General features: G+C 43.5%; 1 protein-coding gene and 1 long non-coding RNA gene across 2 annotated transcripts; one reads left to right on the top strand and one right to left on the bottom strand.

Annotated features, from left to right (window-relative positions):
* The first annotated feature begins 12,705 nt into the window (after nt 1-12,705).
* tob1b (transducer of ERBB2, 1b) lies at nt 12,706-15,996 on the top strand. Its single transcript, XM_062414066.1, has 2 exons — nt 12,706-12,932; nt 13,864-15,996. The coding sequence occupies exon 2, from the start codon at nt 14,019-14,021 to the stop codon at nt 15,033-15,035; it is 1,017 nt and encodes a 338-aa protein (XP_062270050.1). The 5' UTR covers nt 12,706-12,932; nt 13,864-14,018; the 3' UTR covers nt 15,036-15,996.
* Nucleotides 15,997-41,741: 25,745 nt separating this feature from the next.
* On the bottom strand, nt 41,742-71,843 carry LOC133931925 (uncharacterized). Its single transcript, XR_009911931.1, has 3 exons — nt 71,728-71,843; nt 65,860-65,962; nt 41,742-42,303 (listed from the first exon to the last, which is right to left on the bottom strand). It is a non-coding gene; the product is annotated as an uncharacterized LOC133931925 (long non-coding RNA).
* Between the last annotated feature and the right edge of the window lie 246 nt (nt 71,844-72,089).

Below are 72,089 nucleotides of genomic sequence, written 5' to 3'. Positions count from 1 at the left end.
ACTACACATTGTTATTGAAGCACACTGAAGCCTTTAGCGGTGATGATATCATCGGATCATTTGACCAAACTCACTGAAAAAACAAAGATATCACCGGTGCACTTCGGGAACACACAGTGGACATGATGCAAGAAGGGAAAACAGCAGAACCCATATTGTGTGGAATATGCATGTCCTGTCTGCCATCCAAGAGGGGAGTGATGTGTGTGGTGTCCTGCTAATCACTGGGCAGATGGCTCCTCAGCGTCACTTCAGTTAAATTCAGATTTTCGGCCTCATGTCCGATTGGTATTCAAAATGTTGTCTGATTGCAAAGTGGGCTGCTGCACCTCACTGCCGCTCAGTTCATGTGTTATTTCTCAGAAAAGCAGCCTGCAGACGAGAGTCCCTTTGCTTCTGATTAAACCCTTGAAGCAAGGTCTTCATCCTGGCAAGAACCCATGTGTATGCGTGTGTGTGTATTTGTTTGAGAGTGTGTGTGTTTGTGTGTGTGTGTATGTTTGTGTGTGTAGGCGTGTGTCTGTATGCAGAGAGAAAGAGAGAGAGAGACAGAGAGTCAGAGAGAGAGAAAGAGAGGGAGAGAGAGAGAGCGAGAGAGAGAGAAAGAGCATGTCTGCGTGGACGGGAGCCAGAGGTGTAGCTCTGTCTGCACGTGTGCACCAGTCCACGTTATCTACAAGTGAACACTGGTGGGTGTGGGTGAAGGTGAACGGGACATTGGCAGTCGGTCAGTCTGTCCTGGTGTCAGCACTGTAGAGAGAGAACGAGAGCGATGACGGAGGCGTATGAAAGGGAAAGTGCAGGTGACGTGCGGCGCTGCAAGGCTGCTCGTCCCAGGGAGCGAAGTGGTTAAATGTGGCCACGTCCCAATGGAAGACAGTGAAGAGGGACAAACACAGACACACCACACATACACACACACACACACACACACAGAGGGAGAGAGAGTCATTAAGACCTGCTTCTTTATTGTGCTAAGACTGCAGTGAAGGCTATTACACTCCGGTCCCGTCTCTCAATAATGCATGATTAATTAGTCAAGTCTGAAATAGAGTGAAACTGAGCACAGGGTGCTCAGTCCAACCCCCCCCCCCCCCCACACACACACACACACAATGTGCTATCTATGCTTTGATATGTCTTAATTTGATGGATCCTTGAGTTTTTAATATTTGCTTTCAGTGAAACTCTTGAGGTCCACACCCGGGCCAAATTAAAGCAATGCTTTGTCTACACTAATGCAGATATCGTGCAAAACAAACTTGTTTGTTGTGTAAGCAGCATGTAGCAGCAACAACAACAACAATGGCGGCTATATTCCGGTTTCTCTGCTTTTGGTCAGCACTGCTAGGTCTCATTACAAGTAAGCAGCTAAATTTAGCATCACAGCACCACATTACCATCATAGTCTACCTCACACAATATTATTTTGGGCCACAGCGTTCTTCTCTCGTAGAGACGGACTGTTCATGTACGTTTTACCGCAACCTCTAGGCAGACATGCTTGTTTGAGCATTTGTAGTGTTTTTTTTGTTCTTGTCTGGATGGAGTTATTTTATTTGGCTTGGACAGAGATTTCTTTTTTAAAAGAAAATATCTGTTTGAAATTTTTTAGACTAGACAATAGATTGCTTTATAAAAGTTGTTTTAATAAACATTTTCGTATTGTCAATTGTCAACAGCTAGATCACCGGTCACCTATTCTTTTCAGGCTCTCTTTGCCCAATCATATATAAAAGTTCTCAGTCTTCACTTTTAAGTAAGACGTTTCACAATTATCCAAGTTTGGGCAACAAATCTGATTGATTTCTGCACTCTGAAGTTTTGTTCCAAATAGTTTTCAGATCCGCCCAAGGCCACAGACAGTCAATGTGTTCCAGGCAAAAGACTCAGAGAAAGAAAGACAAAGAGAGGGCATCTTCCATGAATAAGAGTATTCAGACTCGTGCCCACAGAGACTAAGCCTGGGCTGGAGTTTCATCCCGGTCTGGCCTTGGTGAAATCCAAACCTCTCTCATCACAGACTCTGAGTCCCACTAGAAACACATTATTGATTCCTCTCTGCGACCCTTCCATATTTGATTATTTCTTAGGTGAAAACGGATAACAGGAAAGCTCATATCAGCAACTGAACAATGCTGCATTGTGGCCACTCAGCTCCACTCGACTGACAAGGACAACTCCCTGCTGAAATCATGCACAGCACCAGTCGCTACACAGGGTTATGATCCCGTGCTCCGTTTGCGCTCTGCTCCAATAATGAATACATGGATACACAAACACAAGAATGGATTGTGAATGAGCATTTGATAACAGCTGCTGTTGAAAGTGGAGCTCTGCTTGCATAAGCTGCCCACTGTCCCGATGAGAAGTGTTCTGCGGCAGTTGTTGTGTTCGCCAGGTCGGTTTTCAGCTGTTTTTGTCAGCCATAAACTCTGGAGCATGACACCAGGATTGGGTCTGGACTTTCTCCAGAGTTTGCCTTACACGCATGCACAAATCAGTTAGGAGGTTCCCCTTTGAGACATGTTCACCATAACACAGACATTCGGAGCATTCAGGTGGGGGTGGTTCAAGCACGCAGGAAGCAGAAGGTAACACATAAATTATGCTGTGGAGATTTTGTTTTAAAAAAAAATTGTACATCAACACCAGCATCTGCCCTTGTGTATCTTCTACATGTTCTACGTGTGTCTTTTTTATTTTTCGCATCTGTCACAGTTTAAAACATCATCAAAACGTCCAATTGCTGTTAATCCTCCATGGGGATCTCCTGCTGTGTTCTCACATCGGCTCATTTGGAGATTCTCAGGAGTTTTTACTGGGGAGCTGGTTGGAGAAACTCAGGAGATAGTCCGGAGTTTACTGCATGTCTGAAATCGGTTTTTGAATTTTTAAAATATGATGAATTTCGAGTGGAGCTGCATGAAGCAAGATGAGACATCACTATTGTTTTGGTGTCTCTGAGACAAAAGCTTCTTCTCTTGTGGGTTGTTTTGCCTCTGGGCCTGCATGTCCGGAAAACCTCAGAGGATGAAGAGAAAAAAGCTGTAAGTATATTATTACTAGTAATAATGGAAATGTGTGTTGTCGAGGGTGTGGGTGATGACGTGACGCTCCGTCTCGCTTCCTCTTTTCCCTCTCCCTTCCTCTCTCACGCTCTTCCTCCGGAGTCAGAGAGTTTGATGAGATGACTCACTGTTGGTGGAGGTGTTTTTCTTGCAGTTTGAGTGACATCCCAGCATCATTTTCTTTTGCATTAACAGCAGCAATCTGTCTTTCTCAGGAGCACAGAAGCAGGCTTGGATTCGGAGGCGAGCTGCAGATTGCACTGCATGATTAGTACTCTCTGGAGTCACATTCATGTATTTCTGCCATTATTTCTGCAACAGAGGGAACGGTTTGATTTAGGCAGAATTATGGGCAGACAGAGACGAGCATGACAAACATTTGAGCTTTGTAACTGCACGGCAAAAATCCCCTTTTGAGACAATTCAAAAATGTAGAAGTTAATTTATACTGGTATTAACCAAAAATTGGGAAGTGAGATGTGTATATATCAGAAATGAAACAACAAAAATCCAGCTTAAAGTTGTTAGAAATTTGATTGTCTTTTAAGTCAGTACTGTAGTAAAAGCTCATCATCTAGACACGTGCATACAGCAGCCCAATGAAATAGAATGTTTGTTTCAGTATTTGTTTGGTCATTTGAAGCTTCTCTTTTCAAATAAAATAGATCTATACCTTGTTTTCATAGACTAATGGCAGTCCTGGACTTTGTCATTTGACTGCATTGCAAAAACACACCCACCCACCCACCCACACAAACACACACACCCACACGTGAGCCAGCAGGGGTGACATGCCGTTATGGACATTGCACTGAGAGCCGGTTTGCCCAAGCTGTTTGTACTGGCGTCGCTCCAGACGACGGCCACTTACGCTGTGAGTGCACAGAGGAGAAAAAATATAGAACATTTTACCGAACAGATAAGAAGAGCAAACTGTCATGGGGGAAAAGGGCAAATATTACAGAGCTAAATGTAAAGAAGAGAGAGATTACACAACCGGGTGAAGAAATAGGAAAAAGTGGAGGAAGGAAAGTTCGGAGGTGGGGGGAGGAACCATAGAGAGGCACGTTGGGGTTCTTTCTCTGACCTCTCATTTCGATCAGGGCAAATTTGTGATTAATGGATTCTCACACAGACATGGAATCACTCAACACTTCCCTGTGACATTCCTCCCAATAGGTTGGCTCTTTCCAGGCCTGATCTCAATGCAGGGCTGTGGGAGTCTCTGCGCTCACACAGCGGGTCATGGCAGACAGTAAACACTGCGCTAAGTAAATACCACCCAGCTCAGAGGGAGGTTAGTTGCACTGGGCTGTACATAGAAGAAATGTGTTTCTTTACTGTAAGCTGAAGTACACACTAAACACTTCAATATGCCAACACTTGTCTTGCTGTGTTTACTGTTGTCAAACCTCTTTGATATAGACATCTTATAATATGTAGTTTTACAACTGAAATGAATAGCTTCCTTTCTGACTGTTAGAATATTTTAATCTGTATTTATATTTGGCTAAACAGGTTTTGTTGTGAATATACTCCGAAAAACAACACTTAGCTCCTCAGGTGACTTCACAAGGAATGAAAGGACCATGTGTGTATGTTTAGCTATAAACACGCTGTGAGAACCAACCATGAATGAACTCCATGGTTGTATGTATTCCAAATCGTATTACATCAATGACCAGGATATAGGCCTTTCCATGCCTCTCAGTTGAAGCTAAGCTGTGAAGACTGAGTCCCTGTGTCCCGCCAGGCAGTGGATATTTCCCAACACCGGCAGCTTTGTGGGACTGACACAGCTCAGCTGCATTGTTGTGATCACTGAAGTGGCCTTGTATGGCCTTTTCTATTGTACGCAGAAGAGGTGGCGTAACAAAGGAACAAATGACGCTGGTTTTGGGTTGTGAGAGATAGGAGGCAGGGGAACGGGACCACTAAGGTCAAACTTCAGGCTAAGTAGAAGCTTGTCATTCTCACAAGCTGTAGATAACGTAGTCAACAAGCACCTGACCCACAATCCTTAACACTACAGAGGAGAGGGGGGAAATGAATAATGGAGAAAATGTACGATATTATATAATAACATAATAAAAATAGTTAGCACAGTCTGGTATCAGGTTGATGATTAGAATAAAAGCGCATTTTTTTCGCTAAGTGGCTCACTGTAAGCAGGTAGTGATTTCAAGCTAACCACATTATCTTTACAGGGGAGATAATCTAAGACATATTATTATAGCACTGGGGTGGTGGGAGCATATTAGCATTGGAAGTCTGGAGATAAGCAAGGTAGCACGTAGCTTGTGTCTAAAACCATAAACTCATCTTACTTTTTGCCATCAGAATAAAGAAACAAGATAAATGTGTCAATTTTTGTGTTCTGAGGTTTTGGAATTTATCTAACTAAGCTAGGCTAATAACCTCCCTGCTCAAGCACCATTCACCCTGCACATAGAGGAAAGTTGTGAAGTTCTTATCTAATGTTTTTATCAGAAATATTTGAAAGCAAGTGAGTATATATTCCAAGCGTTGAGCTCTTCCCTCAACCTGTAGTGGTGTCGAGTTTAAATTTAATGCATCCACTCCTTGAGAGATCCATCTCTGACAGTTCTGCCACTTTAGAGCAGTTGAGGTGAAAGTCATTTATCGATGCTGGGAGCACTGACAAATGACAGAACAAACTTTCCAGAGAGTCCAGAAACTATTTTCTATTTTGGTAGAAAAGTGTCCCAAATAACTCTAATAACTAAAAATCCAGTGCCAGTCAGTCACCAGATCACCAGATAACAATGATGTTGGTTTTGGTGGAGTTATGCACTGAAATAATTGTCCTGCGCTCAGGCAACATAAATGTCACCACACGTGCCGAGTTAACATTACACCGGTTATGCCAACGTTTAGGCAACGGCAGCGTTACAAAAATAATAAAATGGGGACACGTTTGTGAAAAATTATGCCCAACCCTTATTACATCAATAATGTGCACTGTTGTGACCCGATCTCCATGCTGTACCACATGATTCCTCTAAATGCTTTTCATAGGCTTAAGTTAAGGGACTCTTTGGAGTGCAGATCCAGTGTGAGGGGGGAGCCTGTGAGGAACTCCTCTCCTTTATCATTCAGGTGTTTTGCAGTTAGTTGTTGCCGTTTCCATTTCTCATCTGAACCGACTGAATTGACTGAAATTGACCGCGGTGACTATTCACCCCAGCGCTTTCTGATTGCTGGGCTGAATTGCACTGAGTAGCAATTCCCAGCCAAAGAGCAATGTCACAATTACTCTCCCTCTGCCCTCCCCGGAGATTACAGCATTGAGCTGCTGATGCAGTTGCCTACAGTACAGCGGCCCCACTGAAACACTGTTTTTTTTCTGCACCGCGGCTCTTTTTTGTGTTCTCACGCTCTTTTTTGCTCGGCCTATCACCTTTCTCCGATTCTATCAAAGGACATCCATCAGCGAAATATGGTTCCACCTTCTCTTGTTACCCCAACGGCACTGTGTCAGCTCTCGGAAGCGCAGAGCACTGACGGCTGCTGCCGGTGGAGGCGAGGTTAAAGACAACACACTCCGACACTGCACTCATTTATCTCCATCGGAATGATATGTCACTGCTCCCGAGTGAACATAAAGCCTCATGCCTCGTGAGTTCCCATTAGGATGTTTCTAAACACATGTACAGCGTGAATTAGCAGGCAGCACTCATCATTACTCTCTCCACACATGAATGATCCTGACTTCTGGCTCATTATTCCTCCTCATCCTGTTTCCCCATCCCGGTCAGCTGTTTATGATCGAGGCGAGGGATTAACCTCTTTTTCCTCTCCATCACATTTATCTGTGTGGACCATACCCCCCCCCCCTCCCCCTTTCTGTATTTTCAGCTAGCAAGTACCCAAAAGGCCTCCTTCCTATTTAAGAGAGCAGATCTGACATTTGTCTGAAAAATAGCACTTGATTGCTACTCTAACTGTTTTAGAGCATGGCGATATGTGTTCGAATAGTTGCCATGACTACATTGACATCATTTCTGGCAAACAGAAGGCTTCTTAATAGAGGCAAATTCGGCCCGCGCACAGAGCCTTGATCTGAGAGCCTCTCTTTGCGTGAATGTGCTAATGTTTCTGTTAATGTGATGACGATGATAAAGCATGTTGTTTGCATGACTTGACATCATCGGATGCAGCGCCTGCTGCCCGGTGACAAATCTCACCCACACAGACGGGGGGGGCGGGCAGAAATCTGTTTTGAGGAAAGTGCAGCAGGTGTGTGCGTGTGTGGAGGGGGCGGGGGGTTATAGCCCAAATCAAAAAGCAGTGGTGGCAGTGGTGGTGGTTGGGGGGGGGGGATACAAATCACAATGACAGGGACAGACTGCCTTCTGTAGCACACTCCATTCAGTATTCATGGAAATGTGACACATTCCTTTTTTTGCAATGGATGGCTCTCACTCTCAATACCATTCTATCCACAAGCACTGGCTGTTAGTTTGGGAGCATAATTGAAATTCTCAGAAAAAGGGTCGATCTCACTGCACGGGCACAGCTTTGCCATGCAGTGCGCCATCGAAGGCAAGACACGCAGCTGCAATACACAGAGTTATCTTGTCTGTGTGCCGTGCCTGTTATTAAGCTTAATTCGACCGTGTTCTACTCTGTTGGCTGATTCATGACACAGCACCCGGCATGCTGAACATAATCCCTCCAACATGAATCCAAACAGTTGAGCAGAATGGTATTTAAATAGGAGCACAGCTTATCCCCTATTGTGTAACCTTCTTTCTCCACCAGATGGCTTGATATGAATCTTTCCAGAGGTCAAAACAACGTAACCCGGCTCGAATATGAAAGCGCAGGGTGCCACATGCCATGAATACGCCCAGCACTTCATCCCCTCTATGGACGTATGCCGAGTAAGCTCAAGCTCACGACTTGAAGAAAAATGCCTGTGTTTGTCCATGCATGCAGGCATGAGAGGGGGGTCTGTGGTGGCAAATATTACCTCTGCTCATTTTAATGACATTCCTGGCTCTGGTGTGAAAATAAGGAGCCCTCTGGCTTCCCTCTGCCTGCCACAGCATTTGTAAACAACCGAAGAGGAAGCAGCACGTGATACCCCATCCCCACTCAAAGCAGACCGGAGAAGAGCGCCATTTGCCAGAGTAAAGGCTCATTTTTCTAAACTTTTATTGTTCTCATGAAAAATTGTTCACATGTGCTGCGGATGAATCACTTCCTGCTGCTTTTCGTCACCACAGTCGAATGTTTAAAGACCAATCCTTCCTATGAATTTGAAGGAAGAGCAAAGCAGGTGCTTGTGCATGTGTGCATGAAGCTATAAATTCCAGCGAGCAGCGTAATCCTAGATTGCTATCGCTCCAGAGCCGCTATGAATACTAATTGAGCGCCTCCTCCTCCTCTTCCACGGCTAAGACTCTATTTCAATAACAGAGCAGTAAAACTTCTGTTCCACGCTGGATCACATTAAGTCAGCTGGTTAATGATATATACAGAGAAGTAGCAGTAGATATCTGTGCTGAGGAGAACTGGGTGTGTTGTGCTGTAATGCAACATAAAACAAACAGAATCTTGTTTAAAAAGCTGATTGGACGGATGAACTTGTACACAATTCTGAAAAACTGCAGTCATGTGGAATAGACATGTAATAGTGTTCACATTGTCTTACTGTGAATTCACCTGCTCCTCAGAAGGTCCCATTTCACAATTATAAAGTCGTTGTTCTTGGACTTTGGTGTATTTATGTGCTTTGAAGTCGGAATGTGGAAAAAACATGGACGCCGGAAACAAAATGTCTTGTCTCTATAAGAGAGAGTTTAAACAATACCTCAACACCAGTTTCAAGAATTATCATAATAACGAAGAGCAAAGAAAAAGGATCCGGTGCGACAGACATTAAAGCGCAGGAACAGTGACATCCTTTATATCACTTCTCAAAACGGATGTAATTAGGAAAGCTTTTAAATAATTCCAGTTCACCATCGTGCAGTGCAGCATTTTTGGTTATTACCTCCAAATTTATAGGAGCCTCCGTTTTCTCAGAGCTTTTTGGGAAATAACTGAGATAGGAACCCAACCTGTCACACATTCAGACATGTCGTCCATTGTTTTATAGTCTATGGTTTGTCGTTGCAAGTGACTTCTTTGACATACACACATATGTGATCTACTGTTAATATGAAGACAATGATAGCAGCTTTGAAATGGACCTAAATACTTTGGTTGTTGTTACTGTGCATAAAGATACACTGCTGCACTTGGTTAGAGGTCATAGAATCCAGATTAAAAGAAATAGAGAAAGTAAATCTGTCTTCAAAGGGGCACAAGGTTTGAAGTACTGAAGGAAAGAGCCTGTAGTTGGTTACAGCTGCACTTTCATTTTGCCTTGCATTTTGAAATATACTCGCCCATCTTCTAAGAGAAGAAACGGTTCTGCTAAGAAAGAGCAATATATGAGTGACCATGAACCTGAAATTGAAAAGGCTAATAATAAAAAAAAGTATCTGCTTTATCCTTCAGGTGAATGTTTTGAGCTCAAGCTACCAAGAAAGGCCACGTGGTGAGACATGAATGGCTGAAGTTTCCAAACACTGTTGGGCTTTGAAGTCCGCTGGAAAGAACAGGATCTAATAAATCTATCCGAGCTCGCTCAGCGTAAGCCAAATAACCAAAAAGAAATGAATGCAGTCTGTGAAAGATTTTAATATAAAGCAGGTTCACATGAGCAAGGCTTTTGTGCCGGTTCTATTAAATCAGTGTCCGAAAACCCGGTTTCCACATAAAATGTTTTTTTCACCTCTTTTTCACTCATCTGCTGGCAAACACAGAGCGCCACACATTCTTCTAATGAACTCTCCTTATTTCATTTCTCCCCCAGTATTGAGCATGTGATGCTCCAAATTTTTGATTAAAATCCACTGACCGCGTTCGGGAATTGAACAGCGACTGTGTCCGGCTACAAAAAAAAGAAAAGCGACAAAGAGGAGAGGAAAGGATTTCACAGCTTTGTGAAGAGAGGGGAGGAAAAATGTCTATGTGGACCGACTTCACTGAAAAATTTGCATGAGTCATGCTAAAACATTTCACTTCATTAGCTGTGTTTACCTCCAGGTCCCATGCAGACAGACTCAAAACAACAAGAGGAAACTTTGGCCACACACCACGTCCATACTCTGGTGGACAATAACAAATAGGTCATTGTTGAGTAGGACGATTGTTCCACCTATCCGTGGCCAAAACTAATTCTCGCTCACCAAGTATACACAATGGGAGAATGAGCAGAAAGAATCCGGACCTGGCCGTGGTATTTCTTACAGTGCTGCAGTCTGGTGCAAAGTGAAACATGTCTGAACATTTGGTCATAGTCGCACATTTCCTTTCGCCGTGAGAGGGGGAAGTAGAGCTCTGCTCTGGTGGCCTTGGTATGTCTCCAAGGCCCCCACGGTGTGTTTAGTTTGTACTCGGGTCATCCATCACACCAGCTTCTCGGCAGCGGGAGGGGACTCATCTCTCATGCCTGCTGAGACTCAATCTGGACGTTGGAAGGACTCTCCATTGTGCCTGCAGCCTCCTGCAGCCCTGCAGCTATGATCTGACTGCATTTGACGGCTCTTTGTTTATGGCGGTGGGATGTGGCTCTTGGCTAAACATCATTGTGATAAACAAATGTGCACATGTGGGGGTTAAATGTAAGCATCAGCTCTTGTTCTCAGACATCGGCAGAAAGGGATGAATACAGACACAGACTGAGAGAGACAAGAAAGACTGATGAAACCCTCCCTCCCGCTGTGCTCCTCTTTGTAGTCAATACATCCTGTTCAAGCAATGGTTCTCATGAAGGATATAAAAGATTCTCCAATGTCACTCTGACGTTTGTCTTAATGAAAAATGTAATATGAGGCGGTGCTCGTTTTTAGCAGAGGAAAGAAAGAGGAATGTGTCCTTTTTTTCATTTCTGCCATCACAAGGACCATGATTTGGACAACAGAGTGTCTGAATGAATTACTATTGATCCACACCAATCATATATGCCTCTGGAATTATATTAACTCCCTCTGTTGCTCCAGCTACAATTCCTGCAAGAAGCTGGAAGCGCTCTTGTATTTCAGCCCTCGAATTTCACATTCACAGACATGACAGACAGCGTTTGAGCAGGTTTTTGTATCAGGAAGTACTTTAGGCTTCATCCACATTACTATGTTTTAATTTGAAAATGCATCCACTCTGCTGGGGGTATGCATGTCGTACACACTACTCCGGAGTTGTAGAGATGCAAGTACTCAGAGGTTTGGTAACACTACTGGCCCTGTTTTAATTTGAAACAATGATGTTGACACTGAGGTACATGACCTGGAGGATCTACCAGAAGAAAAAACAACCGGCACTACCCTCAGCTACCTTTTCAGAGGGCTGACCCTGTTTTCTTTGCTAACAGCTGTTGTAGCAGCAGTCAATATCTGCATTTGACACTAATACTATTGGCGATTCCCGTGTCCAGTGTGGGGGGGGGGGGGGGGGGGGATTGGTGCACGCCTTCCTGTTTAAACAGACACTGTTATAGTTTGAAAACGCTGGAGTTGTGTGGCCTATTTATGGCTAGTTATGTAGCCTTAATGTCTCAGCTCGTCCAATGAACCTGGCTTTGTATTTATTGTGCAAACACGCAATACAGGCAGCCCACATTAGGTAAGAACAGTCTGTGGATGTCAAACACCTTTAGGCCCGACAGGGAACAGCTGAAGCCCTACAGCTGCTGCAAACAAGTAGCACTGCACATAGGCACGAAAACAGGGATCGTCTTATACAAATTCACTTCTACAGAACTTACATTGAGAATAATAATACACGGTGAGAGAAGCATGTCAACTTCCACACGTGTGGGAATTAGGAGATTCAAGCCGTACTGATACAAATAATGGGAGATTGTGCTGTATCATCAACAGCCCTGTCAGTGAGCGAAGGCTGGCAGACACACCGCTGCAGCTGGCTCAGGGAACATCAACATGTCATTGGTGAGGAGCAGAGGACCTCAACCAGTGACAGGTGTGTCCCTCCGCCACAGTTACTATCCAGCTCAGGTTAACCCTGTAGGACGAAGAGCGGATCTAAATGTGGCTCCTTTCCTGAGGTGACAACAATATTTACACAAACACACACACACTCATGAGCAATATGATCGCAGTACACTCCTTGTGTAGTCATGGGTGTGAGGCAGGATCTAGCACAACCTCTAAGCACAGAGACGCTTTCAGAGGGATTAGCTTCATGTACATGTGCAGACATGTTTTACTTCTCCACTGCATCGGTGTAAGACCTGGTGTTTGTCATCGCAGGATTCACGTTTTGCCCGAAAACAATGATTCCAGGCGACATTTTTCGCTAAAAGCTGCTCGAGTAAAATAGTCCACAGCACATGAAAGGCGAACCACTACCGTAAATAGAAGCCCCGCGGCTGATGGAGCGCGAAGTCGGCCAATCACAGCGGCCGCTGGGGGAGCTGCCGATGACGAGGCCGTCTCTCAGCCAATGGGAACACACTATTGGGTGTTGACCTCTGCGAGCCGCATCACCACCTCCTCCGTGTCCGTGGCGGAGGAAGCACTATAAATGCAAAGCCAGCTCGGGCTTTAAAGGGCAGAGTTGTAAAAACTCCCAGGCTGTGGGGAGTCAGCTGTTCAACCCAGAGTCGGAACCAAACCCCACAGAAGCTACACCGCCTGGAGCCGAGCAGACTTTCCCCCCCCTTTTTTTGTATCTCCTGTAGAAAGTGGCAGCAGCGGCTGAGAGTGTAAACGTTCCCCGGGGCGGACTGTGGACTGAGTGCGAGAAGGAGCGGCAGTGCATTTCCATGTAAGTTAATACTAACGTCTCCACAACGCTGTTTTTCACTGACTGAAATAACCCGAGCGTCCAGGGTCTTCGCGGATCTCGAGCTGTGAACTGTGTTGTGTTCCCCCCAGTGTTGCCACCCAGCTCATTAGAATTCTACGTAGCCTGCTGTGCATCAACACCAACTGTCAAAGCCACTTTTCCATCTCTGGGGCCGGTGTCGTCGTCGTGTGTGTGTGTGTGTCGCTGTGAGCTGATAAGCAGCTGCTCGGGCTGAACATTAACAGTATGTGGCAGCTAGATAGCTAAAATGCTACTATCACACCCTTCTTTAACCCGACGAGATAATAACACTCGCTCGCTTGTGTGTGTCTCCCTCACGCGCAGAGGAAACGGAGTCGTTGGGATTCATCGTCGCAAAAAAAAAAAATCCACTTGTGTGTGTTGTAGAAACGGGTCCGTGGCCGTGGTCAGACTTTGAATGGTGATTATGTAACAGCAGCTCTCGTCGCAGGCTCGTACGTGCCCCTCTGCCCAACTGTAGCTCGGGAATCGACTCGATACGTATTTTTCTCGCAGAGCCCTTCTCTCCCCTCCTGAGGGGTTCGATGCCTCAACATGTCCGCGGACCGGCGAGCCGATCTGAAATCCTTGTGACTATTGACACCTGCTATCGGATCCGACGCCCTCCGCAGAGGTCAACCGCGGTTGCGTTTATCTGTCACACTAGACCGCTGGGGAGCACACACTGCTGACACCGTCTGTGAGTCAGTGGCCTGTGTTTATTTATAGTTGTTGATAATGTAGTACCGCTGGGATGCAGCACTTCTGTGTGAAGGGGGGGGGGGGGGGGGGGGGAGTGGATCGTGTAAACGCTGGGCTGAGATGATGCAGATCCATTTGAGTTGCACATATATATATTTTTAATGTGGTTTTCCTTCTGTGTTTACAGGATCCTGAATCTAACCCTGTTGCAGCAAGGATATCCGCTTTGGCAGCACGTTTTTTCATCACACCCACCATCGCCACCTTGGAGGCTCTCGACGCGCTCCGAAGAAGCAACTCTGTAACGAAAAAAGAATCATCGCCCTCGCCACTGAAGCAGCTATGCAGCTTGAAATTCAAGTAGCACTCAACTTTATTATTTCCTATTTATACAACAAACTCCCTCGACGACGCGTGAATATCTTCGGCGAGGAGCTTGAGAGGCAGCTGAAGAAGAAATATGAAGGCCACTGGTATCCGGATAAGCCATTCAAAGGTTCAGGGTTCAGGTGCATCCATGTAGGGGAGAAGGTGGACCCCGTGGTGGAGCAGGCAGCCAAAGAGAGCGGCCTGGACATCGAAGACGTCCGGAATAATCTCCCTCAGGATCTTAGCGTGTGGATCGACCCATTTGAAGTCTCCTACCAGATTGGAGAGAAGGGACCGGTCAAGGTGCTATATGTGGATGATAACAATGAGAATGGGTCTGAGCTGGACAAGGAGATTAAGAACAGCTTTAATCCTGAGGCCCAGGTCTTCATGCCAATCAGCGACCCCGTGGGGGTTTCCTCAGAATCCAGCTCTCCCTCCCCTCCCTTTGGGCAGTCTGCTGCCGTGAGCCCCTCCTTCATGCCACGCTCTGCCCAACCCTTAACCTTCACCACTGCCACCTTCGCCGCCACCAAATTCGGCTCCACTAAAATGAAGAGTAGCGGCCGTGGTAATAACGGCAACAACAACAACAGCAGCAGCGGTAGCAGCAAGGTGGCCCGCACCTCCCCTATCAATAATCTGGGCCTGAATGTCAACACCCTGCTGAAGCAGAAAGCCATCTCCACCTCCATGCACTCACTGTACGGGCTTGGCCTGGGTCCGCAGCAGCAGCAACAGAAGGCTTCTGCTCTTTCTCCTAACGCAAAGGAGTTTGTGTTCCCCAGCCTCCAGGGCCAGGCCAGCCCTGGAGCCGTGTTCCCCGGGGAGGGCTCCCTGGGACTCGGCACCCTGCAGTACAACAATGCCTTTGACATGTTCGCAGCCTACGGAAGCCTCAACGACAAGTCCCTTATGGATGGCCTCAACTTCAGTCTGAGCAACATGCAGTATTCTAACCAGCAATTCCAGCCAGTCATGGCTAACTAAACTCATCATCAAGATGTTATTTATGAATGATGGTGGCTCAAAGAAAAGGAAAAACAAAGTGCACACTCAGAAACTGGACTTTCCAGGATAGTGTCTATTCAGTCAAGCGCATGTGCCCAAGGGTGTTTTTACTGTGCACCCTTGAGTTTGTTTCTACTGAAAGCTTGTTGTACAAACACATCCAAGCTTGGTTACTTCAATTCAACATGCATCATTGTTTTTCTTTTTCCTTTTTGTCAACCAAGCACAAATTTTTTTACTATGTTGAGAAAAAATACTTCTAAAAAGTAAAAAAAATAAGAAAACACAAGCTTCAAGTTTTGGCCTCTTACAGTATTTTAAAGGTGGTAAGACAAGGCAGATTTTTATGGATTGGCACTACTAAGTGGGGTTACTTGGTCTTTTTCTAATTGTATAATTTAATTTAGTACAGAGTTTGTAAGATATCAGAGTATATATTGTTTCTATGACATGGTGTTGCATTTATATCTTTTTACTACTCCAGTGATCTGTGATGGCTGCAGCAGCTTTTCCTTATTTTTTTTCTCTTTTTTTAAAGATAATTGTTAAAGAAATCCATCTTTAAAAAAAAAAATACATAAAATATTCTAAAGATTGTGTACAGAGTATTCCTTAGTGGTGGAAAGTGTAGGAATATTTGCTTTTTCTGAAAGATGAATTGTATTTTCTGTTTAAGAGGTTAAAAGATTTTTGCTATACTATGGACAAAAATGTAATCGTATGAATATTAATTTTGTACCTACATTGTGCAATACTTGATAAAAAAATACGGTATAACAAAGTATTTTGAGTCAGTGTCTTACATGTCAAGAGGGACTGAAATAGTTTATATTGTTAAGTTTGTATTAAATGCTTAAAAATGATATGCTTGTCTTTATTTTTTTTAATTTCATATTTGCACCCTGGTCTTTTTAATAAAATAAACTACAGTTGAACATGATCTGTGGACAGCACACTTTATTTATTGCTTGTTTAAACTCTATACTGACTTGTTTTTAATATTTAACCAGTAGCAGACTTTGCCACCGGGGAGTCCTCAACCTGAGCAGATAATAGTGACAGTCACATGCTGGGAGTTGCCACTCTGTCATGAGGGCACGATAGGTATTAAAAGAATGGAGAGGTGACTGTGCTAACTGTGAGGTAACATGAGGCCTGGAGCTCATGTGCTGTACACTTTCAGGTTTTCTTTTTTTAAGGCGGCGGTTAATGTCTAAGTAATCCGGGGGTGTAGCCTTGTGCCATCACAGCTGTGAGGAATGGTGGAGAGCTATTAATGATCTGTCCAGCTCATTGTACCAGAGCGAGCAGTCTCATTTTGTTATAAAGCCTCGTCCAGTCAGTCTTTGTTTATTCTAAGGTGGACCTGCTGGGGTTCACAGTGAATGTTTACAGGCTGCAGGGCATCAGTTACAGTAAAAGTGTGTGTAGTAATCGCTGAGGTGGGCTGTATCATGGGCTTTCCTGTCACGTGAAGGAAGGAGTTGAGTAAAGAACAAGCCAAACATTCACCCAGGTTTAGAGCTCCAGCCGCTTAACTCACAGAAGACATAATCACATTTGCAACTCTGTATGACTCAACGGTCCGAGGAGACAATAGCTCGTGTTTTTACTCTTAAAACATTTCCTCCTCCCCTCCTTTTGTCAGAGACTTGTTGTACACAGAGGTGTTAAGGCCGAGCAAACGTATCCTGAACGCACACAGCCTGTTTAAGTTGCTCATTACTGACTGGATTGTGTTTATTTACCAAAGTATCTAACCCAGCTCACATGTGGCAACTACCAGGATTCTGTATGTTCTGTAATGCTGTGAAAACACTGCATACATAGTAGTGTTGGTGGAAAGTGACCAAGTATATTTACTCTACTACTGTACAATTCTGAGGTACTTAGAATACTTAATGTGTTTTTTAGCCTGAAATAAGTCAGGGTCTATTGATTTACACTGTAGCTTCAGTTCTGGAACATAATTTATTGACCTGAGTACTTCTTCCTCCATAGCTTTGAAGTAAAGAGTGCGTCAGTATCTCAGAATTTTGTTTATGGCAATGAAATCCAAACCTAAGTTAAGCTTGGTGTGGCAAATAAATTCCTCCGCCGCTCGGAGGTGTATCCCATGGAGGATTAGGGTTCAGAGAGATTTTTGAGCCGGCTGCTATTCCACCCTTGTAAGCCGCAGAGGCATAAAACATTCCTGGTAGATGCTGTGTCAGTATTCAAAGAGATACCGGTCTTTGCTTCCATAACTGGTTTCTAGTCAGATAACGCACCTCTTTTTGGCTTATTGTGAACATCCAAGACTGTGCAGTGTTCATTTGGACTTGTAAAAGTGAGTGTAATGTCCGTATATTATGGTGGCCATTATATTCTAATACTGTCCACTCAGTCTCTATTTTTGGAACGGTTAACTCTGCACAGCAAAGCCCATTTTGCATTGTGTGCGGTGCTATAATTAATTGGGTTGGCCTGTACCAGCTCAAATTGTTGCTTTTCAATAGGTATTGTAGTTGTTATAGCCTTCAAACAAACCACACACACACACACACACACACACACACACACACACACACACACACACACACACACACACACACACACACACACACATACACACGCACACACACACAGTTCCACATGACCACCTCAGCTTGCTGGGATAAACAGGCCCACAGATGGTCTGGTGTCACACCAGCTGGGAGACTCCCAGGGTACGGGTGTTGCCTTGCTGTGACTCCATCTTGTCTGTTCCAGAGTGTGCTCTCCCCCTGCATCACACAGCTATTTTCCTGACACGAGCTTCACATATTACACACTGGTCCTTATCGTTCTCTATCTATCTATCTCTCACACAAACACACCCAGCAGGACATTCAAAATGTAGGACTGGTGTTTGCACCTGAGGGTGTTTCTCAGCTGACAGGAATTTTCTGTTTGAATGTTACGTGACTTCCATGCAAAGTGGAATATATAACAATGCAAAGAATAACCATAATAAACAGAATTTTTACTTGTTCAGTGACAGTTGAAGTTTAAGTAGTTTTCTTTTAATTTGGGCTAATAGGCCACTGTCATGTTCACTAAATATAAAAAACTACAGGTAGCGGCTGGTTTGCTTAGCATAGCATAAAGACCGGGAACAGAGGGGACAAGCTAGCCTAGCGCTGTCTGAAGACAGAAGCAAACCCACCTATCTACAACTACAGCTCATTCATTATCATGTTATGTGTTAATGTGTTAACATCCTCTAACCTTGTTTTTACTTTGAACATGTGTTGTTTTTATCAAGATTTTTGTACAAATTAAAATATTGAATGAATAAATAACTCAAATTTAAAGAAAGTTGGTGGTTGGTAATACAGAGTAGGGCAGTGTCACCAGTTGTACGATAATAATCGTATTTGTATGATCATTTTGACCTCTGTACGATGTTTGATCAATAATGCACGATGTACGATAATTTGATCATTTAGTAACACTTTTGTGTTTATGCATCTCTTCTAACGTGACGTCTTCCCCAGCTATGAAGGCATACACAACCAAGAGGGATATCAACTTCCGGCAAATATGAGTGTTATTTTAAATTGCATTGAGGTAATGTGGTATTCAACTGTTTCTCAGATTAAAATCTTCCCGTCCTTCCTCTGTTTTTTTCTTTTAAAGCTGAACACTAAGGAACAAATAACCACAAATGCTGATGAGATGAGATAAAGTCATGCTTTCACTTCTAAACAATTACTGAAGCAAGAACAAGTGTAATGGAAGGAATTCAACTGAATTACATGCCACACAGGCAGGCTCCTTTCACTTGTTCAAACAAACACATGTTTTAAGCCTCAATTTGAGGAGCCAAATGGCTGATGTGCTGTAAACACATAGTTAGCAAGGCAAAGAGCGAGCCAGAATTAGTCATGCTAAAGTGCAGATGGTGCATTTCTACTGTGTTTCAACACAGCAGTGTGTATCACAAGGTTTCAAACAAAGACAGATGGGTCAAAGTATTTCAGAACAATACCAGGGAGGAGGGAGATGAGCTGGGAGGGAAGTGCAGCATGTTTTGAATCGTAGTTGGTACCAGATGAGGATTTTAGATCAATGGGACAGAGGTGATTCATAGAGAATTTTTTACATTTTTCCATCCTGACTCAGGTTGTCTATAGGTGCCGGTACGTTTTGACCTTGATCAGAACTCAGGCTTCTATGTTAAGCCCGTGATCAGGGCTGTTGCCTTCATGGACGATAGGCAGTGGTGATAACACCTGTTCCTGGTTATTGAGTATGGCATGTACAGCGTGGCGATGACATTTTCGAGGCTCGTGGGCCGGGAGATACCGGCACACTGGCAGGAGGCACATCTGCAATTCACTTGTTTGAAATAGGTTAATAAAAAAGAAAAACCAAAGGGATAAAGAAGATAAATAGGATATAAGGAATCTCCATCCAGTCTGTGTTATTCACTGATAAAGCCCGAGCCGAGGCTTTAATGAACACAGGCTGTGCTGTGTTTAGCCAGGACAGAACCTCAGTCATTCGCCGCTTTCAAGTGCTGCCAAGTCATTTTAGAGGGGATCATCCATTCGACCCTATTCTTATTCCAAGCCAGACAATCATTCAACCTAAAGGCACCACATCTCAGCACTGTGGAGTCATAATCCATATTTCACTGTGGCTCTGTGAGCCTGAGAGGAATGCAAAGGGTTGAATGCATTGTTGCAGTTGCACTCTGTCTCTGTTTGTTTTGGTTCGAAGGCGCAGTTGAAGGTTACAGTATCGAAAGGGTGGTGCACACTTCAATAGGTTTAAAAATAGACCTTTCAGGGTTTCTGCGTCATCACAGGAGAATCCTCTCCTCTCATACTACCCCTCCTCCCTCCCTCCCTCCCACTCCAGCCAGCCAACCATGGCTGGCTTCACAGCAGGGGCGACCTGTATGCTAATAGAGCATGGAGCAATTCTTTCCTCTCGCACCTACATCACAACCGGGGGTGACGTCACGCCTGAAGAGGAATTAATTCCCTTTTAAAGGAACCCGGGTGGATCCTGCTCTAGAGTTATGTAATGAAAACTGGCCTCTCAAGTCAGAGGTATGACAAGAAGCTGGAAAAGCGAGCATGTCTGGTGGAGAAAAAGAGTGTGAAGACGAGACAGAGACAAAGGAGGGAGATTCAGAGATGTTTTGTCTACATCAATAGCAAACCATGTAGCCATGACAACACATTTCCTTCACCTCTTCATGCTGATAAGTGCTTACTGGGGCGGAAAGGAGTGCACCCGCTGTTGAATGAGGTAATTCAGCGAAGGAAATAAATGCTCTGGAAATGTCTTGCCTTCACAGGTGTTACTCTGTTTATTAGGATGTGGGAGGCTGAGAAAACACTTCAGCGTCCTACAGGTATTTTCTCCTTTACAGAAAATCAGTGGGAGAATGGCAGGAGTTTCCACAGTGTTATATACTGGAGATAATGGGGGGCAAGATCAACTTGATTTAAGTCCAGTGTTTCCAGTAATCTGAAAAAAGGTAGGTTATTGCGCCAGGAAACGACAAGACGTCCTGATGTTTGAGTATCAGGCTTCAACCCAACCGGACAATTGTACACGTTTAAAAAACAAGGATTAAACAAATGTTCATCTCCAAATGCAGCTCTGTTGCTAGGTGACAGCAATAAGTGTGGGACAAGCTGGAGACAATCACCAAGGTCCTCTATAGACCAGACCGTTATATTCAGATTCAGCCGTCACGGTCTACATGGCCCTTTAAGAAGCCTCTTTGCGGGCTGCGTAGACTGCTTTCTCTGAAGGAGGCGGCCACTGAATTGGGACACAGCTAATGTTTTCTTTAAAAAGTATTTAAGCAGCTACGCGTTTGGTGTTGTTTGTGGAAGGAATGTTAATGATGATTTTCCATAATAATATGACTCTCCAATGCTGTAAGTACCAGAAGCAAGGCCGAATTTTTTGGGATCTTTTATGTATTCAGTAATTTGAGTAAACCAAGCCTTTAATCATTTTAGAGTCAACCTCTGTGATATTCTGGATGGTTTCTTTTCCTCACAGAGTCCTACTTGTGATGAGGCACATTGGTGAGATTACTGTGGCCACGCCTCTCATGAGGCCTTTCATGGTGGTGTGTTTAAGGACAACCGAGCATGATGGAGATGGGTTTGTTGTAATACATCTTTCTCTCACCCTGCACCGGTATCTCTCCATTTCCAACTCATCCAAACCTCATCATTCTCTCCAGGGCCTGGGAAGTTTCCTGTGTATTTGATGTGCCCCGTCTGTGTAATTTAATCTCAGTGATTCCCTGCAGCTCTCTCCGACCATAAACCTCTGCTCTAATAATAGGAAGCCCAGGCACAGTCTCCTCTCTAATCTCTGTGTGTGGGTGTTTGTGTGTAACTGCTCTTGCCTCTGCACCATAGAGATAAGGTTGCATTTGTTTTGGCCACTCCGACACCAGGCTAACTTTCTCTCACAAATTGCGATAGTGATACAGAACCAGGGACAAGGGGGAGAGGGAGGCTGGGGGGGATTGATTTGAGAAAGATCAGACCCTTGCAATTTTGCTGTGCTGCTATGCAGACCTCCTTATTGTGCATCCTATCAGGTCACTGATAAGGCACAAATACATGGTATCAGTGCAGCATTAAGAGACAAGACAGGAATTTCACAGAGTTAAAAAGTGGCTCTGTTGGCTTTTAAGCTCTGTCATACCTGTCTGCAGCAGTCTACTTCTTACCTCCAAATGAGATTTCCTCCCGCTCTCGAACTAAAGTTGTGACAGCGGGTTTTTGCGCTGTTACCACCGCAGTTAGCATGGTGGCTAGCAGGCTAGTGCCGTTATGACAGGGCGTTATAACCTTATGTGACCGTACACACATGCCGTGAGTGCTCTAAACAGCCACTGTCAGCCGGACAACTACGCTGGCTTAACACACTTGTCACATTAATCGTAGAATCGTAGTTTAGGTAATGTGATATAGGGAATGAAAAAGGAAGTTTGAGGTCCGGAATTGTGAGATTCCGGAAAATGACGGTGGCGGAATTTATATAGTTAGCGGACCATCACAGCCAAGGGCTATCCCTAGACTAGCAGACATGCCAACGGAAGTGCAAGAAGAGCTCTCCATGAGGTGCTCGGAGAGGGGGTTCCACGGCGGCAAAGTCGTTCCCATGTGTCCGTGTCCGTCAAAACGGAGTAGCATATATCGGCCTTTAGGGTCTATCGCGCTGCCAAGTATTTCCTCTTCGCTACTTCCCAACACTGAATGTCACACAGTTCAGTGAAACAGTTTTTCTTCAGATCCATGTTTCAACAACGTTTCTTTATCACAATCTAAAGTCCACAGGTGTAAACCTGTGACCCCGCCCCCTGTACTCACCTGTCCGGTAGTAACTGGTTAATTACAGACAATGATGTTGTTCACAAACAGATGAGTTTGAATCCAACTTTATTGATTCTGATTTATTTTCACACTTACATTCATTCACAACATCTGTAGTATATCAGAAAATATATCAATCAATAATAAAATCAATAAAGAAATAAACAGCATAATCAGATTGAAAATGATAGAATCAATGAATGAGGTGAGAATACAACTGTTTGCTGTCCTGGCTCCTGAACGGTGGAACAAGCTCGACATGGACATCATCTCTTCTGACTTTACCTTGAAAAAAAGTTTAAACTAACAACTTAGTAGCACTTAAATGTCACTTACCTTTTTCACTTTGTAGTTTTTAGTTTTTTTAAAGAAATAGTTATTTCTTGATTCTTGTTGTTCTGGGTTTGTTCCTCATGGTAAAACGATATTGATGACATATTTGATATTATATAAATTATCAAATATGCTGCCCATACATTACAGCAGGGGTGTCAAACATACGGCCCGCCAGGGGGTCCAGCTTGGCCCGCCGGATGCAAGGCATGCTCTAAATCAGGGGTGTCTAAGTCATTTTAGTTACGGGGCCGCATACTGCCCACTTTGATCTCAAGTGGGCCAGGCCACGCCCCTCCGCCCTGGACGACGTCGCGTCGCTCCGGGTGGGGCGGCGTGGCGGCGGCGGATACCAGCATGAAACCAACATAACAGGGATCCAACCCGTCTTGGAACACAGACCTAGGAGTCTGAATCAAGCATTGAAAGCGAAAGGGTTAGGGCCCGTGTCCGCCGGCTGAGGTGGGATATAAGCCCCCCCGGGCTTCGTGCACACCACTGCGTACCCCTGAACCACTTCGCGTACCCCGTACCCCAGTTTGGGAAACGAAGTTTCTCTGGCAGGGGTCACCAACCTTTTGGAAACTGAGAGCTACTTCAAAGATACTGAGTAGTACGAAGGGCTACTTGTTTGATACAAACTTCCTGAATAACAAAGTTGCAAAGATCACCTTTTAATAATAATAATAATATATGTGAAGAGATCACGTTAATGTTAATTATTACTCACAATAATTATTAACAATGATTTCCACAATAATGATGGTAGGAAACAGATATATTAAAACATGCAACATTTATTTCTGTTAATCTTTTGCAAATTTGCTTGAATTCAACTTAATTGAAGTACTTTTGGTGACACACTCACACACTGTTTCCGTTCCTAGTTTTTCATGCTGGTCTGAAAAAATGTAAGACCAGCATGAAGTTTGTTAAAAACTTAAGTAGTTTTGAACAAACTTCCTGAACAACTTTGTTATTCAGGAAGTTTGTATCAAACAAGTAGCCCTTCGTACTACTCAGTATCTTTGAAGTAGCTCTCAGTTTCCAAAAGGTTGGTGACCCCTGCCATAGAACATTGTTTCCCAAACTGGGGTACGGGGTACCGCGAAGTGGTTCAGGGGGTACGCAGTGGTGTGCACGAAGGCCACGGGCCCTCACCTTTCACTTTCAATGCTTGCGTCAGACTCCTAGGTCTGTGTTCCAAGACGGGGTTGGACCCCCGTTATGTTGGTTTCATGCTGGCATCCGCCGCCACCACGCCCCCCCCCCCCACCCCCCACCCTGAGCGATGCGACGTCGTCCAGGGCGCAGGGGCGCGGCCTGGCCCACTTGAGATCAAAGTGGGCAGCATGCGGCCCCGTAACTAAAATGAGTTTGACACCCCTGCACTACAGCCACACAAGCAGTAATGAAGATAAAAAGAGAGGGGGGGGGGGGGGGGGGGGACGACTACGTATTCTCCACATAGGCTTGAGTGGAGAATACGTAATTTACCATTGACACCCGACATTAACAGAGCAAACAGCGGAGAAGTTCTTCAACATGGATGACATTAAATTAATATGGGTGATATTATTTGCGTTGCGCGGCGCCTCAGCTCAGTTTGTGTGAAAAGGGACAGAGACGAGCACACAAAAGATTTATTTATTTACCTTGAGATCCGAGGCTGATCCATGAAACCACGAGCAGTCCGACACAAAAGATCAGAAGAAGAAAAAGAACATCTGTGAGACAAAACTCCAGAAACAGCATCCTGTCGACTTCAGGGAACGCACACGATCAGTAAATCAGCAGCTTGTTGAAAGTGTTCCCCTCCTGAAGACCTCAGTTTCCTGTATGATTTATAATCTGAGGTCCAAGGATTTGATCTGACCTGTGAACAGTGGTATTGAGCTGAACCGTAGAGATAAGGCTGCATTTGTTTTAGCCACGACACCAGGCTAACTTTTTCAAAAAAATTGCAAAAGTGAAAAAAACAGGGACTGGGGGAGAGTTCGGTGGCCCTGAGAGCTCAATGAAAAGCAACTTAAGAAAACACTTGCAAGTTTTTTTTGTTTTTTTAAAACATATATTTATTGGTTTTATCCATTTTCATCAATATATTATTCAAGAACCTTCCCCAACCTGAATATATGGCAGTATAAGATGACCTTAAGTAATACAAAGTGGGCAGGGTCGGAGCCCGGGGCAGTGCGCTCGCTACACACACACTCGCCCGCTCCTGGTATTTCATGATGGCCTGATACGATGATGATGATGATGATTACGTGAACGTAACGAGTTCATCGTTACGTTCACGTTACTAATAAGAAAACTGATTCGTTAAGTTCAGCGTTTGCGAAACAAATGTACAACACTGTACTGTACAGCTAATGGAGAGGGGCTGAGGGCCGCATTCGGCTCCAGAGCCGCGGGTGGCCAACCCCTATGTGGAACCGAATTTGTATGATGTAATGGACGTTTTTGTGTCTCTTGTGGCAACAGGGAAATTGATGAAAAAGTCATCTTACTTTGCTTGCGTTTTGTCAACTTGCATGTGTTTTCTTAAGTTGCTGTTCGTTGAGCTCTCAGAGCCACCATAGTGAGAGGGAGGCTGGGGGTGATTGATATGAGAAAGACCAGACCCTTGCAATTTTGCTGTGTTGCTATGCAGACCCTTCTATTGTGCATCCTATCAGGTGACTGATAAGGCACAAATACATGGTATCAGTGCAGCATTAAGACACAAGACAGGAATTTCACAGAGTTAAGAAGGGGCTCTGTTGGCTTTCAAAGCTCTGTCATATCTGTCTGCAGCAGTCTACCCCTTACATCAGCTGAAGCCTATTTAGGAAAATTCAAACATCTTCCAAATGAGATTTCCTCCTGCTCTAGATTTAGTTATTTCATGGAATAGGGAGAATCGTATGTAGAAAAACACATGATCTAGAATTCCGAGTCTTTGTTGTTGTGTCTGTCCCATCTTATTTCTTCTTTTATATCACTGCTGATAAATAAACATAATTCATTATGAGCTTCAAGCCAGAAATCATCCTCAGCACTAAACCCTGAACAGAGATTGTCTGTCTGTCAAGCTTTGGATTCAACCACAGGCTTGTATTGGCCTGTAAGCGATATTATCACAAGGGCATGGGAAGGGTCACATTGCCTTTTCCAAAATGAATAACACTGCATTTGTCTGCTGTAATATAAACTGAAAAGGGTCACATCCAAGACCTTAACAGTATCTCATTAACAATTTGTTTTTGTGGAGTTACATGTTACATTATTGATACTGTGAGATTGACAGCCAATGGGTTCAGGTCGCAGGTGTAGATGGCCATACCGTGCTCTTGAGCTCTCAGTCAGACCCACCCTACGCTTCTCCAAATTTGATTACCTCTGTTTTCAATAAACCAAGATGGCTCTAGAAAAAAATGCCAAACTCAAGGCTTCAAATTAGCAGTTCACAAACTAAGAGGTGAAGTCATAGTGGGTTCCACCTATGGATCATTAAGTGGTGACAATGGCTCACTCTCAGAATTATTTACTGTAAATAGCCATCAGTCTGACTCTATTGAAAGGTTTGCGAGGATATAGATTCACTAGCCAGCTACAGCTGAAACAATCTGCTTTCTGGCTCTTGTCATTTCAGAAGAAAAGAGTATTTGTATTGTGAACAATGTATGTGCTTTACAGCTTAAAAACAGCAACTGATTTACAAGTCCTAGGCTTTCAGAACACCTCCTGTATTTCTCAGGGTGAGTTGCATTAATGCATGACAGTGGGTGTGTTCGACACCTGGTGTTGGTGCAAATTGTCATAACAACAACAATCACAATTTCATGCTCGGGACACACAACAAAACTAAAGCTTACTAAACATGACACAGCTATCAATGCCATGTGAAAGAGAAGTACATGGGAAACTTAATCTGGGAACCAGATAAACACACACAATGGGGTATATAGCCAGCACCTCTCCCTCTACTTTCACATTAACATTAGGACATTTGAACATGATTTGACTGGTGTTTTCATTGCAGCATGAAAAGTTGACCTCTTTTCAACATGATGCAAAGGAACCACAATGCAGTTTGGCAACACATTACGTCACCCCCATTCCAGGTGAATCAGCATACAGCGTTTCGGTCGATGGGTCCATCGCATATGTGTGAGTCCAGTGTTAGAAAAAATCCAGTACTATTCCTCTGCCTTTGATTACTCACTCACTCACTCACTCATCGTCATCCGCTTATCCGGGGTCGGGTCGCGGGGGGAGCAGCTCAAGGAGGGGGCCCTAGACTTCCCTTTCCTGGGCCACATTGACCAGCTCTGACGGGGGGATCCCGAGGCGTTCCCAGGCCAGTGTTGAGATATAATCTCTCCACCTAGTCCTGGGTCTTCCCCGAGGTCTCCTCCCCACTGGACGTGCCTGAAAAACCTCCCAAGGGAGGCGCCCAGTGGGCATCCTTACCAGATGCCCGAACCACCTCAGCTGACTCCTTTCTAAGTAAAGGAGCAGCGGCTCTAATCCGAGTTCCTCACGGATGACTGAGCTTCTCACCCTATCCCTAAGGGAGACGCCAGCCACCCTTCTGAGAAAACTCATCTCGGCCACTTGTACCCGCGATCTCGTCCTTTCGGTCATCACCCAGCCCTCATGACCATAGGTGAGGATAGGAACGAAGATCGACCGGTAGATCGAGAGCTTTGCCTTGCGGCTCAGCTCTCTTTTCGTTACAACGGTGGTGTAAAGCGAACGCAATACCGCCCCCGCTGCTCCGATTCTCCGGCCAATCTCACGCTCCATAGTACCGTCACTCGCGAACAAGACCCCGAGGTACTTGAACTCCTTCACTTGGGCTAAGGACTCATTTCCTACCCGGAGTAAGCAATCCATTGGTTTCCTGCTAAGAGTCATGGCCTCAGATTTAGCGGTGCTGATCCTCATCCCAGCCGCTTCACACTCGGCCGCCAGCCGATCCAGTGAGTGCTGAAGGTCACAAGCCGATGATCCAATGAGGACCACATCATCCGCAAAAAGCAGTGACGAGATCCTCAGACCACCGAACTGCAACCCCTCCCCACCACGACTACGCCTCGATATCCTGTCCATGTATATCACAAACAGGATTGGTGACAAGGCGCAGCCCTGGCGGAGACCAGCACCCACTGAGAGCGAAACTGACTGGCTGCCGAGGACCCGAACACAGCTCTCGCTTTGGGAGTACAGAGATTGGATGGCCCTGAGGAGAGACCCCCTTACCCCATACTCCCGCAGCACCTCCCACAGTTTCTCCCGGGGGACCCGGTCATACGCCTTCTCCAGATCCACAAAACACAAGTGGACCGGATGGGCATACTCCCAGGCCCCCTCCAGGATCCTTGCGAGAGTGAAGAGCTGGTCCGTAGTTCCACGTCCGGGGCGAAAACCGCATTGTTCCTCTTCAATCTGAGGTTCGACGATCGGCCGAACCCTCCTTTCCAGCACCTTGGAGTAGACTTTACCAGGGAGGCTGAGAAGTGTGATACCCCGGTAATTGGTACACACTCTCTGGTCCCCCTTTTTGAACAGGGGAACCACCACCCCAGTTTGCCACTCCTTTGGCACTGTACCCGACTCCCACGCGATGTTGAATAGGCGTGTCAACCATGACAGCCCCTCAACACCCAGAGCCTTTAGCATTTCTGGCTGGATCTCATCAATCCCTTGGGCTTTGCCACTGCGGAGATGTTTGACTACCTCAGTGACCTCCACCAGGGAAATTGACGACGAAACACCATCAACCTCGAGCTCTGCCTCCAACATAGAGGGCGTGTTATTCGGATTCAGGAGTTCCTCAAAGTGCTCCTTCCAACGTCCGACGACCTCCTCAGTTGAGGTCAACAGAGTCCCATCCTTACTGTACACAGCTTGGATGGTTCCCCGTTTCCCCCTCCTGAGGTGCCGGATAGTCTTCCAGAAACACTTTGGTGCCGACCGAAAGTCCTTCTCCATGGCCTCTCCGGACTTCTCCCACACCCGCTGCTTAGCCTCCGACACGGCAGCAGCTGCAGCCCTTCGGGCCTGTCGGTACCCTGCAACGAGTCCGGAGTCCTCCAGGATATCATATCCCGGAAGGCCTCCTTGTTCAATCGGACGGCTTCCCTGACCACCGGTGTCCACCACGGTGTCCGAGGGTTACCGCCCCTTGAGGAGCCTAAGACCCTGAGGCCACAGCTAGCCACCGCAGCTTCAGCAATGGAGGCTTTGAACACCGCCCACTCTGGCTCAATGCCCCCAACCTCCACAGGAATGCCAGAAAAACTCCGCCGGAGGTGTGAGTTGAAGATACCTAGGACGGGAGCCTCCTCCAGACGTTCCCAGTTCACCCGCACTACTCGTTTGGGCTTACCAGGTCTATCCGGAAATTTCCCCCATTCCCTGATCCAACTCACAACCAGATGGTGGTCGGTTGACAGTTCCGCCCCTCTCTTTACCCGAGTGTCCAAAACATGCGGCCTCAGATCAGATGACACAATCACAAAATCGATCATTGATCTTCGGCCTAGGGTACTCTGGTACCAGGTACACTTATGAGCACCCTTATGTTCGAACATGGTGTTTGTTATGGATAGTCCATGACTAGCACAGAAGTCCAATAACAAACGACCGCTCGGGTTTAGATCAGGGAGGCCGTTCCTCCCCACCACGCCTCTCCAGGTGTCTCCATCGTTGCCCACGTGGGCGTTAAAGTCACCCAGCAGAACTACGGAGTCCCCTACTGGAGCCCCATACAGGACTCCATTCAGGGTCTCCAAGAAGGCCGAGTACTCTGAGCTGCTGTTTGGTGCATACACACAAACAACAGTCAGAGTTTTCCCCCCTACAACCCTTAGGTGCAGGGAGGCGACCCTCTCGTCTACCGGGGTAAACTCCAACACCGGGGCGCTCAGCCGGGGATATATGAGTATCCCCACACCCGCCCGGCGCCTCACGCCCTCGGCAACTCCGGAGAAGAATAGAGTCCAACCCTTATCCAGGAGTAAGGTACCAGAGCTGAGACTGTGCGTGGAGGTAAGCCCCACCAGATCTAACTGATAGCGCTCCACCTCCCTCACAAGCTCTGGTTCCTTTCCCCACAGCGAGGTGACGTTCCACGTCCCCAGAGCCAGCTTCTGCCGCCCGGGTCTGGTCCGTCGAGACCCCTGACCTTCGCTGCCACCCATGTGGCTGCGCACCCGACCCCAACGGGTCTTCCCACAGGTGGTGGGCCCATGGGATGAAGAGAGGGGGATGCCACGTAGTTTGTTCGGGCTATGCCCGACCGGGCTCCGTGGCAAACCCGGCCACCAGGCGCTCGCCATCGAGCCCTCCGTCTGGGCCTAGCTCCAGACGGGGGCCCCGGGCTTCCTCCGGGCCGGGTCACATCTCCTCTTTTTCCGTTATTCATTGAGGTTTTTTGAACCATTCTTAGTCCGGCCCCTCACCTGAGACCACTCTGCCATGAGAGACCCTACCAGGAGCACAAGGCTCCAGACAACACAGCCCTCAGGTTCATAGGGACACGCAAACCTCTCCACCACGATAAGGTGACGGTTCCAGGATAGGATTATCCTGCCCCTCTTAATTATTTAAAAGGATGATTGACTGAGGAGTGATTAGATCGACAAAAATATGTAAAAGCAACTCGCTTCTGAACACCATCCATGTTTGTTCTCAGAAAAGAGCGGGAGAGGTTGTTTGTATTCTGATTGCAGAGGCAGTAAATGATAAATGTGAAAATGCTCTTTGTTTGTCTATGTTTTGGCCTCATCACGTCATCGCCATGTTTCATTTATGGTCCACATCAGAAAAGAAGTCTGCTCCTGATGTCGTATTTCTCTCAGAAAAAGAAATGGAGTCGAGGAGTCAGCGCTGCACTTTCACCAGCCTCCTCCCACCGTTTAAATATTTCACTAGCTTCGAGAGTAAATGGCATTCTGATGCCCTACACGATATTCAGCAAAAGGTCAAGGTGGATTGCAAAGACTCACATCTGTGCTGTTTTTAGGGCACCTCAAGAGCATGTGCTGCTGGGAAATCTGTCGGCTGGAGTAACATCAGCCTCAGATCGTTGCTCTGTAGGTCGATACCGCTCTCAATCCACTACTCCAACTCCAAGCCGTTCAGCAATATTGACCCATTTGATATCTACTTTGACTGTTGGCCCTGAGAATGAAGAAAAAATCATGCAATTTAGCTTTGAAACTTGTCATATGATTTCACATATTTAACATTGTTGTCACATTCAATACATCATCATATAATTTGTGGTTGATGCTGAGAGTTGACTGTGCATGAGCTTCAAAAGTCCTGAAAATGTGTTCCAGTGTAACATTAGTATCTCAGGAGCACAGTCCTATAGAAATTGAGATTCAAAGAATGTACCCTCCACCTTATCCTTTGTTGGTTCCACAATATCCTGAATTCCTTGTCTCTATAACTGCATGGCTTACAATTACTGATTCGCTACATTTTGTGCTCCTGCATTCTTCTGATACCTGAAAGGAGATAGTTTGACACACTCAAAGGAGGATGACACACATCCAGGGCCGACTCTCCTCCTCCCACATGGTTTGGATTAGAACCTTTCAGCATCAACACAATCCCTGACTGCTGCTGGCAACCATAAGGGACGTTATTATGCCTGAGTAAGATAGGACAGCAAAAATGCCACTCGATGGGAAAACCTCTGTGCAGTGTAATTATATGATAATTGAATTCAATCTAATTCAAAATAACACAAAATGACATTGCCTCAGGTGCAATCATAAAAACTCAAACAGTCATTACATTATCAGCTGTCAGTCAATACTACCATCATGGAAAACCTACCACCAACAAAGTTAACACATCTCAGCATTATATATTTAGTAAACAGGGTTAAAAAACAGTGCTTATGTGAGTGGTTAGTAAAGAACAAAAAATCAATGTTGTGGTTGAGGAAACCAAAACAATGAGCTTAAAGGCATAAAGACACTATAAAGCTCTGTGGAGCCGAGGGGAGTCATATGCCAAATCTCTGTGGTTTGTCACTACAAGAACCCAGACAAGTAGTCATGTGGTCTGATATCGGTCATAGCAGCATTAAGGTGAAACAAGTCACAATAATGTCCACCACCTTTACAAAAAAAACATTTGATCCAAACACAATTTCATTCAGTCCTAATTTCCTCCGCCAAGGAGATTAGGCATATTTAGTGACTCATATCTATTTGATGTGGCTTAATTGAATTTGAGTGATAATCTAGTTTGACAAAATACTATTCGTCCATCATGTTTACGTCACAATATAATTTAACCCAGTTTGCCCAACCTCCCAAGCACCCATGGACATTTTAGTCATATCATCTTTGTTGTACTTTGACTAAATTCCTCATTGGTTTCTTCTATAGATATGGTCGAATTTGTTTCATTCCTGGATTTGAAGCGCTTGTGTGCTACACTGTGATCCTTTACAGGAGGTTCAAAGTGGCTGTCTGTCCATGTCTGTCCCACTGTGTTAGATTTGATCATATTGATATGGAAAGATTACCATATATGACTTGGTAGGTATACAAATATAATTACCAGCAGAAATTTGGCCAAACCTATGAAAATAAGACTATCTGCCTTGCATGTACAGATGAGCTTGAGGCCAAATGAATAGAGGCTGGGGATACAACTGTTTTGCTGATGGGTTTCATCACAGTGAGTGTGTCGTAACTATTAACTAGAAGAAACAAGCCTGCTTATACCCATGCCAGTTGTTTACTTCTGTAAAAAGGCCAGTTCTGTGCTCTGAGCATATGCATGCGATCCATCTTTAACAAGCGTAAGTGATACTTTGAAATTGCATAACCTCTTTAACTCAACTTTCACGCAGCAACAGAATTTCAAAAATAGCTCGCATTAGACATGCAGCCGAGCTGTGAGCAGAGTAGCGCTGTAAAATTCACTTTATTCTGTGTGAAAGTGTGTGTGTGTGTGTGTGTGTGTGTGTGTGTGTATGTTTGAGCCAAACAGTTTCTCGGCATTAGGATTCTCATTACAGGATCAGCTCTTTCATCCTTGGGTTCAAAGCGTTGCCCTAGCCGGCGGCAGTGGGCGAATACATATATGCTACCATCTGATGGAGGGAGAGGATGTGGAGGAGATCAGAGGAGAACAGAGGGACAAGGCAGAGTGGAAGGAGAGATGAGGGACGAATGAGAGGTGAGGAGCAGGTGGGAAAGCCTGTGGAGGATGGTGAGAGAGGAAGTAGAACTGGGAGAAAAGGTAGAACATTGGGTGAGGGCTAGGTTTTACATGCTGCATTATGCCTACGCTCCCTCGCAAAATTCTAAATCGTCAGCCGGTCAAGAACCAGACACCAACGGAGAGGCATTTGAAAAATAACACAGCATGACTCTAATTCACTTGTTGGTGTAACAGTGTTTGCTCCGTGCTCTCAGGCAGCTGTGCCTCTCCCTCACCAGTGGGCTTTTCATCAGCAGCTCGGTGCGATCATGTTGCATATCAAGTGTTTTTGTCAAATTTTTGTTATTTCCTCTCGTCCTCCCATGTGCCGGACCTTTCAGTGATGATTTCTCTTATAGCCTAATCACCTCCTGCTATAGCCAATCAATAGAGTTATTTTCTGCTGGCCTGGCTATCAGCGGGGGAAATGAGCAGCTACGCGCACGGCTGTTGACACCTGGCCGTCTGTGTCGATGGGATCTGAGCTCTCAACCTGAGACATGAGAGCAGGTCAGATGAGACGTGGCTACGCGCTCTGGCCGGGCTGTGTATGTGTGCCGTTGCGTGTGTACTGCACCCTCATCATCCTCCTCATTGTCCGGCTCCGTGGAGCATAGGAGATACAGAGCGGTGACTGGAGGGTGGGGTCTGTGTCAGGAGGTGTCACCTTCCATCTTTCCATACCCTGACCTTCTGAAGCGTCTCGCTCCACTTGGCTTAGACCTGCATTTGTGTGTGTGTGCGTTTGTGTATTGTTCTCACTTGGTGAGCCAATGAATCATTTGGTGATGGCTGTTAAGATGCCTTTGAGGTTCCAAGAGCAGCAGGAGAGGAGAAGGTCAATTCTCTCATGAGTCTGTCAGCTGTAGGTTTTCAATCAAGACCCAAGGCCCACATATTACTGCTTCAGTACAATTACAAACCAAAGGTGTGGAGGACAACATTTCCTTACCACAAATTCAAATTATTTTTTGTTTATTGGCAGAGTTCATTGGCAGATTTCATTTTGTATTATTTTAGTAGGTTTCCATACTCAACAGTGTTTTTTTTTTTTTTTCAATATTCAAACATTTTTGAGAGTGCGAATAGAATATTGATTTCAATTTCATATCTGTGTGAGAGGAAGTTCACACTGCAATATTTGCGGCCTGATTTTCCTGTTGCAGACAACTTAAGGAAGTGTCCAAAAAAAGTCTGCGCTTAAGATAAATATCTAGATGTTTGGTGACAAATATATCCAATCAGAGTGCAGGACTGTGTGAAGGTGCATGTAGTCGTGAGGTGCCCACAGATTTTTTTTTACACCGTTCATGTCTGTAGGAAATCAAACAATAACCATACGTGCCAGGGACAGAGTAACACAAACTCAGTGGAGCTTAAATGAACTGCACTGGCAGTCCAAGCTGCTCTCTATGCGCTACACAACTGTGGTTACTCACTGGAGCATTTCCACTCTCCTCCAGATTTAAGGTGATATGATCATTCCGAATCTTTGTGTGTTTGTGTGATTAAAATAACATACTAATCAAGGGGTCTATTCCGGTGATTGTGTTGCGTGCGACCCCTCTCCCCCCTGTTGAATTTGTGACTGTGAATCTCCCGATCACAAGACAGCAGTTTGACTTTGAAAGCTGTGTGGTCTAAATTTGACTTAAAATGCTGTAGCTCAAATGCATTTTATCAAGAGATAGCTAAAACCACAAATTGCTTTACATTTAGTCTTTGCTTTCAAAGCAAGAGATGACAACATTGATATCAAGCTTTTGTCCGTGCCATTAATACCAATTAGTCAATCAAATTGTATTCATGTAGTCCCTATTCACAAATCACAGTCTGTCTCATAGTGCTTAACAAGATGTGACATCCTCTGTCTTTAGCCCTCAGCTAAAAAAAGGAAAATGAGAGAGTTACAACTGCAGATCCATCTCCCCTGACAGGGTACCTCAACAAAATGACAATTAGACAGTGTCTAACATAAATGGAGAGGTGTGTCAATGTTTAAAGAATTAAAACAGAAGAAAATGTCTGAGAGCGATGAGCAGCAATAACAATCTCATGATTGCAGTATTGTGCGTAATGGTGGTATAGAGTGAGCATATGGTAATCCAGTTGCAATCATAATGTACGATCAGCTGCCGTCTCAATCCACGGTCTGCAAACAATTAAGCACAAGGATTCTGGGGAAGATGTCAAGTCAGTAACATCTATAAATAAGACATTAATGTGAGGAAGAGGAATAGGAATAGGAGGAAAGGGAAGCTCCATGTGTTAGTATTTAAATATGGAGTGATAAACACAGTATAGATCAGCATGACTGGAGGCGATGGGAAACAGCTATCCTATCTGACCACAGTAAAACTACTTGTGACTACTGGTTATAGCTCATGTGTATTTTGTCAGCTAGCTGTTAGCCTAACATACTATTCCTTTCGAAATCCCAATACACTTCTGTCAACGAGAAAGATTATAATGAACGGTTTCATGGGTAGAAAATGTATATGCTATGGCCTTTTCTAGCCCCTCGATCTTTAATGTTGCTATTTCATTTTAAATCACCAAAAAGTGATTGGATATTAAGTCCGCTTTCAATAGCAGGATGTGGATGAAGCGCTTCTTTCATGTGTCAGAAATGGAAAATTGGAAAATTCCAGCAGTTACTCTGGAGAAGGGTATCAGAAAGGAAGCATCTCCACCACAGCGACATACAATTAGATTGTTTTGCACAACTGTCTTTACTCACAGCAGAGGCATTCCTGTATCATTAACATTATCCTCATTATCGTTTTTAGGACTGTTTGTCCCTTTCAGGACCTGATCAACCTGCTGTGTTTCTGAGCAGGAAGTGATCGATAATGATTCTATGTTGTAGCCGGTTACTCTCAGAGAGGGTTTGAGAAAGTTCCTTAGATTTAAGCCTGTCCAGGCTGCAGGCGCACATACTGCACATACTTAGAAACGTGAGGATTTACAGCGCCCAGCACACACCATTTATGATGATTAACTATTGTATTTACTTCTGTGTGTGTGCGTGTGTTTTATCTGCTGGTCTCAGCAAAGTGATTGTGTTAGATATTGATGCAATGCTCTTCACGCCTTTATGGAGTGTAAAATTAACGAGCTGCTATGCGGATGAGATTAAATGTTACGTGTGTGTGTGTGTTTGTGTGTGTGTGTGTGTTTGTGTGCATGGGGGTGTATGTGTGTGTGTGTGTATGTGTACATGATTCATAGGTGGTGGGCGTTTGGAGAGCTGCTCCTCTGCATGCTAAACTGACGCCACAGGCTATGAGGGTCAGCGTGCACCACGCTCAGGAAAAGGACACCCCAGTCGGGGAGGGGAGGCTGGATAACTGTCCCTCCGGCTGACAGCAACACACCGAGCCAGGCACTTATATCCAAATCAGTAACACTTTACTTTAGCACCCCAGAACCACCCCTAGCATTTATAAGCACTATATAAGCAGTAGGTCAATGGCTAAATTAACAGAATTCAGTCGTCACGTTTAATGACATTTTCAGTCTTTAGCAATGTTTTTTCTCCACTGTGTAACTTCATTCTGCATTCATAACTGGTGTATTATTTTGTAGGCTATAATTTTTTTTATGACAACAAATGAAGAGGAATCAGTCAGCCTATGTAAAGTTGGACAGCAGGGGTCTCTCAATCAAAACAATTACAAAAGATGTAGTTTGATGCCATTATAAAGTATAATGGCAGGTGCGAATCCTGTTCATGGATAAGGTCATGTATAAAAGTTGTATTCAGACTATGCAGCAAATGGCAAGGAAAAACTGTGATCCATTACCAGTGACCAATACTTATAGTGGAAGCTAAAAACAACAGATTGGCTAACAGTGTGTTTTCCCCCGGAGGTTATAGCAGAGATGTATTAATGTCATATGACGCAAGTAAAAAACCAAAACAAAATGTCTATCCGGGATTTCTCTGGGTTTAACATTGCCAGATACATTGTGGATAATGTCATTGCACAAGTCAGGAAAATAAAATACTACTCTTGAAATATGCATATTACAACATCTAAAAAGTAAATAAATGAATACACAATATTAATACAGTATTAATTTACTGTACATGATCCTATGTGATAATGTCAATCATTAATTATCTGTTTAAATACACAGTTCAGTTACGGTTGTGTGATGGGTCAACCCTGTCTAATAAATATAATATAAATATATTCTGAACAACTAAACTGCAAAAGCAAATACATTGTCTAAGAAACATTATTGGAACCAGATAATGTTTTCTATACGATATGAGGATATGTTATAAAAGAAAAGCCTACATATATATTGTGAGGTCGCAAATCTGTTGATACGGAGGCATATAGTCCTTCTACTTGTTAGTGGTGTTATACCATTGATGATACTGTGTACCTCCCAATTACTACATTAGAAGCTTTAAACTGGTGAAACCCAGGGTGGCATTTCTTTGTGAAGCACTCCCTAAAAAATAAGCTTATATGTCAGAGTATAATAATCCCCTCTACTCAAAGCAGACACGGATTTATTAGTCTAGGGTAACCTTTCTAAAGAGCATGCTCACTAATTGGAAGTCCCTGTGTAGCTTTATTAGCTGCTTGCACTAAAGCACGTCAAATCTCACCAATCTTGGCAAATATGAAAACCGTGAACGTGAATAACAGCAGTGGAGAAAAAAACGGCTCCAGACTCTAAAGCTCTAAAGCTGGCTGCTGCTGCTGCTGCTGCTTAATGCAGGAGGTATTTTGGGGTGTGTGATGAATAAATAAAAGCACCTTGTTTATTTCCATCCCTCAACCGTTACTCGTTCTTTACATAATTGAATTCTAGTCTTTTCGAGGCAGTGCATTTAATTGGACCTCCACCGTTAGCCAGGGGGTGATTTGTTCCCAAACTCCGATCCTGCGCGGGATGCTGCTGCTCTGCATCACATAAAGAGGTGGGGGTCAGAAGAGAGTGGACTGTTTGCCTCACCTTCCCTTCGTGCCTAAGGATTTCTAGCTCCTCTAGTTTTGTCTCTCTCTGTCCTCACAGGATTTCAGGGCGTGAGAGCAGCCTTTCAACCTGGATGATTTACGCACCAAACTGCGTCAACCCCCAATTTCCATCTCCAGGTCAAAGTGCCCTCCACCCCACCCCTTCCCCTCCTTCCACTTCCACACAATGTTATTTGTTGGTGTGTGATTTGTCGCTTAATCCGTCATGTTGCACATTACAGTAAAGAACCCCCCCCCCCCTTCTCTCAAACAGGCTTTGATTGTGAGAGATGTTGGGCCCATTGTGCACCGGGGTTCTTTATGCACGGCCATGCCCTCTCCATACGAACGCCATTGTGGCTCGCAATTAATGATCACATTCAACCCCCCCGACTTCCGCTTTCTCACACTGAACAGCGACGCATTAGCATTCTACGCCGACATGGTCGAAAGCAGGAGTAGGGGGGAGAAAGGGAGTAAAGCTGAATACAGGAGATGTAGTGGAGGTATGTGTGGTTATTGAAGTTTTATAGAGCGACTAAACAAGGTCTTCGAAGGTCCTGTTAGGTCAGTAAGACCGCCCGACCTTGGATGGATGTCTGACTCACTTAATGGACAAAACGCACCGTGCAATAACACAGAGTAGCAAGCTGTGCTCCATAATTGCCTGCAGCCAAAAAGCATTTTGCACGTCGATCAATAGCCTTCTGCTTTTTTATTTCATCTCAGTGCCGTGCTGGTGTTCCTTCACACTAGACATATGGATTCTTGTTTTCATATTAAGCAAAATTGGTCGTGGAAAGCTATATGAACTACAGACAAATCAATTGTGTCTTTCTAATTGGTTAATTATGGGGAAGCTCTGGGAGAAGAAGAGAGAGAGAGATTTTTTCAGATTTGACCCAAAGGGCAGGGAAGATTAAAATAGTCAGAGGGCATGCATTCAAAGATGCAATACCAGTAGAAGATAAATAATTAAAAGTGACTGAAACATTATTTAAAGTGGACTTTAGTGAGAAGAGAAAAGTCTGCTGATAGTGGATCATGATTACTATTCCCTTCATCTCTGTCAGACCTTTTCTTCTAACACATTTCTACACCTCTCCATTTAATGCTAGACTCTGTCTTTTCTCATCCATGCTCTGAATATTATTGTGTTAATGTGCTCTGTAACATATCTATTGCACCTCGGTTCGTCCTGGATGAGGGATGCTCACTTGTGAACTCTGAGGTTTCTGGTGGTTTTTCCTCACCTTTATCAAGATGTGTGATATGTGAGAACAGAGGATTTCGCAGAAGCTGGAAACCTTAGAGGACAATTACATAAAAACTACATACACTTTGAGAAAAAGCAGGAATATTGTGATTAAGTATGTGAAAGTTGAATTGATATTGAAAAGGCTAAAGATGGTTGGAACATTAATCATTACATTATATCTACTAATTTAAATTAAAAAAGAATGCAAAAACTGAATATTCTTTTTAAATAGGTAGGAATTAGAATGTCGATCAGTAGCCCCTGACGAGGCCCAACAGTTAAGTCCAATCCAGCTGCATCAAATTGCAAACACTCATAGATATAAATTATTTATTCCCAGGGAGTTAAAGAAAGAAAAAAAACCTTCTGCTGCCTGATCCAGATCCACACTAAAGTTGAATGGGTTCTTCCTTGACCCTACCCCATCCTTATAGTTTTTTGCATTACCTTGCTTACAACCCATCAACAAAATGGACGGGGTAAAAACATGACCTCCTTGGCGGAGGAAACAAAAACACAAACCTTAATGGATGCACAGAAATCCTGAGCAGGACACTTTAGAGTTAGGGAGTATGGGTATGTGAAAGTGTGCATAAGTAGTTGAAGGACCATAAAGCTAAAACATCAGTAACCCCTGCTGCTGTGTAATGCGTCTGTGAGCGGAGTGAGCTGCACAGACATTGGTCTCTAAGACACTGACCATGTCCTGTCTCTCCCAATTACCCCCCCCCCACCCCCCTGAACTACTTACTGCTACCACACTGTTAGGAGGAGTATATACACTCTGCAAACATTCCAGAGTCGCCTATATACACTAAAGTTGTCACACACAATAGATTTGTATGTGCGTGGTAAGTATGTGTGACAAAGTTGTGAAATTGGATTAAGTATCAGCATCATGTAGACCTTCATTTACAACCATGTTTGTGTTTGAGTTCTTTACTATTTTCTTGGATGATAAGTCATGGAAATTCATGAAAATAATCAGGCATGTTTAGGAGACTGATATTTATGAGTGTGTGAAGTTTGGTGCAGCTTGATTAGATTCAAGGCGACCGTGGAGCCAGGGTGGAGGTATTTGCTCTACTGAGTGCCATAGTTGTATGTGGAGTCATTATGGTCCACATTCCAGTCTTTTTCGTATCTTATGTTATGTAGAAACCAATGTTGTGCTGTAAACCAATCTCTTTTGTTGGGAATCCAGCAGATTTCCACCTTATGATGACACATAACAAAACTCAGGCTCTATGGTGGAATGCGGCACCAAGTCCTCTGCTAGTTTCAGACTGACAAAGTTCAGATTTTCTAGTTTTGTTTGGTTGTGCCCATCTGAGCATTCAATGGTCACACAATGGGTGTGATCTTGTGCACTGTTGTTGCATCCTTATCTTATTGACCAATTAAAACCTAGTTTCGCTAAGTCTTCCCTCAAAACCCTGCCCTCCTTGTCAAACAGCCCCTGCTCATGTGATAATTTCTTTGTCTGCACTCAGAGATACTGTTGCTTTGAATACACATAGGTAAGAAACTCACTCATTTTACCTATTAGATATTAAAACAGACCTGTCATCAACAGATCAGACACAGATCGAGTGTTCACAGAACTCTTAGTTTTTTCTTGATTTGGTAAAACTGTTCTCACAGATGGCTTCACGCCAACCATGCGCCTGGTGGTGCCATCTTTTTTTAAGGCAATGCACTTAGATTGTTAAAAAAGAGCCATTAGAGAGTACAGTCAGGCTAGTAACTCTGTGAGGTTCTGTATATTTCATGAGTACCTATCTAAACACTGAACACCAAAGATTTCCTCATGGCAAACCTAAGTTATCATAGGGATTCATCCACTGGGCAAACATTGAGCAGATGTGTAGATTTTTGTCTAGCTGCATGGGCTTGATGAGCAGTGATCGCATATAAAACTTATAATTATGATGATCTCTAAAGAGTAACCTTACACCAGATCATATGCAGTAGTTGACTGCCCACACTGGTTGAAGTTTTCAAGCTAGTTTCACCTCCTGTCAAACTGACAGACGTGGTTGGGTTTGATCAGAAGTGCGCTGTGTTGTACCTGTGACCACATCCAAAAGTGATGTCATACTGTCCAGGATTGATGTCACAGTGTCCTGGAATGATGTCACAGTGTCAGGGAGTGATGTCACACTGTCCAGGATTGATGCCACAGTGTCCTGAAGTGATATCACACTGTCCGGGAGTGATGCCACACTGTCCGGGAGTGATGTCACAGAGTCCTGGAGTGATGTCACACTGTCCGGGAGTGATGCCACACTGTCCGGGCGTGATGTCACAGTGTCCTGGAATGATGTCACAGTGTCAGGGAGTGATGTCACACTGTCCGGGATTGATGCCACAGTGTCCTGGAGTGATGTCACAGTGTCCCAAACCACAGAAGATCTGGAAAAACAACTCATTTCGTAGTTTCCCCATTTTATTTCTATTTCAGTAGCGTTGAGGTTGGATCTTATTCTAAATTAAATTAAATACTATATCAATCAATCAATCAAATTTTATTTGTATAGCCCATATTCACAAATTACAATTCATCTCATAGGGCTTTAACAGGGTGTGACATCCTCTGTCCTTAACCCTCAGCAAGAGTAAGGAAAAACTACAAAAAACCCTTTTAACAGGGTAAAAATATGTAGAAACCTCAGAGAGAGCCACATGTGAGGGATCCCTCTCCCAGGACGGACAGAAGTGCAATAGATGCCACGTGCAGGAGAACATCAGCAATAATCAAAGTCTCTAGCAGCATTGATGAAGCACAGTCCATGCTCAGCAACCATCTAGACCACGATCCACCATCCAGACCAGACGCCACTTCAGTCCTCAGTCACCGTCCACCGCCGCCCACCAGGAGGACCCATCACAAGCCACCACTGCGGTCCTGGTCCACCGCCCGTGCCCAATGCCAACGCGACACAGGGTCCGCCACCAGCACCACGATCAGCCCACATGACTCAGAATCCGCCACACTGGATCCAACACCGCGACCCCCGGTGCGCGATCCACAAACCGTAATCCATGGTGCGGCCACAGAGGCCCTGGATCTGCGGGTGATAAGGCAAAGGGATTCCGGGGAAGGGGGATAGGGATGGAGAAGAGGAAGGAGAAGCTGGAAAGAGAAGCTCCGTGTGTCATGTGTCATAAAATAGAACAAGTAACGTTCTGGCGCACTAATTAGCTCTAACTATAAGCTTTATCAAAAAGAAAGGTTTTGAGCCTACTTTTAAACGAACAGATGGTGACTGCCTCCCGAACTGAAAGTGGTAGATTATTCCACAGCCGAGGGGCTTGATGGCTAAAAGCTCTGGCTCCTACTCTACTTTTAGAGAATTTAGGGACGACAAGTAGGCTTGAATTCTGGGAGCGGAGTGCTCTAGTGGGTTTATAAGGTATTAACAGCTCTTTAAGGTATAAAGGCGCTATATTATTAAGGGCCTTGAAGGTGAGGAGGAGAATTTTAAATTCTATTCTAGATTTAACTGGAAGCCAGTGTAGTGATGCTAATATTGGAGAAATGTGCTCTCTTCTCTTTGTTCTCGTCAGGACACGTGCTGCAGCATTTTGGACAAGCTGTAGAGTCTTTAACGACTTCCTGCTGGAGCCTGATAATAATGAATTACAATAGTCCAGTCTCGATGTAACAAAGGCGTGGACTAGTTTTTCTGCATCTTTTTGTGAAAGGACATGTCTAATTTTTGAAATATTACGCAAGTGGAAAAAAGCGGTCCTAGAAATTTGTTTTAAGTGACTATTAAAGGATAAATCAGGATCGAAGATCACTCCCAAGTTCCTGACTGTTTCATTGGAAGCAAGGGCAATGTCGTCTAGCGCAGCTATATCATTAGATAATGCATCTCTAAGGTGTTTGGGGCCAAGTATTATAACCTCTGTTTTGTCTGAGTTTAATAAGAGAAAATTGCGGGTCATCCAGGTTTTTATGTCCTTGAGACATGTTCGAAGTTTAGTTAATTGATTACTTTGTTCAGGTTTTATTGACAAATATAACTGGGTGTCATCCGCATAGCAGTGGAAATTTACCGAGTGTGTCCTGATAATGTTTCCTAGTGGAAGCATATATAATGAGAATAAAATTGGGCCGAGCACAGAGCCCTGTGGAACACCATGATTAACTTTGGTGCGCACAGATGACTCATCATTAATTTGCACAAATTGGGAGCGATCAGAAAAATACGATTTAAACCAGTTAAGGGCGGTTCCATTAATGTTAATTAACTGTTTTAGTCTTTGTAATAAAATTTGATGGTCAATTGTGTCGAATGCTGCACTGAGATCTAACAGAACGAGGACAGACACAAGTCCCTGATCTGAGGCTATTAAAAGGTCATTAGTGACTTTTGCCAAGGCTGTCTCTGTACTGTGATTGGCTCTAAACCCCGATTGAAAGTCTTCATATATATTATTTTCCTGGAGAAACTCACACAGCTGATTGGCTACCACTTTTTCTAAGATTTTAGAAATGAAGGAGAGGTTAGATATTGGTCTGTAATTGGCTAAAACCTCTGGGTCTAGGGTGGGTTTTTTGAGTAGGGGTTTGATGACAGCTATTTTAAAAGACTGTGGTACATAACCTGATGATAATGACAGATTGATAATGTTAAGTAACGAACTATCAATTAGGGGCAGAATGTCTTTAAGTAAGTTGGTAGGAATGGGATCTAAGATACAGGTTGTTGGTTTAGAACCTGAGATTAATTTGGTAAACTGATCACGGGTGATCAGAGAGAAGCTGTCTAAGTAATGGGTAGGATTCTCAGCCGTTTCTGAGATCTCTGTTGTTGGGAGGGTATTAGTGCCAATTGAGGGCAGGAGATGGTTGATTTTATTTCTAATAGTTTGAATTTTATCATTAAAAAAGGTCATAAAGATATTGCTATTTAGGGATGGAGGAATACTTGGTTCGGTGGAGGTGTGACTCTCTGTCAGCCTGGCTACAGTGCAGAAGAGAAACCTGGGGTTATTTTTATTCTCTTCTATTAGTTTTGAATAGTAGGCGGCTCTTACTTTGTGGAGAGCCTTTTTATATTCTTTAACACTATTCTTCCAGTCTATGAGGTTTTCAACATTGTTGCTGGAGCGCCACTTCCTTTCTAGTTTTCTTGATAATTGTTTTAACTCATTTGTCTGGGAATTATACCACGGAGCTAATTTACTATGTTTGACATTTTTCTTTTTTAGAGGCGCTATTGAGTCTAATGTTAATCGTAATGAGTCTGCAGAGCTATCGACGAGGTGGTCGATCTCAATGGAGCTCAGGGTTTTAAAGAATTTGTTGTTTATATCTACTGCTAATACGGGTTTAAATGTAATTGGGATTATTTCCTTAAATTTAGCTAAAGCACTATCAGGTAGACATCTAGAAAATGAATTTTTTATTAGTGGCATATATTCAGTTATTGAAAAATCAAAGGTTATTAAATTATGGTCTGATAGAACTGGATTGCGCGGAAGTACTGTTAAATTTTCAATTGCGACACCGTACGATAATACAAGGTCAAGTGTGTGGTTACCACAATGAGTAGGTTTGTGCACACACTGACTGAAACCAATAGAGTCTAGTATTGAAATAAATGCTACGCTAAGGCAATCTTTATTATTATCAACATGAATATTAAAGTCACCAACAATAATAATTTTATCGGTCTTTAGGACTAAGTTTGATAAAAACTCAGGGAATTCCTTTAAAAATTCAGTATAAGCCCTGGGGGCACGGTAAACTACGGCAAATATGATTGGCTGTTGGTGGCTATATGTTCCCTTAAGTAAAAAAAATCTGGTAAGTTTTCAAAATATTGGTTAATTAGCCGTCCATATTTTTTACAGCCACACAATAGACTGTAAAAACTCCCCAAACTTCATATCTATAAATAGAGCAAAGATATCCGGGATACAAACATTGCCAATTTGCATATTTAGAGCCAGAGTGTGCGCAATAGCCAACTACGCGCACTTGACCAATTGTGAGTCGGTTTCATCTGTCAATCATTACGTCTCAGCCCGTTTTATGAAATGATAGAAACTTTAAGCCAACCACCACAGGTGGTGATCGTAACACGTTGGCTTCACTTCTTGGAAGCTAGTATGTTCTCCCTCTCTATATACAGGCTACGAGCTTCACCAAACCCTGACATAGAAATATTATTAACGTGCATCACTTCAGAACATTTCCCCCAAATTCAGCCAAATGTATTTGGTAGCGTTTTTAAAGTGACATTAAACGATTTGAACAACATTTAGCTGTACAGGGTGAGTTTATAATGTTAATCATCTCAGATACAGGGTTCATCTCCAGGGAGCTCCCACCTGGCTTCACTCTAATACATCTGTTAGAAGTCGTGGGATGTTGTCAAAGTGTCAACAAACCCTTTGGTCTGCCTGCTCACTGTGTGTCGTTCTACGTCTAAGGTGAATTAAATATATCACATGCTGAGCTGGTTGTCAGGGCGACAAGTCTGCAGTGAAAGGTCGAATGTACTCGCAGTAATAACCAGTTTGTCAGAGGGACCTTGAAAAAAAGCACATGTCCACTAGCTGCTCACAGCTCTGAGAAAAACTGCCAGCTGAACAACAGAGATGTAAATATATCGTACTGTTTATTTGCTTTCACCTTTTCCATGAGCTCATATGACGGTTTGTCTCCCCACTCGTCCAGCCTGCGGTGGCGGAGTGACGCTGAGATGAAGGAAAACACGGGGCCAGAAAAACAAAAAGAAAGCTGATCTCTTGTAGGAAGGAGGATGTGATGGAGATAGAGGTTACAGACCGGCTGGGATGAATGAGAGCAGCCTACTCACCAGCGGGACATCCAGGGATCATGCATGTGTGTGTGTGTGTGTGTGTGTGTGTGTGTGTGTGTGTGTGTGTGTGTTCTTGCTGTGCGCTGGTGACTGACAGCAGGTTTCATGTGAACAGGAGGGGAAACCAGAGACGAGCAGGTCAACAGACACGGGGCTCACCGGCTCAGGTTGATTGGGTCAGTGTTTCCATTCACACCTCAGCAAAGCAAACAACACAAACTTCTTCCTCTGCATTTGAGCTTCTCTTCCACATGCCAACATTGTTTTGAGTCACTCAAATTTTTACACAACCCTCCAAAGTTCAGATTTTCAAAAACTTTGGTTTCTGTGTATCCTTGTGTAAAATGTAAAATGATGATGCCATAGTTTACTGCACAATCAAACTGTTGTTTTTTGTACGTAGCCAGACGTGTCTTAGATAAGGTGACAGACTTCAAATAACTAAAAGATAAGAGTAAAATAACTGTTAAATTACATCTGAGGATATTAAGCTCAAAGAGAAGGCTCACAATATTCTTCTCTGGTATTTGACAGATTGGTGACCGTATCGCCACGTACTGTCCTTCTGTTTTACATTTGTTGTCATTATGGTATTCTCGTCTGGACAGAGACATTCTGCTAAATGAAGATTGGTTGGACAGAGCTTTTGGAAAAGTGGAACATATTTATTAAAATATATTTGCGAAGTGTGTATAAGGAGGAAATGTGCCGCTAAATTACACATTAGAGACATTTTGTTCCTCGCACAGTGATGGTCAGCCTCACTGACAGTTTGTGTACCGCTTTGTACTGTTATCCGTTGATATCTGCCCTATTAAATGAATTCATATGGAAAAAGATCCTACATGGCCGCTATATGATTATGAGGGATCTTTACAGGGAGGCTTTCACAAGGATTATGCAAATGTATTCTCGCTCGGCAGCCGAGGACGAAGATACATGATCCTTAAGAGGAAGTTACTCCAGCTGGGACAAAAAGCCCAGGGGCAGCAGCGGTAAACACACTGGACGTGACAGTTAGACACAACGAGACTTCTCTTCTCTTCTCTTCTCTTCTCTTCTCTTCTCTTCTCTTCTCTTCTCTTCTCTTCTCTTCTCTTCTCTTCTCTTCTCTTCTCTTCTCCACTCTTCGCTTCTCACCTTTTGACCTAAATGTCTGGGCCCTTGCTGGCGAAATTAAGTACTAAAACAAACATACAAGACAAATTGTACGAGAATAATTTATAATCCTAAAATGTTAATGTTTTTATAATTTGTTTCTGAAAAGGACGCATATGTTTTGTTGTTCTCTAGGATGGATTTTGGTGTCACTGTCTCGAGAAAACTGCATATTTGCAAATTCAATGTGTTGAGAAAGGTCTCCTTTCTTCTTACATCTATTATCTATACATTCTTTGGGGGTCATCAGAGCTGGAGCCTATCCCAGGTGACAACGAGCGAGAGGCTGGGTCTACCCTGGACAGGTTAGAAGTTTATTTATATTTATCATTCACAATTGTGGAAATACCTGAAACACTAAAAAGGATCAGTCAGTTGTGTGGAGAAAAAAAGCATTTCAGTGACAACCTCTGAATGTACATTACAGACAGGGGTCACGCAACATCACTTTCATTGACTGAAATGAAAATAGGTCATGAAAGGAGCCACGGATAGGGAGAAATAGATGTGCTCTAATCTAAAATCTATCGTTGGATATGCTTTTTGGATTTTTATCAGCTGATGTCAAATTTGCAGGCCCTCCAGATGAAGATGTAAGCTACACTCTGTTCCAGCACAGGCAACCCGAGGGCACGTTTAGAAAATATGCACCCGCGAACATGGCCTAATGTCAGGAATGCCACAAGATTAGTCTACATACTGTGATGATGACATTGATTTGTTGGTGAGATCATTTCAAGACCTGAACTAGAATGTCACTCAGCAGAGAGCACACCTCCTCCAGGAGTCAACAGTCCTCCATGAAACCACATTCATATTCACAAGAGTCTTTTTTATCTACATCAAATTGCAGTCACTCGTAAATATCAGTCTCCTAAACATGTTTAAAAGATCCATCTGCAATGATAATGTTGAGTCGTGACCCCCCCTCCCCCCCACAAGCAAACAGCAAAGGCAGATTAAATCATGATACAGTAGCTCACTCATTGTGAAAGGTCAGAGTTCTCAGAAAAACAGGTGGAGTATAAACAAGAACATACGCAAATACATGCATGCATTTATGTGACCATGTTTTAAGGTACACACACACACACACAGAGCAGCAAACAGTATCTCATTATTTCTCACTTGTGCCCTGCGGCGGGGTGCGTGTTTAGACAGTTGTGCTGAGGAGTTGCAGGGAGTTACTGCGTTAGATTTTGAGCAAATTAGTTTGGGAGGGGGAGGACATCACACATGTCCCTGTGTGCCTCTGCCAGGATCCCAAAATAAACGGGCACTTGTGTTGACCCCATGCTGATGAATACATGTTAGGGTGAAGGTCTCCAATGTGTCAGCAGTCGGTATCTCGTTTGTCTGCTTGTGTTGCTCCGCCTGTTTTTCCTCCTCGGTCTTATATTAACTTCGATACCCTCTTCACATTTCCTCTCTGGTTTTCCGCATCTCCCTCTCGTTCTTTATTTGCTGTGGCAGCTGTAGTTGCTCTTTTAATTTTAGTAGGGCTGTTGGCCGCCTGGTGATTAATCGGACGGTGGGGCTCAGGTTGTAAATAGATGTTCTACTCTCGTGGTTGTTTACCCCGACTAGGAGACCACGCAGCCGATTAGAATACCCCCTGAAAATGAGGCAAAGCAGGTGTCAGAAAGCTCAGGGTTAACACCAACACCACACAGATATAGATGTTTACTCTCCTGTGTATGGCTTTTTTGGACAGATGAGAAACATGTGACTATGAGCTGAAGAAAGAAATGTGAGCCATGCACATTCCATTTGTATCTGAATGCAATTCTGTCACCACATATGCAGATTTTGCTCAGACCTATTTTCAATCTCACAGTGAGCCCAATATGTACTTTACTTTAAAAAAGAACAGGTCACAAATATATAGCTCAAAAGCACATGCAGTCCACCTGTCCACCATCAGGCAGCCATGTGTCCACACAAATTTGTAATTTAGAAATTTACTTAAATTGGTCTCACACTGGGGAAAATCCCTTCCTGGAGCAGCAAGGTAGACAAGAGAGTGCAAAAAGGCAATGGAATAAATATAAGAATGTAATAAAGTACAAATACAAAATATGTATACTATGGACATTTTTGTAGTACAGTGGCACAGGATGATTGCTCGAGGAAGTTAAACTGTAGTTGTGTATAAGATGTTAAAATAGACATATCCATATGTATGCATATAATACGCATACATAAGTTTATATGTAGGTGTAAACATAAGAACTCAAACAACATATTAGTACAAACAAGTACACAGTCAAAGAGGCACAGGGTAGGTAGGATATGAACTGCAGTGTATGATTGCAGTGCCAACCTGAGTAAATGGTTTAATCCTAAATAACTATTACACATTACTCTTCCAAAGTCACTATGAGCTGAAAAGGAGCAATTAAATATCATTTTGCAGCTGATAACTTTAAACAGTTAAAAATAGCCACATGCAGTGCACAGAGTCAAAAGGTCAAATCTATCGAATGTTTTTATGAAAGTTTTTAACAGCATGCTGGCTGGATATTCTTTTAACCTCTTGCTAAACTGCAATGTTATTTAATTATAATAACCACACAATTACAGTTTAAATGTCTTTCCTGACTCTACTCTCTATTTCTTGGTAGAATATGTATTTCTATGTCATTTCAACTGAAGATATAAGGCTGTGGATTGGTGGCTGCTCGGCCAGAGCGACTTGGTGATGGGTGTTTGAGGTTGTCCTGTCTCTCCTCTGCTGCCTCCGGCCTGCTCTCACAGACACAACACACAGCGGCTCCCCTGTGTAGGACTGGCACATTGGAGGCCATGTGAACCCTGGACTGGGGAAGTGGTGAGTCGGAGTGCCTGCTCCGCTCAGTGTGCACATTCATCCATGTGTAAGAACACAAAGCGGTGAGGTATGCGGAGCACTTCCTGGTTGCTGATGGAGTTTTGCCCGTATGTACCTTTGTAAAGAACTTGCCCCTGAAGGCAAATTATGAGCAGGGGAACAGAATAGACCCTGCTGATGAGCATCACCTCCCTGTTTGTTAAAGGTTTTCTCCAACTCCTCCCGTTCCTCTGAGAACTATAAACTGCTGAGAGGGAATATGATTATGATTATTTCCACCTATTATCCCCTGACCTTAGATTTGAGCAAGTGTGCATTTTCCCTTTTTAAGGACTAGTGTTCTCACTAGTGTTCTCACTGTGGGCACACACACACACACAAACACACACACTCACTCCCACACACATGTTCAAACCTAACTCTCTCCTAATAATAGATCTGGCCGGTCCACTGCCTGGCTAACGTCACTCCACTCCACTTGTCAGTAACTCTGCGCCCTGGAAACAGCACCCATGACACCAGTAACCTATCACATGATGAGGGGAAACTGCCAGCAATCCAGCTCCCCCTATCACCTGACCCACTGGAAAAAATAACAAGGATTCACTTAAGGCAAAGACGCCATCAGTGTGGGAAGGCGATGTGGTGACAGCCTGGGGTTAAACCATGGAGATCAGGGACTGAAGGTACAAACGAAGATTCATTAGAGCAACGGCAAACACAAAAACTGTGAGCCCGGGATGGAAATTTCCCGGGGATGTCCAGTGATATGTGGTAATTGCTGATGTAATCTGAGTGATTGCTAAAATTACATTCCCAAGAATTTTGAGAGGACAGTGGTCTGCTGATAGATTCAACTCCATTAGAGTGACACTCTGGGAAATTTATGTTGAGACTTGCAGTTTGAGCTTCTTCTTTTTCCTGGGGTTTTATTTTTAGCCTCTCTGAGGTAAGACTCTCAGTTCAGTTTTTTGTGTGTCTTGTGTATGCTGAGTACTGAGTCACATCCACTTGTGGAAAAATTGCTGCTACAGTTGAATGCTATTATAAATGAACTGACACTTACATCCACTGAATTAGGCCCCTTGTCCACTGGTCAGAAAAAGCCACTAACACCCAATAACTTGGCTTTTGTCTGCAATGGGAATGGTTGTCTGCAGTGGACACAGGTTTCAAGCAGTCATGGAAACAAGACACCTGGGTGATTGCACTTATTTGGGGTGAGAGAGTGGCTCAGTTTTCTTTGCATCCGTGACGTCGAACATGACTCACTAGAAAAATCTTGTTATGGCAAAGGGACAGAAGTCAATCGCCTTTTTTGCAGGTTTATCTACATTGTATTGGTCAGCCAATCAATCAGCCGTCAGGTCTCCTGTTGATTCCTTGAAATAAATTTGATAAACTATGAAAGTCGCACAGTATACATTTAGCCTATCTGTATGTGTAAGCCACACTACTCTATTTAGTTTAACAGGGATTTATAAGATGAGCATTTTAAGTCACAAGTAGCAACAAATTCTGTAATGCAATGCATCGGAGAATTGCTGTTCTTTTGTGTATAATGCAAATGTTGCTATCAACTAAAAAATAAATCACAATTTCTTAACTGGAAAGGCAGCTCATTATATTTATCATTTACAAAAGTTTTGAATAGAACACATGTGTTGAGAGGATCCCTCTCACCACTGCAAGGAGGAATAGATTTGACTAGAACAGGCTTTTTCTACAGAATACTTTTTACAGAGAAACAAATTGTTAACTCTGTTTTATTACAGTTATTACAGTTATTTGATTAAAAGTTATTTAGGAAGCCCGTTTAAAAAGTAACTTTCATAAATTATGCCAAAAAAAGTAAGGCCAATGATCTCACAGTCTGGCGTTCGAGTGGTTAGAGGGTTTTGACAGGTTTATTTGATAAGACTCCAGGATTTAGCGCCGAAACTTGAGATTTACAAGAGCACACTTAGGCAGCCTGGACGCAAGAGGCAGAACACAAACTGAGGTACGTGGCTAACACTTTTGAGCAGAAGCAGAGACACTCTGTCAGCAGGCAGCAGCTGTTTGGGAGAGAGGGGGCAGAGTTCTGAGGGAAATCTTCATTTCGTCTGAATAAAAATCCACAGCTAGGAGTCATCAGTGTCTGTTGTTTTAAGTCTGTGTGCTAAGCTAAACGAACCATCTCCTGACAGTAGCAGTTATTGTGTTATATTGATCTTCTCATCTAATGCTGAAGTGTTGAGATATAATCTCTTCACCTAGTCCTGGGTCTTCCCTGAGGTCTCCTCCCCACTGGACGTGCCTGAAACACCTCCCAAGGAAGGCGCCCAGTAGGCATCCTTACCAGATGCCCGAACCACCTCAGCTGACTCCTTTCTAAGTAAAGGAGCAGCGGCTCTAATCCGAGTTCCTCACGGATGGCTGAGCTTCTCACCCTATCCCTAAGGGAGACGCCAGCCACCCTTCTGAGAAAACTCATCTCGGCCGCTTGTACCGCTTTCGGTCATCACCCAGCCCTCATGACCATAGGTGAGGATAGGAACGAAGATCGACCGGTAGATCGAGAGCTTTGCCTTGCGGCTCAGCTCTCTTTTCGTTACAACGGTGCGGTAAAGCGAACGCAATACCGCCCCCGCTGCTCCGATTCTCCGGCCAATCTCACGCTCCATAGTACCCTCACTCGCGAACAAGACCCCAAGGTACTTGAACTCCTTCACTTGGGCTAAGGACTCATTTCCTACCCGGAGTAAGCAATCCATCGGTTTACTGCTAAGAGTCATGGCCTCAGATTTAGCGGTGCTGTTCCTCATCCCAGCCGCTTCACACTCGGCCGCCAGCCGATCCAGTGAGTGCTGAAGGTCAGAGGCCGATGATCCAATGAGGACCACGTCATCTGCAAAAAGCAGTGACGAGATCCTTAGACCACCGAACTGCAACCCCTCCCCACCACGACTATGCCTCGATATCCTGTCCATGTATATCACAAACAGGATTGGTGACAAGGCGCAGCCCTGGCGGAGACCAGCATCCACTGAGAACGAAACTGACTGGCTGCCGAGGACGCGAACACAGCTCTCGCTTTGGGAGTACAGGGATTGGATGGCCCTGAGGATAGACCCCCTTACCCCATACTCCCGCAGCACCTCCCACAGTTTCTCCCGGGGGATCCGGTCATACGCCTTCTCCAGATCCACAAAACACATGTAGACCGGATGGGCATACTCCCAGGCCCCCTCCAGGATCCTTGCGAGAGTGAAGAGCTGGTCCGTAGTTCCACGTCCGGGGCGAAAACCGCATTGTTCCTCTTCAATCTGAGGTTCGACGATCGGCCGAACCCTCCTTTCCAGCACCTTGGAGTAGACTTTACCAGGGAGGCTGAGAAGTGTGATGCCCCGGTAATTGGCACACACTCTCTGGTCCCCCTTTTTGAACAGGGGAACCACCACCCCGGTTTGCCACTCCTTTGGCACTGTACCCGACTCCCACGCGATGTTGAATAGGCATGTCAACCATGACAGCCCCTCAACACCCAGAGCCTTTAGCATTTCTGGCTGGATCTCATCAATCCCTGGGGCCTTGCCACTGCGGAGATGTTTGACCACCTCAGTGACCTGGCCACCAGGCGCTCGCCATCGAGCCCTCCGTCTGGGCCTAGCTCCAGACGGGGGCCCCGGGCTTCCTCCGGGCCGGGTCCCATCTCCTCTTTTTTCGATATTCATTGAGGCTTTTTGAACCTTTTTGAACTATTCTTAGTCTGGCCCCTCACCTGAGACCACTCTGCCATGAGAGACCCTACCAGGAGCACAAGGCTCCAGACAACACAGCCCTCAGGTTCACAGGGACACGCAAACCTCTCCACCACGATAAGGTGACGGTTCCAGGAGAAATAAAATGTACTTTTTAAAGAATTGTATGTGTCCTCACACAAGCATTGAAGCAAAGGCACACGCCTGCTGAGCCACAGATCCCAGGTATGCACAGTCACGCTGCGTGTGTGAGGCAGGCTGAGGTAAGACGCTATACTGATGCATGTCACGGGCTCCGGGGCTAATTCCGTCTTCCTCGAGTGGGCGTCGAAGACAGGGACATAACCGCAGTTACTATCAACATTAATAGGACACAGACATGTGAATGTGTGAAGACTAATGTGTCCTCTCAAGCTCAGGTTTATACATTTACAGCACTAACGCTGGCATCGATGCCCAGGGAGTGTTTCTATAGGTGGTGCGTGAGCAAATGTTCTCAGCAGCTATGCAAGGTTGCACAAATGTCCCATTAAACACAACTTCAGTCCCACTTCTACTAAGCTTTGTTCATAAGGAAAGTCCTCTCATCTCAGATGTCGACATGTAGAAACAAAAGTGAATTTCTCGGCGCAGCAAATTCACTTTAATATTAACACAATGTCTTGTGTTCTCACAGTGGACTTAATCACCAGGGGAAAGACGGATGTGGACCCAAGTGGAAATAACAAGCTACATTTGTTCGTGTTACTGTTACAAAGTCATTTTAGTTAATTTGTACTTTTCACTCTTAAGCATTTTTACATATAGACTTATAATATTTAAAAACACAATAGAAAGCTTTGATTAAACGCGATGACATTGTTAACCATAATAACAGTACTAAGTAATAATAATAACATAAAGAGCATAATCAGCAGCTACAGCTGAGACAAAGCTAATGGTGAGTCAGCAGCCATATGGTCTATGGCCACTGGTTGGCGGAACTCTGCATAGAATGAATTTCGCATCACTCCCTTTTCTTGTTTCTTGGGCGGCTGTGGCTGAGGGGTAGAGTGGTCGTCCTCCAACCTGAGGTCGGCGGTTCGATCCCCAGTCTGAACAATCTGCATGCCGAAGTGTCCTTGGGCAAGATGCTGAACCCTGAATGGCCCCCATAGAATAACAAAGTGCTGGGATAGATGCACTGTATGAATGTGTGTGTGATTGGGTGAATGTGAAACTGTAGTGTAAAGCGCTTTGAGTGGTCATCAAGACTAGAAAAGCGCTATATAAATACAAATCCATTTACCATTTGTCCCTTGCTGCGTCAGAATTGCCTCCAGTTGCTTCAGCCCCTCCACCACCCAGCATCCACCTGTAGGGTCAGACAGGGTTATAAGTATTTGCTCATCACTCCCATCATATCTATTTAATAATATCTGGGGGAGTGACTAAGTTAGAGCCCAGACGCCCAACACTAACCTTTTCTACTGTTGCAATAAACGTTAGAACGTGAGTTATCTGACTTAACTGTAGATGGACAACATGACTGCTCCCAAAAAGTGAAGCCAAGGTGTCTATATCACCACCTGGTGGTTGTATAGGTCGTAAACCCCTTCTCCTTCTCCCCTGCGTGAGTGGATTGGACATGAACTAAACTAAAACATCAAAATATCGTCAAGTATCAAGTAAAATATGGTAAAAGTTGTTTATGGTAGCTCTTATCACACTGATGTATATTCAAGTCTTTATCTGGTAAGTTTGGTTTGAATTAGTTATTAGGATAAACAAGGAGAAATGTGTTGATTGACACATTAGACTGAGACTTACTGCTTGAGCGCAGACTTTGGCTCCAAAAGCACAAGATGGCAGCGTTTGTAGATCCGGGCCTTGGCTGACAGGTGACAGTAAAGTCGCTCAAAATGTTAAACAGATCACTGTGCACATTAAGAAAATCATGTTCATCATTAAAACATAAAGAAGAGTCAATCAATGCATTTAAGAAATCATTAATTGTGACTGACCTTTTATTTTTATGACATCAATGAAGCCAGACTAATTAACAGACACACCTCTCGGTATAATGCGATACAGCTCAACGGCACCACACACTACAACCTCCAAAATGATAATACAGTTATCATGGAAGTGGATGAACCACTCCAGCCACCATGCTCTAACACAAAATGTAACTTCACCGACCTCTGCTTCTCTCTCCACTCTATTGTTTTGCCGGCTTTATCTCCACATGCAGCAACAGCAAAGGTCATAAATCCTGAGTGCACTCTCAGCTTAGCAGAGGACACTCGGACGACATATGTGACACAGCTCCAAAAATACAAACGCATACAATCCTGTAGTTGGGATTTGTATTTTATCAATGTACCCGAAAGATAAGTGAAGATTTGTCCTGTACAAAAATCTGGTGGTTCAAACTCTCACGAGTCTAAGAGACTCAAGAAGTCGGGGAAAAAGTAGAGAAAAAGAAGAAAAGGACCTTGTGAGTTGTGGTTGTATGAAATTTTGCGAGCTAACATGATAACAAGGAAAGACAAAAGTTTGCCTCAATGAGCCTCAAGCAAAACGAAAACAGTGACGTCTGTGAAATACCCATAAATCTGTTCCTCCCATCATCCCTTATTAATCTCTTGTAATGTCACACACCTTTCTGTCACTTGTGTGCTGACTTGTTGTGTTCTCTCTTTGAATTCACACTGAGATATAGGTAACAAGTTGTGTCAGTGCGCTAAAGGTCAGTTTTCAGTTATTGGATCGACACCAACCTCTATCTCCGCTAAGCTGTATTGAATTGTGAGCTACCTTTCCAGGAGTTAATAAAAGTTAAAGGTAAGTTTCTGTGGACCTGTCGGAGCTGTCGTGTTGTGTGCATGTGGCAGGACCTGAAGAGTTTGTGTGGTGGTCTCTCTGTTTTTAATTTTCCCTAAAACCAAAAGCCTGACAGAAAATGTGCAAGGAATCAATTAAAAAGACTTAGCTGCAATAACACAGGCTGCTAGTGTCAGCATTCATTATCCAGGAGCAACCTACTGTTCCTTTGAAGAGTTAGGAGAACACATAAAAACATGTTGTGTTTTGTGCTTACATATTGCTTAAAAAAGAAAGAAAAGCCCTGTTAAAAGCATATCCATTGTGTAGTATATCCTCCCTGTAACAGCTGGTCCTGACTCATAGCTCTGCTGAGCGCTTTAATAGATTTAGGGATTTTTTTTGCACCAGTTTATGTGACCTCAGATAGAGTTGCATTTTGCAAAACGCAGTAGTTTCTCCTCATGCGAAAACACATTGAAGTACTATTTTTAAGCTTAACAGCCAAAAATGGTTCTTGAAATAAGATATAAAAACGACTTTAACTTTTCCATATCTATTTCCATTATGCTGGTGCAGTGCCCGTCTAATAACTTGTGTGTTTGTAATGTTCTGTTCTCTTGTGTTGTGCCTGTGTTAATGCTCCAGAGCTGCTTCAAAATGATTCCCAGAGTCTTAGTGAGTCCTCCTCAGGATGTTTTTTTTAACAAAATGAAACTTAATTTGCTTTGTTATGTTGATGTGTGATATATATTGTTAGTATATTTATCTACTATGTACTATATTAACTTGTTTGTATATTTCTTCTTCATCATATAGTGACATTTCTGGCTGCAGCGTTACAGTGCATATATGATCATGTTATGAGTTTCATTTTACTATCCTGCGGTTTTTGTTGTAGTTTGTTTTGTCAACTTATTTTGTGACATGTTTTGTGTGGGAAAAGAGATTTTTTGCCATGTGTGTCACTAATGGCCATGCATGACTCAAAGAAACTGTAACATTGGAAAGGCAATAAGGAGATAACCAAAGCTACAATCTAATGTGAATGGCTTTAGAAAACTTACATTTGACTGATTTGAAATAATAAGTTGTACTCATGCTTTATAGGTCAGTCATAACCCATTAATAAGTTTAGTAATAATTTATTTCTAAATGTATCTCATAGACAATCAGGGGTTCTTAACACCTGAGGTATGGATTGTGTTCCAGTTTCCCCACCACTTATTTTAACACCCTGACATCCCAAAAGTTGTTTTCATGAACTGATAATTAATGATCTGTGAAGTCTGACAAGAACATTTATTAAATACTAACCAATCAATTAGTCATATCTGATTAACCCACATTTAAAGTGGTAGTGACATTCATCTGGTGACATGTAGATGATGGTTTTGGTAGCATCATCATGAGCAACAAGCCAAATTCCACGGTCTGGTGTCATCTTTCAACCGTGACTTCCAACAGTGCATATATGTTTGAGACCGTGACCAGGCGGTTGTTGATTGCTCTTCTCTAATCTTTAGCCACACAGCCGTTATAATGACTATTTTATTTATCCCCCTGAAAACGCACAAAACAATGTTCTGTAATGGAATATTTAATTACATTTCACAGCAAACAATTATCAATTCTGGTTCATACAATTCTACCTGGCTGCGGCCAGGGACCAGAGCACCCATGTAACTTTGTCTGACTTGGGGTCAATGGCCCAAAACAATGTAATCACATTTGATTTATACTAAATAAGCCCCTCCTTTCAGAGAGGTAGAATGTTTATCCAATCAGCTCTCTGTGTGTTGTCTTCAGACTTAGAGTCAGTGAACCCCCAATCTGAATGAGGACTCCTTCGAAGTTACAATAACATCAGGCTTGCTTAAGCCTGAAACATGCTTCTGCGACTGCGTCTGCGTCTTTTCACGCCGCTGTGGCGCAAGACTCGTTTTCATTCATGCTTCCCCAACCGTTGCGCGTCTTACAAAGCAATTCCGCGCCAGAACACTAGGCGGAGTAATGCTTTTTGTCGAGACGACCTTAGAGACGCCTTCTTTCTTCTTCGTCGATTGTTTATTTACATAGCCACTGCGGCTCCTCGTAGCCTTTTTCTGGCGGACAAATCCGCCAGTCAGTGACAGGTTATACAAGTGATCATACTATCGGATATCTTCTGCCAAGTGCTCTTCTATTTGGTCTATATTCGTTCTTCTAAATCTTCCGTGATTTCTGCCGGTATTATGGGGCATGAAACCGGAAATGCAGCTCCAGAAGGGATGTAGAGCAGACCAATCACAGCCTTGTGGGCTGAGTGAGCTTGCGGAGCTTTGCCGTAAATTTTAGAAAAGGGGGTCGACACCCGTCAGCACGTAAGGAGGGAAACATAAGCACGTAAGGGACCCGGAAGGGCTCTTGCGCTTACGGGCCCGTGAAAACGCAGAAGCATGTTTCAGGCTTTAGACTCCAAGTGTTAAAACCTGTTTTCCCAGAGACCCTCTGACTGTAACACCTATGCACTCTACTGCAGACAGTAGGATGGCCCCTGCTGTTAAGACCTTTTGTCTCAACAGAGGCACAGAGGTATCTCCAACGAATACACATCTGAGTCTGCCAAGCTGACCCTCACATGTTTTCAGTCTTAAACACACAGGAACACATCAGGATAATATTTTCAATCTATAACTCTGTCATTCCTTGCATGAAACATATCTAAATATAAAATCTCCCATCACAGTTCCAAACTATCTCTCCTGAGCAGTGAGGAGATTCTGTGCGCTTGCCAGCCAATAAATGAATTTGAATTTGATCGCCGGCTCATTTAGCAGAATGGGATTCTTGCTTAGCTGGGAGACAATTAGAAGCAATCAGCTATGAACACAGCCATTCCATAAATCTTATTTCCGAGCTGTGCTGAGCAGCGGTCCCACGGCTCATTCCAACCTCAAACAAGACAATCCCCCTACACTTTGCCTAAAAGGAACTGAGAGTATTGATTCTTCTGGGTGATAATTATAGCTTTCATTAACAGGGCCTGAAAACCAGAACAGTCTCCTCCAGTCATTTCATCCCCAGGACGAGTGTGTGTCTAGTCTCCCCCTAAACATGAGAGAGTGGTTCTATTTCACATCTGTGGAATTGATCTGGAGCAGGTGGGCAGAAGTTTTCAATAACAAGTCCGCTTTTGCTGAATCAGTGTGGAAGAAACCAAAAAACCCTGATCAGAAGACCACAGAGACATAAGTGGTGTTGTGTGGTGTCTGTTCAGGGGTCAATTTTCAAGATACCGCAGTGGTGATGGGAATGTCGTTAGTTTTGTAATTTCACTCAAATCCACGAATGTCGGCTTCATGGCAGCGCTGAAAGAAATCAACAAAGGCATTAGGATTCATCCTGTGGGACCCATAAAAGTTTGAATGGAGTTTTATATCAGTCCAATAGCAGTAGACATTTTTTTAACGATGGAGGTTTGTTCCAGTTCAGAGGGAGTTATTCCTCTCCACAGTCGCCAAAGTGCTTGCTCATTGTGGGAACTGCTCTGTACTGAAACCTAACAGAAAGACCCTCAAGCCACTGTGCCTAAATGTGGCTAAAATGTACAAACAACATAGATGAGCGAGGAAAAAAGATGAGAGGGAGGACAACTAAACAGATCAAATGATAGTCGAAGTAACGAGTATCATGGAAAAAAACAAATTCTGGTTTGTGTGTTTTGAGGGCCTTTACCTCACTACAGGAAGGGGCTGGCTCAGGCGGGAAATTGGGATTCAGCTCCAGTCCTCCTCCTCTGTTTTCTATTCTGTCTGAGTGAAGCAGGGGGAGCAGGAGAGATAGACTGTTCACTGTATCAGCACTCCAGGGGCTGCATGGCCGACCGCTACCACAAGGTGCCAACAGTTTCTCCGTCGCACAGAGAGCTTCTCTTCTCTATATGCACAGTCAAAGTAGGCCCAGATTTGAGAATTCATATAAGCCTTGCTATGCAGTGATGAATGAACATGCTGCAATATTGCAAAAGTGGCACAGCATCTGAGAGCCTGCAGCATTATAGCAGATGAAGAGGAGAGCCCCTCTTGAGAAACATATGTTCCAGTGCGCCACAGCTAACCTTGGCTAGTCAGAGGAGCTGTTTGTTTTGGGCTGTCTTCTCACAGCTTGTGTATGTGTGCGTGTGTGTGTGTGTTTGTTTGTATGTCGGTGTGCGTGTGAGCATGTGTGTGTGTGTAGTCCACTAATTACTCATGTTGGGGGGGATTAAATCTGTTTACACAGTCATTACAGGGACAAAAACTCTCCATACTATAAATCATCAAATCATTAAAGATAAAGGTTAGAGTAAGGTTAAGTTTAGGTTAACATTGACGTTAGTTTTAGTTTTAGGTTTATGTTTTGTTTAGGTTTAGGTAAAGGTTAACCATAAGGTTTGGGTAAGGTTATATTTAGGTTTAGGGTAAATGCTAACTTCAGAGCAGGGTTAGGTTTATATTAGTGCTGTCAGTTTAACGCGTTATTAACGGCGTTAACGCAAACCCATTTTAACGCCGTCAATTTTTTTATCGCGAGATTAACACAGAGCTGCCAACTCTCACGCTTTCGCCATGTGACACACGCTTTTGCATGTTGGTGGTTGACTAAGTCACAATAATTTTTTAAAACATCATCGTATCAGGCCGTCGTGAAGTACAAGGAGCGGGCGAGTGTGTGTGTGTCTGTGTGTGTGGTTCCAGATAGCGCACCGTAGCCCCGCCCCCTGCACCCGCGCACTCGCTCAGAGAGACACAGTGAGATCAGAGCTCAGTGACTCACTGCTTCTTAACTATGGAAACAGTGAAAACACAGAGTTTCTCTGGTCTCACTATAGGCTGAGTCCTTGTTTACCTGAAATGTGCACTTTATAATTTTATTTTGTAGCGCCCTGTTTGGCAATGTTGTTTTTCAATAAAATAAAACATTTGCATGAAGCAAGCCAATCCACTTGTCCATGTTGATAAAGCATTAAAAAAAAAAAAATTATGGGGAAAAAATAAATGAAGGGACATTTAGAATAGATACAAATTTGCGATTAATCGCGATTAATTTTGAGTTAACTATGACATAAATGTGATTAATCGCGATTAAATATTTTAATCTATTGACAGCACTAGTTTATATCAAGGCAAACATCAAGGTTTTTCAGTAAGGTTTGGGTTAGGTAAAGGATAACATTAAGGTTAGGTTTAGGTTTTTCTTTAGGTTTTGGTAAAGGATAACAATAAGGTTAGGCTAAGGTTTTTTAGGTTTGGGTAAACGCTAACTTTGGGGATAGGGTAATGGGTTTAGATAAAGTTTAACAGTAAAGTTAGGGTAAGGTTAGGTGTAGGTAAATGTTAGGGTTAGGTTAGGGTTAGTGTTAGATTCCAGTAGGGTTAGTGTTACGGTAAAGGTTAACCCTATTTTATTTGTGTGTGTGTGTGTGTGTCTGTTTGTGCATGCTACTCTCTGAAAAACAAGCTACTCTCTGATTGCTGCAGTAAGTATCTCTCTCTCTCTCTCTCTCTCTCTCTCTCTCTCTCTCTGTCACGATCTTCCAGTCACACGCACACACACGCACGCACACGCACACACACACACACACACACACACACACACACACACACTCACTCACACTATCTTGGGGCAGGTGTATTAGAGTGGTTGCTAAAAAAAGAAGCTCTCCCTGCTCTGACTTGATGGAGTTGCATAATGAGCATGATGTCAGCATTGTTCTTCCCACGGTAACAAGTGACGCTGACGGGCAACAGCTTCGGGGGGGGGGGGGGGGAATTGAAAACATAAAAGAGAGAACATCAACGCAACATGAAGGAGATTCTTCAGTCACAAAACACACCCTAGTTTAATCACAAAGTGACACTAAAATAGAGAGGAGCATCCCATTAACTCTATAGTGAGCATGAAGGGCCGAGGTATCCTCATAGACTCTTGTGAGGGTCCAGCTTCCGACCTAAATTAAATTCAATATTATTGTATTTGTTTTAGTCGCAAATCATAATATCCACATTATCTCAAGACACTTTTTATAGTAAGGTCAAGACCATAAATTGATAGTTCTCCCAAAAATGAAAATGAACTCATGATCTACTCACCACTATGGTGATGGGGGGGGGGGGGGGGGGGGTGTAAACAGTGTGGCAGCCGAATTCAATACAATTTAAGTAAGGAACAGTTGAATAACCATCATGTTTCAGCTATGTCAGACTTTTTATTTTGTATTTTTTATAATGAGAATAATACGTGATAATTATAGATGTAAAGATGTTATTCATGATAGCAGTACCAGTTCATATAATGATATAACAATCATGATGATGATGATAAATCTTCATATTAATAATTATCACTTATTAGTTTAGATTAGTATAATTAAATATATCAAGCTAACGTTTCCAGGATCACCAGCCCTGGCTTTGATTAAATTATACAAGGGAGTAAATGAAAGCTTGGGGAGTTTAATTATGGGCCCACAGTTCACCTTCAACCAGGTTAAGCAGACTGAACCTGCTGGGAAGTTTGATCCACAACAATGCTTTCTGCTGACCATTTTTATGTAAAATATAATACAACAAGTTATAGATTGATTATTGCTGCCTGATACTCATGGAGGAAAAAAATCTGAATCGAACAACGTTATTGATCCCTGTGTTAAATTCCTCAAAGTGCTGATTTCACCTAGCATGTGCAGTAGAAAGTCACCCAGTGAGGCTTTGAATGAAAAGGTGGAGACGGCAGCACAGTTGAGTGATTGAGTTGATTTTAAATTGTGGACATGGTGCTTTAGCTGCTGTCGTTAACTGAATTCTCAGATTGTCTAAGTACTTTTGCATTTGAGAAGTTGTCCTGAGACGAAACAAAGACTAAAGCCTGAAACATGCTTCTGCGTTTTCATGGGCCCGTAAGCGCAAGAGCCCTTCCGGGTCCCTTACGTGCTTATGTATCCCTCCTTACGTGCTGACGTGTGTCGACCCCCTTTTCTAAAATTTACGGCAAAGCTCCGCAAGCTCACTCAGCCCGCAAGGCTGTGATTGGTCTGCTCTACATCCCTTCTGGAGCTGCATTTCCGGTTTCATGCCCCATAATACCGGCAGAAATCACGGAAGATTTAGAAGAACGAATATGGACCAAATAGAAGAGCACTTGGCAGAAGATATCCGATAGTATGATCACTTGTATAACCTGTCACTGACTGGCGGATTTGTCCGCCAGAAAAAGGCTACGAGGAGCCGTAGTGGCTATGTAAATAAACAATCGACGAAGAAGAAAGAAGGCGTCTCTAAGGTCGTCTTCGACAAAAAGCATTACTCCGCCTAGTGTTCTGGCGCGGAATTGCTTTGTAAGACGCGCAACGGTTGGGGAAGCATGAATGAAAACGAGTCTTGCGCCACAGCGGCGTGAAAAGACGCAGACGCAGTCGCAGAAGCATGTTTCAGGCTTTACTGTCACCTCATAGGTCAGTGCAGGATGGCCCGGGGGGGCTGCTCTCTTTCTGCTTTCTCGTTTTGAAATTGGAAGGTTTAAGGTTTCCTACTGTCACCTGTACTCCTGATCCTCCTCAGGATCTGAGCCAAATCCCGGATGACATGCATAACAGGCTTGTCCCTTTGAATAAGGACACAGCCATGTTATGGATTTCTTGGCTCGTGCAGCCTTTTTATTAACTTTCATATAATGTAAGCTCAGTGATTCAGGAATTTTTTGCCTCTACACTTTTTAAAGCTGCATTTATTTGTACTTACTGTTTACATTTATGGTAAATACAAAGCTATTTAGTTGCTAAATGTTACACTATGGTCAGTCTCAGCTGTGAATCAGGATGTTGCACCTTGAATATCCAATTAAAACCAAACATAAGGGAAAAATTTGCACTTTAATGAACTCAGAGTGATACAAACCACCCTAAATGAAAGAAACCATATTTTTTAGTTTGGTCCATGTCCCATCTACTAACATACAGGTGGGGTTAATTGCCTATACTGTAGCCAGCCAGCAGGGGGCCGATCAAGACACTTAATTGGCTTCACTTTTGGGGAGCTGTCATGTCGTCCATCTTTATTTACACCGTGGGGTCACCAGTCCAACGCTAACTTTCTATGCCAGTTGGTGCTGGGTAGATAGCCTACTAAAGAGGCCTTTTTCATTTGATCCATTTGTATAACAAAAATATTGATTGAAATACTGATCAGTTCAGCTTCAGTGTTTTGAAAGAAAGCTGCCAGAGAATGTTGTCAAAAACATCTGCAATCATTAGATGCAGGTGATGTTTGTGCAGATGTGCAATGACCAAAATAAGAATAGAACCTAAAATGTCCTAATAATATGCTTATGTAAACAAAAAGGCTTTGTGGGTAAGTTTATCTATATAGAACAAACCATACATACATAGAGGAATCTACATTCAAATCAGACAAATGAAAGAGAAGTTCACTTAAGAGAAGAACATTAAAAGTGAACACAGACCAAATGTTTGATTATAGCATCCAAACAGAACCCATACTGCAGTGTGACTCCTCCCTCTAACCTGAGAGCTGTTGTTTGAAATATACATCTAAAATATACCATGAAAAAAACCCTATTATGACTGCACTGTGCTAGATGTGCAGCTGGAAAATATTGATTTTGTTCCCAGACATTATAAAATAATGTTTGATGACATTGTCTTGACAGAGAAGAACATTTCAACTACCGTCCCTGGACAGTTAAGGAGAGATATAATGTAGCTGCCGTCTGAGTCTCTGTGTGATGAGTTTCAACTCTTTGATTGGTACAAACACAACGTTAGCTTTATCTTGAGAGTATAGCAGTATGAGGAAGTTCGTATTCCAACTGTTACTTATTCATTCGAGTTGCAAGTTTAACTGATGCCCTGTCTACATTAATGCCAATATTTAAAGTTTTCTTCTGAGTTTTGGCCTCTCGTCCAAATGGAAACTGCGTTTGAAGTCACCAAAATGGGATTTATACAAATACAATCCAGCGTGCACGTTTTCAAAAACTGTTCATGTGGCAGAAAGGTCTTGGATCAGGTGATTAAACAGATGTCAAATAACTATAAGCAAAGATATAAGTGGAGCAATTATGAGCTATTGTTTTTGGTTGTGACATTACCATCACCAAAAAATAACAAGCTCACAATGTTCTTCTCTGGTATTTGTTGGATCCCTGATGTACACTTTATTGCCATCTACTGGCCCAGCATGCTTATTTATATATAGAAACATAAGTTACCTAGGTTGTCAAGGAACTCCAGGTGCAGCATGTACATTTTTTGACAGAAATGTCATGGAGGCTTCTCTCCTCGGTAGTTTCCTGACAGCCACGGTCCTCCTGTCTGAAATCCAACATTCATCTATTTCATCAAAGAACAGTCATATAACTTACAGATCAAAAACCCATTCAAGTTTGAAGTATCACTTTCAAAACTGAGGGGAGAATATCAGTTAGAAAAAATATCCACAGAAATGTAGAAAAGGCCTTAATATCCCAGCAGTTGGATTTTCCCAGGAAAAAAGCTTCTCTGTTGTTCTCAAGTAATTTGAGGAGAAAAACTAATTGAAGTCAAATTTTTATGGGCTGCTGAAAATTACTGTGACAAATTGGTCCATGTCTGAATACAGGATCTTTGAATGAGTAGTATTACGAACGTGTTTGATTTAGAAATATTAAAATCTGTTTCATTATGAAGTGAATCCACATACTCAGCTCTGGTTCAGTGAGTGCTGCATTGTAACTTTATCTCTCTGCGTTGGCATTTTCCTTGATAGAGTCCAAAGTGCAGCAGTGATGCACTCACGGTGCAGTAAAAATCACAAGGCAATGCAGATCCCAATGTGTTGACACAGGGCTGCCTCCTTTCCACACAGACACACAACGCATTCCCTGCCTCTTTAGCCTCGTACAAGCATTGTGCTGCAAGAGAGATCTCAAGGGTGTCAACATCCGTGTATTTTTGTCACCTTAAAAGGAGGGCGCGTGCTGATTTGGAGAAATAGCAATCTAATTACCTCGTAGGGTTGGAGAAATAATGAGTGTAAGCACAGGAACGCAGCAGGAGGGGGAAGTAGATGCAGAGACCTCTATTGTTCAGAAGTGTGGAGAGTCTGAGGAAACCGACAGGCTAATAAGCCGGAGGAGTTTTCTCCTTGACGTCAGATCTATTTCTATAGCACACCACAGTGGAACCAGAGTCTCCCCTGCTCTGACGTATACACGCAGATGTCACAGATTGTATGGTGTGCACGGCAACAATTGTTCCCAGTTTTGAATGTATTCATGTGACAGCTGCACCCACACAAACACACATAGACACACCGCGAGCACACACGCACACTTAACATGCGTTCCTCATCCTCCTCCGCCTTTCTCTTTTCACTTTCTAATGTTTAGCTGAAGCCTGGAGATAAGTCCAAATATAGCCAAGGAAGGAGAGGGGGGGATGAGTGACTCATAGGGATCAACTGAATGTGTGTGTTTGTGTGTGTGTGTGTGGGGGGGGGGGGGGGGGGGGGCGGGGGGGGGGGGGGGGGGCTGAAGTCTGGTGGGACTTGAGCCTGAATAAACACTTACCCACAGGTCACAATGGGCACAGACTGCTGGTCAGGGTTAAAAAGGGTAGAAGCAGGTTAAGGTGGGGGCTAGGAAATGGATCGTCAATGTGTTTTCCAGGGGTATAGTGAAACAAATGTGTGTGTGTGTGTGGGTGTGTGTCTGTGTGTGTGTATGATCTCTAAATTGACCTGCACTGCCATTCTTATTTACGCGTGTAATACAACTGTAGTAAAGCTCAGATGCATTTTTGGAAATATCAGCCATTCTGACATGAAATTGTGTGAAAACACAGATGTTACTTATCACATGAAGGAAGTTTCCGATCAATTCAGGTACAGAGTCTTAATTTACATTAATTACACCAACCAAACTGAGCTTATCATCATGAAGTCCAGAATTTATTTAAGCAACGCTCCTGATCCTATTCCCCGATCCCCATGAAGCCTCATATGTAATGACCATTGCTCAATGAAACATTTCTCTGTGTGTCTCCTTCATAGAGAAGAGAAACATCTTTATGATCTTCCACCCACTTTGCTGAATGGTCCTACGGTTTGATAACAACTATTCCCAATCTTCAGTTAGTCAGGATGTTCTCATATCAGCCCAGATAGAATAAGAGTCTTCTTACAAAATGGATCCTCTGCGTCCTTTAGTTAAACATTTCAATAACATTTTATTTTTATAGAGCCAAATCATAAAATACATTATCTCGAGGCACTTTAAAAAGTGGCCATGACCTTAAAAATTATAGAAAAATGGCTCACATGGAAATGTATTGATATATGTTGTTTATTGTACAGACAAAACACCAGTTCCTCCATCTATCCACCTGCTGTGACCTCAGTAAAAGGTTGAAGGGCTCTTGGATAAATGTGTTTGAAAGGTGCACACCTGTGACCCAGTTTCTTTAAACTACCGGGTAACGAGTAACATTAAAATCAGCACCTTCAGAGTTAGTTCACGAACATTTGGCCCCAGGAAACATGAAAGTAACCAAACCTGCACAGACCTATACAAGAACACCTTGTACCAAAAGGCATACGCGTCAGCTGTGGTGCAGCTGTGGGGGGAGGGAGACGGATGAAAAACGTGAGAAAGGCAGTGACTCATCACATCTTGCTTCAACACTGCCTCCATCTGTACCCATGCAGAGGAGCCATCCTGGATATACAAAACCTGTTGTACTGCGTCACAGTAAATCTCTAATGGAGTGGAGTGGTTTTTTTTCAAGGCGGACTCATTTAAGTTTCATCAGGCGGCTCCTGAGCGACTGGAGGGAGGGAGGCTACTCAAATGCAGCCTGAGGGAGGAGAGGAGCTGCTGGTATCAGCTCGAGCCGCGCCTGACGACCAAATCAAACAGAGTGGAGCTTCGTCTCATCTCCAGGCCCTCTGCGCTCCTCTTCATCAAATTAGGAGCAAAGTAAAGGGTGTTTAAGTGGTCTATTTCCCTTATTACTGCAGAAAAGAGGTCAACAATCACACGGCAGGTTGCAGGATAACCTGCTGCAGGGCTCTGGGCATGTGTAAGCTGAAGTAATTAATAAGTAAGACTTTCAGTTTATTTTGTGATGAAGCTGGTAAGCTAAATAACTCCAGGAATATGATATACCTTATAGTGCAAATTCTAATAAACTAACATATCATTTGATATATGATATGCACATGGTGCGACTATGTTTCCCTGTCATTGCTCTATCCTCTTAGTATCAGTCCAAAAACATATTAAGTATCATATATGCAATGTGTAACATAAACCATTAAAGCTAAAAGCGCAGATGCAACGTTACAGTTCAGATTAGAGTAGGCCTGTGTATGTGTGTGTGTGTGTGTGTGTGTGTGTGTTTGTGTGTGAGGGTAAGTACATGAGACTTAACAGATTGTTCTACAGTGTTTAGGCTGTTATTTGTGTCAATATGTCTCAGCAATGCTGAACAAATCTGAGCCTGGGAGTGTCGGAGTGCCGCCTCATGTGGGCTTAGTGTGTGTGTGTGTGTGTGTGTGTGTGTGTGGGATAGTGAACACGATGTACCCAGGCACAGTTTTCCTGGGCAGCGTCCAACTGTAGGAGTCTGCTTGCAGCTATGTTCTTTGGGGACACCTCCTGTCACGTCTGTCCTAATCTCTGTTTTCCCTCGAACCTGATCTGCCCATGTGACCTCCCCTAATCCCCACTGATACCCCTCCAACGCCCTTGATTTCCTGTCTTCTCACCTCTTGCCTCTCCTCCTGCCCTTTCACTCCGAACCTGACCCGAGTTATTTCATGCTTCAGCAGCCGCTCCATGGTTTTTATACAACACCATAAACGCCCGACTCACCACACCTTGCCTTTGCCCTTATACTGCGTCCATTCTCACTTCTCCTCTGAGGGTTTGGGTTATGTAAAGTGAATGCTGCCTCCTGTGCCAAGCGTGCCGGCCCCCAATACACACTGACAAACACATACACATACTCACACACTCATACACTTAAGCACTACACCAACACGTGCACTGAGAATTTTAAGTGGTCATCCTTGAGATCCTTTCGTTTTAATTTGGGCAACTCGTCTGGTGCTCAGTGCTTTTATAACTCTGTGGTCAGGATCTTTCTGTTGATGAAGAAAATAACTACTCTTCTTCTTCGATTTAAAAAAAAAGACAGCCTCGGTGCCAGGCTCTTTCTCCCAGGAGAGACGAGGGGAGGACTGGGTACTGTGGCAGTGTCAGCCTGGCTGCCAGTTTGTCTTGGAGGTAAAAAATAAAACAACAACCTTTACCCCAATTGACTTCACATTATTCACATTATAGAGCAGCACTAGAGACATCTGTGTAACTGCTGACTGACTTCAATGATTGGTCTCAGTAATAAATTTAGGTTTGATGTGCTAAAACATGCAGATATATCAAGACATTTGCTGCTTATATATATATAAATATAAATGTGTACGTGTAATGTACATCTGGTGGTTTCCATAGCTCTGTTTAATTTTACTTATAAATTTGCATGGAGCAATGTCGGAATACAAATGTAAAAATGAACTTTCCCTCATTTATTAAATTCAATTCATTTGATTTTTAGCAAAGTAAACATGAAGGAAGAGGGTTTTTGTTGATGTCAAGTTAAACTGTGTCATGTTAAACTGGCAGAAGATAAATTAATTGTTAATACAAGACTTAAAATGGATCCTTTTTTACAGTAGAAGCTTCTCTGGATTACACTCTTCCCACAAGGAGGAGGGAGGCGGGTCCGACAAGCATGTGGTGGGTGAGAGAGGGAGCAGGGACATGGACGAGGGAATGAGGGAAACGCTGGGATGAGCGAGGGAAATCGGGGTTTAAGGGCTTTGCCGCGCTTTAACACGAGCAAATTATTCTGAGCCTGCAAACAATGGAGCCAAGAGAGGAGGAGGACTCAGCTGAGATCAACACCATGTAGGAATTAATGAAGTTCTCTGCCAACACACAGCAGAGAGCTCCACAACCTGGAGGCTGGAGACACTCTCCCAATTGTGTCTCACACTTCATTTTCCAATAATAACTGCTGCTCTACGACTTAGTCAATTTGTGTCAGTTTAAGTGATTTGTCAAGGAATTGACAAAAGTTGAGCAAAAAAACAGAACCTCACTTACTTCAATATGTACCCAATGCCTTTTTTTAATTTCAATTTGACACAACTGTGCCTAATTGTCGTGGAACAAAGACCAGGCTCCTTTACTTAAGTAACATTACACATACCAGAATGTCAATTTTATAATAAAATAAAATAAAATGCTTTCATCAATATTTCATAAACATAGGTTGTGAAACTGTTGCTGTGAACAGCAGGGATTTTAACTGAATCCTTAAAATAAAAGTCTTGTACACGACCTTGCAGTCCACAGAATGTTAGCTACCTGCAGGTGAACAGATGTGGAGCGTTAAGCGGCCAAAGAGCCAGGTGATATTCCCAGGAGACAAAAGAACAGTGGTGGAGGAAGTACACAACGATTTTGCTTAAGTAAAAGTACACCACAAAAATTATATCGTAATGATTTAAAAAGTACAGTAATTTGCTGATATATGAAGTTGAGTAAAGTGAAAAGTAACCGGAAATAAATCTACTTAAGTACAGATACATAAGAAATATGTACTAAGTTGCTGTTGTGTATCTACTTCTTGTGTTATTGAGCACCTGTTTGCAAACACTTTTACACAACTAACTATACCTGCGAGGAATAGAAAATCCACTCTGACTTCGACAGTATTGTTCAGTGGACCCCACGTGGGCACTAATCAATCAATAAATGCAGGTTTAGGTGAAGATAACAGCAAAACGCTCATTGTCGTGCTGTTGTTTTAGACTTTCTGTTGTGCACTTACAAAAAAAATGTTTTATTAGCTAATCAAATGTTAAAATGATTGTACTGTAGAACACACGCACAAATATAATACGTACTTTAAAAAGATAATCTTAAAAGGAGTATTATTTTCTAATGCAGAATAAGATTTTACTAAAGTAGGTACAGGTACCTCCAAATCATTACTTTCCACCACTGGCAACAAATAAAAACAACAATGTTTACCTGGAACAAGCATTAATCGGGATGTCCTCTTTATGCTATTAACAGTGCCAAGAACAAGGTGGACCGACTCCTCTGAGCCAAACATAGATGGTTTGTTTGGGTTTGCTGAATCTAATCTGAAGTGTCTTCGTGACCGTGTCAAGCTGCAGGTAACGAAGAGTGTGTAACATGGCTCAGGGTGTAAAACAGCTGATAGATCATGTATAGATCCTCACACACACACGCACACAAACACACACACACACACACACACACACACACACACACACACCCTGATTAGGCTTCAAAAGCTGATTGCATAATGCGTGATGCAACAGAATCAGGGCAGTCGAGATTGAGAACCTCTCTCTCTCTCTCTCTCT

Source organism: Platichthys flesus, chromosome 20 (assembly GCF_949316205.1).
Source record: "Platichthys flesus chromosome 20, fPlaFle2.1, whole genome shotgun sequence".
In the NCBI taxonomy this organism is placed as follows: Eukaryota; Metazoa; Chordata; class Actinopteri; order Pleuronectiformes; family Pleuronectidae; genus Platichthys; species Platichthys flesus.
The sequence above is the reverse complement of the archived record's forward strand: the minus strand, read 5'-3'. Positions and strand labels throughout refer to the sequence as shown.

Coding starts and splice junctions, on each gene's coding strand:
- tob1b (XM_062414066.1), top strand. CDS start 14,019: ATGCAGCTTGAAATTCAAGTAGCACTCAACTTTATTATTTCCTATTTA.